Here is a 72089-nt window from a genome sequence, read left to right as displayed (position 1 = left end):
ACAGGAAAAAAACAGACCCCTTGAATTACCAGAGATATTACATGATCAGAGACTTTGAGAAGCTGTTCTGCCTCCCTGATCTCCTCTCCCCTCCTTCACTCTGCTCAGGCCGCACTGACCGTCCTCTGGGTCTCCAGCAAGTCAGTCATGTTCGTTTGGGGGAGTTTTTTGCCAGTTGCTTCCTCAGCCTGGATTCTTTTTATTCCCCAGAGTTTCCAGGTCTCAGCTTACACAGAGAAGTCCTCCCTGCTTACTAAGGAAACCCACCGGGCACGGTCCCATCCCCCCGCTTTTATTTTCTTCCCAGAATTCCTCATTGCTTGGTATATTTTGTTTTTGTGCCAATGACCAACTTCCTTTTCTGCCCCCTCGTTCTTGTGCTCACTGAGCCCTCACTGACTACTCATCACCATTTCCTCTGAGACCTCCTGCTCGACGCTGCCATCTGCTCTGATCTATTGCAGCAGCCTTCTAACTGGTTATCAATAAGATACAAATGAAGATAGGTGGGAGTCCTTGAAGATGATTCCAACAATTTGGTTCCTGCAGTCCATTTGGATTTAGTTTTATACACAAGGATTTCCTCCCAACCTACCCACCCGCCCTCACCTTTTTCTTTTGAACAATGTAGCTGTAAACACAAGAAGAAAAAATGAACACCCTTCTTCCTGTAAAGATCTTTGTTCAGTATTTCAGGTTTAACATCTTGGAACTCGTAGGATAACCACCTGAGTTGATCTCAGCTGGTATGGCTGAGAAAGGGGAGCCTGAGAACAGCAAGAATTTATGAGGCAATTTAGAAAAAGATGGATTTAAAAACATTGAGTGTTCCTGGTAGATTTGGGAGCACAGGTGTACTATCTTCTGTTTGGAAAGAATTGCAAAGAGATGCTGTCCAACCCTGACATTAGCTGATGCATGCCAACGGCTCCTCAATTACCTCAAAGAAAATGGGCTTTAATGTGTGGTTTGAGAGATAGGGGAGAGGGGCAGGGATGTTTACATCTCCTTTTCAGACGGGAATGGCCCCTATTTCTCAAAAAACTGTCACAGGGTGAGTGAGTTAATAGTTTTGTTTTATTTTTTGACTGTTTTTGTTTTATCTTTGTGTGTGTGTTTTGTTTTTGCAAGCAACAGACAGAAACTCAAACCAGTGGAAGCACAGACAGGGGACTTGATGACAGGGGCAGAGGGGTGTCTCGTGGAAATGATGGGCACGAGTAGAAGCTGATGCCAGGGAGCTCCTGGCAAGCTCTCAATGCTCCTGTCGCTGCTGCTCTCTGCCTGACTGGAGACCCCTCCACTTTCTCTGTGAATTGCTTTTCCTTCTCTGTGCCATAACATGGGCACCCTGGCCCTCCTTCCATTGTCTGAGAATATAAAAATTAAGTCTTGCAGCCAGAAGTGGTCATCAGGAACCTCTTGGTCTCAATTCAAGTTCCTGGCAAAAGTCATCTTACTGGCAGACTGAGTATCCATCTCTGGTCAAGTGTCAGTGGCCAAGGGGAAGGGGACAGAGACTCAAAGGACAAACACCCATTCCACCTCCATGCTTTGCACACTTTGGAGGAGAGATGAGGGGCAGGGAAGTGAGAAAATTCTCAGATAAGGGAACTTGTTGGGAGCTGAACTAATATACTCCCAGGGATCCAGTGAGTGCATATTATGGTCACTCCATCATTAAAGACTTAATTAGCTGCTACTACAAGAGAGCAGAAAGGCAGACACTGAGGATACTCTCGGCCCTCCAGAAGCTAGAAATCAAAATATGCATGTGTGGAAATTGTCAGGAAATATGTAAATAGCGCATTTTTGGATAAAATATTTATCTATCAAGTACCTGTTATTTGAAAGATACAGCAGGATGTTATGGAGTGAGGGTGCTAATAACTAGCACTCCTCCTTGCCCAAGTTCTACACTGATTGATAAATAATATAAAGCAAACAGAGACCGAAGTACTATCAATAAAGGCTAGGTTCATGGGTGTAGTTTTTATTTACAGGAAAATGCTTCCTTCTAATCTCCAGAATTAGGTGGAGGTGGCTGGGACCAGGCATGTAGAATGGTATCCAAACTCCATTTATTGAACACCAACTTCATGCCAAACACCACTCTAGATATGGAGACATAGAGGTGAGCAAGATAAAGTTTCTACCCCTATGAACTTGACTTTCTAGTAGGGGGAAAGAAACAAAAGTTAGGTACATATACACTGATGTTAGTTTGCTAGGGCTGCCATTATAATATGACAGGCTGGGTGTCTTTAATAACAGAAATGACTTTTCTCACAATTCAGGAGGCTGGAATCCTGAGATTAAGGTGTCAGGAGGGTTTTTTCCTTCTGGGAGCTCTGAGGGGAGACTCTGTTCCATTCCATTCTCCTTGGCTTGTAGGTGGCCGTCTTCGCTCTGCGCATCATTGGGTCTTCCCTCTCTGTGTGTCTGTGACCTGATCTCTTTACCTATGAGGTCACCAGTCACACTGGATTAGGACCCACCATCATGACCTCATTTTAACAGAATCACGTTTCTGAAGACCTAATCTTCAAATAGGAGAAAATTCAATTCATAACAGCATCATAAAGCACCAGAAAGAAAAACAAAGTAGGGTTACAGGGTTTCAAAGGAGAATGGAATACATGCTATTTTAGATAGAATGGTCAGGGAAGACACTTCTGAGGAAGTAAAATTTGAACTAAAGTTATTGTGTTTTTTAAATAAATAGTAAATCCCTTAAGAGCTAGAGCCTTTGAAGATATTCCAGATGGGGTAACAGAAACAAGGACTTGGTCCTGGAAATATGTGTGAGATATGTAAGCAGAAGGTAAGGATAGATCTCTGTGTGTGTGTTGGGGGGCAGATTAGAGGACCTTATTTTTGGTGGTAATGGAAATTAAAGTCATAAGCAGGGTGTAGGGAGGTGATAAAACACACTCACTTAGTGTGAAGTTAGGAAGCTGGGATTTATCTTGATACAACTGGGCTGAGTATCCTTTGAAGATTCCTGAAAATGATGATGAACATGGTCTCTTGGGAAGAAAAATGAATGAGACTGAATGTAGAATGTATGAAAACTGTGATAGGCTGGGGCCAGGAGGTCATGCAGGAAGCTAATATGAGGGTCCTGGTGTGTGGTCGTAAAGACCTGCTGTAGATAGCAATTTCAGGGAGAGAACTTTATTAGACATAATTTTAAGGGGAGAATCAACGAAGTCAAAATTGGCATTCAGATCTCTTAGTTACATGAAAAAAGTCAGGTTCCTTAAACTCCTTGGAAATGGTAACCGAGAGTAGAGCTATGCCCATGTTTGTAGTTCATCTGTTGCTTTATTTAAAATGCATAAAATGCAGCTCAACTTGAGTTGCGAATGCTGAGCAGGTCTCCAGTCTCAGGAGAGGGAAAGTTCCTGGCTGTGAGAACTTGGAATTTCTGTTGTTCTTCTGTTTCTTGGGCATGTCCACATCAAAGCCATTGGATATGGGCTGGATGTTGTCCCCTCCCCACATTCACATATTGAAGTCTTAGCCCCCAGTAACCCAGAATGTGACCGTATTTGGAGATAGGACCTTTAAATAGGTCATGAAGATAAAATGAAGCCATATGGGTGGGCCCTAATCCAAAGGGACCAGTGTTCTTACTGGAAAAGATTAGGGCACAGACAGATGCAGAGGGAAGACCATGTAAGATGCAAAGAGTGGACGGCCATGTATAAGCCAAGGAGAGAGGCCTCGGAAGAAGGAACACTGCCAGTACCTTGATCTTGGACTTCCAGCCTCTAGAATGGTGAGAAAATAAATGTCTGTTAAGTCGCCAGTCTGTGGTACTTTGTCATGGCAGCTGGGAAACTACCACACCGTTCTACTCTGATGGCCACTTCTGAGTGTGCCAGAGAGTCTCAAGAACCTTTCTTGATCATCCTTTTCTCAGGTTTTGCTCTGTCCTGTAATAGAGAAAAAGAATTCTGGTCATCCTCATCATACTACCCTGTCCAGTAGATAGCCCAGTCACTTGTAGTTTAAATTTAACGTAATTAAAATGAAATATCATTAAAAATTTAGCTTCTCTTTTGCACTTGCCACATTTTAAGTGCTCAGTACACATGAGACTAGTGACTGCCTTATTGGGCAACATGTGGACAGGACATTTCCATTGTCACAGAAGGTTCCCTCGGACAGGACATTTCCATTGTCACAGAAGGTTCCCTTGGATAGCGCTGCTTTGGAAGGCAGTTTATACCTTCCTTAATGCCCCAACCTGGCTGTATTTGTAAAGGTTCTCTCAATGGTAAGCAACAGTAACCCACTCTAGGTAGAATAAGTTTAAAAAATTGGGGAGGGGTGTATGGCAAGATGGAGGTGGGCCTTATTAGCGGCTATAAAATAACCCCAAAAGATCAGAACAACACTTGAAAGAACTATGGGAAGTGCCAAGGACCTTGGCTTTTCTGGGCTTTTCTTCTGTGGAGCTGTGAATTTCCACATCTTTCTATTCTACATATTCAAAATCATGAAAAAGAATCTGAATGGTCTGTTCTGAGACAAAGGTCTCAAATGTGGCTGGTAAAGAGATGGCAGTAAGGCCCCAGAGGACAAAATGGCCACAGGCTGTCTCCCTGTGTCTTCCCAATGATCCGAGAACAAGGAGTCACTGTGGGTGGTGTTGCCACCTCAGTAAGGTGCATTGCTCTGGATAACAGTATCTCTTTAGTGGTTGATCCAGAACCTTCCATTGCACACTAAGCATTGCATATGCTTTGATCTTTTGTAATAGTAGTGCAAACATGTTGATTCTCTTTAACTACTTTGACAAACATTAATTGAGAACTTATTCAGTGTCCAGGTGCTAGTATAGATGTTATAGGAGATATACAAAAGGAATAAAGTATGTTTTGTTAAAAATATATCTAGTTCCTTAACCTTAATAGAAACTTGTTCTATATGAAACTAAATTGAGAACTTACAGGAGGTTGGTTTCATTGGATTGTTTGCCCCTTACTTTTACAATGTTAATAAATATTTTGATTTTTCTGCTACTTGATCACTATGAAAAATTATAAAAAACAAACAAATAAACAGCCCTCAAGCCTAAGGTCCTTCCTTGCAAAGCAACAATCTCATTTGCTTTAACTAGTTCTTATTGCCAAGTTCAGCTATAATGGCATCTTGCTGAAGCCCACAGTTTTATGTCAGTGAGAAAAATCCTGTAATTTTCCACTTTCATGAATAGTTCCCCCCAAAGAGTTTTCCAAGTTCAGTTTTGTACATTTTATTTAAGTCAGTGTAGACACCCCAATCATCCCATAACACTGAGCTCTACGATTGCAGCTAAATTCCACACAAAGACTTCAATGACCTTTAAAATATGCTCTCTGCCATAAAGAGGCCACTTCATTGCAGAGATCTCAGCTCAGATGGAACTCTGTCCTACCTTAAATTAAAAAATGGTACACAAATGGACCATTAAAATAATTGCATTTGTAATTTAAAAAATTAAATCACTAATGATTCCAAAATTAATAATCAGGAAATAATACAAGGGGGAGTGTACTGAGTGCATGACAGCAAAAATGAATCTCCTGGCCAGCAAAACAGTGGCAATTTTAATTTGGAATTGCCCCACTCCCAGCTATCCATTCACACACACCCAGTCATCCAGTTTTAACGACTATGAAAGACTGTGGTTTATCATGCCACCAGAGAACTGACGAAGGGTTTCAGTAGATTTTGAGTTGGTCAAAGGAAATGGCAGGCACCTCTCCTCATTCCTCCCTATTGCTTATTTCCAATGGCACCGGTAAACATTGTAGCTGTCATTTCAAAGGGATACCAATTCCAATATGCTCACACTACTTCAAAGTGTTTCCATGACCATGATGAAATTTAAACACCAAGCTTCAATGTGCTGCCATACTCGACCCTTGAGACTTGAGTTATTCTAAGAAAGCTGGAAAAGCCCTCAAAGAAAGAAAATCAGCAAGTCATCATTACCATTCATTGAACCCATTTCAAGTTCATTCGTGTTGCACAATACTTATTGCTATATTGGTGTGTAGATCTAAAAGGAGCTGAAATTCATCAGCTTCATCCTATACTGCATGCTTAAAAATCTTTAGGAAGTTCATTGACTGTCTCAGTAGTACTGAATGCTTTCACCATGCATACACTTGTCTATATTTTAGAGAATGTAAGTAAATATCCAATGACTTACTATAGGCTAAATGAAGGAGTTACTGGAGTTGAAATAAATACTCTTAATTATAAGTAGTCAAATGTGAAGGGAGAATAGTGATTTTTATACTTACAGTAAGTAGATCAGTGCTTGAAATTCACAGGAGTACACATAGTTAATTTTTTATATGAGTAGTTCCTGATATTTATGAATATTATTATTAAATAGTATATGCAATTATTTTCTATTTTCATAATTGGAGATTTATGTGCAACTTAGTTAACTTCCTACTTGGTCAAGATTGTGTTTTTATTTACATGAGTAGTAATACAGTATTAGTAGTAATTCACTGGTCAAAATATTGTAGGCATGACTTGGGAACAAATATGCCTAATTATTTTATTTTCTGACTGTAGCTAGTCAGGTTTGACTGAAAATTACATACTCAAAAGCAACAGAAAGGTGGAATTTATTTGCATTTGTTTTTGCTGAGCTTCGTCCCTCCAGTGATACCCCTTACTGCACTTCTAATTTTTATTTGAAAGTAAGTTGTCATATTTTCTGGTTTAAACTCTACTCTCTGTTGTTGTTGTTTTGTTTTAATCTCATTAATTTTGTTCTTGCTAATTGTGTGGGAGTGGTATTTGCCTCTTATTCTTAATCTTTCTCTGAATAAGTTTCAGTGTGTACTAGGGTTGGTAAGCTAAATTAGATTTGGGCTATTTTAGTTCCTTGTTGGGAAAACTCTCTTCATTTCCTGTAAAGCTGCCTTTGACTATTAGCCATGATATTGTTCACTACCCCTCATGTGATAAGTTCTTCTTGGAATTCTGTGATCAGAGAAATTCTTTCTCCTAACAGAAGGACATGTTTGTTCTTTCTTTATCTCTCTTTCTCATCACGTAGGAAATGCCTAAGGGTTTTAGGAACTCTGTGCCAGAAACCTAGATGCGTCTTACGGAGCAACTATTGCATCACAGACCGTGATGTGTATTACCTGACTGTCAGCAGTGGCAACAGCTGTTAGAAGAGGAAGTGGTGGGCCAATGTAAAACCCCTGGGGACACTTAAATGTCCCACTTCACTGCTGAATCTCAAGGCGTCTGGTCAGTATGAAGATAGCAAAGAAAGTGACATCAGTGATTGTGAGCAACTGAGCTTCATAAATTCTGACACTAGCGATGATGAGTTCTTGGGGTTCCCAGGAAACTAGAAGAGTACTTGAACCTTAAAGTCTCTCCTCATTTGTTAATGACAGTGATGATGGCTTTTAATACCACTGTCGACTGCTTTTCACTTTACATGGTTGAAATATTATTCTGTTATATTTTATTAAATATTTTAGTACACCATTTGGTTCAGAATATATTTTTTCTTATTTTTCTCCTCTAAACCTAGGTGCATCTTATGGTCGGGTGTGTCTTATAGTGCAAAAAATACAGTAAGTCATGAGATAGAGGTAATTCATGGTGTTTCCCTTTTGCCTTGGCTGTTGGGGAACCCAAAAGCATTTTATTTTCTACATGGCAACTCCCATCCTTGAGGTAACATTTATGGGACAATTCTTTCTCCCTTGTCCCCAGCCTGTCTTTCAGTCACATATCTCCAGTACTCTTATTTTTATTTTAAAGGAACTATTTTGTATGTCCTTTTTTTTCTTGTCAGAAACTTCAACTACTTCTTTGGAAATAGGGAAAATTTATAAGAATTAATATGATCATTTTGTATTTTAGGAAAAATATATTGTCTCCATTTCTTGAGAGCAAATAGGGTATAGGTAGAATACTTTCCCTCAAACCTTAAAGAAATTGGGGAAGACCCACAGAGGAGACCCGCTGGAGTGTGGGGTTTAGGTGGTGCATATGGCCATCCTCTTGGGCACGAGTCTCTGAAGAACCCATGTTCCCTTGCAGTAATCACAGGCGAATTCCTGCTCCCCACCGTACACATGGGGTAAGGCATTTTAAAAATGCAATGGTTAAACAAAGCTGGTAACATTTTAAAACTACTGGGACAGGTCCTAAATATAGAGTCTCCAAACGTCCCTTCCCACAAAGTAAACATGTATGAGGTGCAACATCTAAGTCCCTAATACATTTCAAACTCCATCTCTTGTACAGGTTATTTCTCTGTCCTCATCTTTACTCCCTTTGTGAAGAATTGATACTACTAATCTGGTCTTAATCTAACATTTTAGGTAGTTTAAAGAGTTTTTAGTCCTTAGAAATATCTAACTTCTTCTCCAGGCTTGTTCACTACATCTAGGTGCCTTATATCTTTAAAAGGTTCTTTGAAAATGACACTGCTTATTTCAAATTCAACAATTCAAATCAAGAAACATGTATTTAGCTCCTAGTAAATATGTCTTTCATGCCTGTGGGCGGGAGTGAGGATGGGGTGGAAGGCAAAGATGAAAAGAACAGTTATCCCTGGTCTCAATAACAGGAGAAAGGACAGGGGGCACTAACAAAGCAGCGAAAAGTGAGTGCTGTAAGCTGAGCGGAACACACTGTGTTCTGAAGCACAGAGAAGACACACTGGGCGGGGGAGGGGACGCAGGTGCCAGGAGGAGTGATGAAGAAGGCGACTTTGGAGAAGGGCCTTGAAATGGGAATAAGTATGGAGAATAGGAGAGGAGGAGGTAGGGCGAAAGGGTAGAGGGAAGGCAAGAGCAAAATGGGACAAGACAACGTAGTTTCAGGCATGATTAATTGATAAAGGACAATGGAGTAAATAGGCGATCATTTATGAAAATTAAGGCTGGGAAGTTAAAAGAGGCCTTGCAGCAATTTATGCAGAGCCTGGCATTCCACTCTTAAGCAATTGTGCTTTCTGGTCATGTGCACAGGGAGGAAGTTATTGTTTCTGGACAGAGTGGTGACATGCAGGGAACAGGGGCTGAAGGAAGATGATTTAAATGCCAGTGAATGGGATCTTTTGGAGATGGGAGGGATTGGAGGAAGAGGAAATGGGCAGCAAATCCAGTTCTCTTCCTGTGTGTTTTAAATTAAATTAAATTGAATTAAATTGAATACATTAATGAGAAGATAATAGAAACGACTTATTCAAAGAATTCATTCTAACTAGTTCAATCAAACAGTAGATAAAACAATAGATTAGGGCCTTCTCAGCTTGTTCTGAATTTCTGAAAGAAAAGTTAATTATGTAGTTTAGACCTAATGCATAATTTTTCTCTGAGAACCACACTTCTAAAATTCATTTTAATTAGCTCCTTTTTTTCCTCTCTCTCTCTTTTCGGTTCAAGGCCTTTAAAAATAAAAAATAAAAAGAGAAAGAAAAGAAAAAGACCATATGGATGCCACCCTCAGTGCTGGGTGAAATGGTCAAAGAGGGCCAACTAGTGGTCTGTGTGATTCTAGAACAAATGTTCATATGCCCTGGGATGCCAAAATCATGTTCTGGGACTTTCAACAATGAGAAATAATCATGGGAAGTCCATATCTGGCTTTCATTATCTGGCTATTAAGACTTTCTGCCCACCTACAAAAATAAACACATCCTTTAGAGGAAATGTAAAAGAAATCTCAGAGAGAGAAAGAGAGGAAGAAACATAGATGATAGATGGATAGGCAACTCTATCTAGATTGTTAATTGGGAATATACACACACTTATATGAACACATGATGGCAGCTATTGGATAATAGAAAGGTAATCCTCTAACTTAGCCAATAGCTTTAGTTTTTTTTATGAAAACTTCCCCAAAATTCACAGACACAGCCACTAGTGATATAATAAACAGTTTGGCTTCTATTCCTGCCTTGTGAAGTTGCTGGCTTGTTGGAATGGTCCAAACAAGGTAGCAGCAGGCAATGAAAGGCTAGAACGCCAGAATGATTCTCATCTTTGGAGTGGCTTACACTCAGGGTCGGGATTAGACAGGCCTTAGTGAAAACATAGGAAGTTGGTGGATATTCACAAGTGAAAGGATGACCATTTGTATCTTGAGCTATACAAGAAAAAGAAAATTAAAAACCCTGACTTTTTTCACTCTCCAGAGCCAAAAGTAAATTAATTAAATTATAAATTGTTATGACTTTCAATGGGACACATTACCATATACACTTACTTATATTGAACATGCCAGTACCTACTCCTTGTTAATCGTGTCCCCCACCTTATTACAAATCTAAAATACCTCCATAATTTATTTTTAAGATGATGGTTTCAAATTATATCAAATTGTACATAGTTTAAGACTATTCCTGAGACATTGCCTGTATTAGGGAAAAGCTGACATGTCTTTTCACATACAAAAATCCATGGGACACAGTATTTATTCACAGGACATGCTGTTCAGGTTTGAAGGTGAGTTGCTCCATGGTTACACTCACACAGGAGTGGGGCAGAGTGCACTTTCACTTGGCATTCATTCATTCCTCTCAAACCTAATTATTCTTAAAGCCAGATTCTGAAATATCATCTGCTCTTGTCAGGGTCTGGCTCTGTTGCTAGCTGTCTGTAATATCTCCTCTCAGATGCATAATGATTTAGATTTATAAGACAAAATGGATCAGACCAAACAATAAGACTAATACAGTCCTTATCACTGCTGGCCCAGTAGAGCTGTCTGTTGCACAGCTTCTCAGCCATGTTTCCATGATATATTTTCTGCTTGAAAGTTGCCAGTACTCTAATGGCAGTTGCTTTTAGTTTTTTGGATTCACCCATCTACCTTGTATGACTGAGTTATTGTGACCATACAGTAGTCCCCCCAGTTATCTGCAGGGACATATCCCCAGAGTCCCTTGAAACTGCAGATAGTAGCCAGCCCTATAATTACCTTTTTTTTTCTTATAAACTTCATCATACATACCTATGATAAAGTTTATATATTAGGCACAATTAACCACAATAACTAATAACAAAACAATAATGATAACAATAATCCATAATAAAAGTTATGTGGATGTGGTCTCTCTCTCAAAATCGCTTATTGTACTGAACTCACCGTTCTTGTGATGATGTGAGATGATACAAGGCCTACGTGATGAGACACAGTGAGGTGAATGATGTAGGCATTAGGCTACTATCAGGGTGACTAGAACATTGCTCTGGTGACTGAGATGGCTAGTATGTGACTAATGATCAGGGAGAGTGTACAGCATGATATTCTGGACAAAGGGATGATTCATGTCCAGGGTAGGACAGACAGCAAGTTCATGGAAGAGTTCATTGTGCTATTCAGAATGGTGTGCAAATTAAAACTTAATGAGTTCTTTATTTCTGGAATTTTCCATTTAATATTTTCAAATTACAGTTGATCTCAGGTAAGTGAAACCTTGGATGAGGGAGGATTACTGTAGCTGGAGGACTTGCTGGTGTCTTAGTTCTCAATTTAGTTCTTAATTTTAGTTCTTAGTTCTTAATTTTCCCCTTGGGTCTACATTAAGTAGGGTGAAAGGGCTAAACATTCAACCTATGGCAAGCAAGTATCTAATATCATCGTCGTCGGCAGCCGTCCGTCTCGAGAGACGATGGTGTAGCTTCTTAAGAGTCTATCTGCACCGCCAAGAATGGCTGTGCAGTCCAACTCGGGAGTGACACGGTATCTGTCTCCTCCCGTGTTGAATCGACATCTTGCGATGACGCTGGAGTGTCCTCTCCAGTGAAGCTGAAGCTACAGAGCCTGGGCAGGGTGATATGGAGGGTCTGCTGTTGCCCGTGCAGCAGACCCCCCCTCTCTTCGCAGCTGAAGGGTCCAAGGGAAAGACGGAGTCAATACAGCTTGGCTTCAGGTGCGCCGCAGGAGTTGCCGGTGTTGACTACAACGTCGAACTGCCTTAGGGACTCCGGCTCCGGATTTTCTGTCGGGGTTTACTCCCTTAGCCTTTCCCCTGAAGAGGTATGCCGCAAGGCAGCGGAGGTTTTTTGGAGTCAGAGTTTTCCTTCTCTGATGATATGATATGATATCCATATTTCATCTATTGATTGGTATAGTAAGAATTTGAGATCAACTTGAAGCCATGTATTGTAACCATGTCTTATGTAATGTACTAGTTGCCATCTCCATCTGGCTATTCAATAAATTTTCTGACAAGACAACTGCCAAGTTAGCTTTCCAACTCACTATCTTCTATGGAGAATATTGTGTTGAAAATTCCCCAGTGAGTCTGGTTGTGACTTATGTCTCCTTCAGAATGATTGCTCTTCTGGCTGACTGACTACGCAAAGATCTCTGGTAATGCTTCTTTTGTTGAAAGTCATCATCCACTGAAACAGTTCCTGAATAACTACTTAGGTATTTTTTAAATATGCTTGCAACTTATCAACTTGGGGAGCTTTCCAAGAGACAAAAAGCAAGTCCTAATGCTTCCTATTAGGTTGTGAATCCAAAAACTGTGTCCGTCAAACTGCAGTGAATTGAAGCAACCTTGGTATAAAACTATTTTCTTACTTTAGAGGATGGTAAAGTGATCCTTGTTTTGACTTTTGTCTGGCTTTGTTTTGTATGATAGAAGAGTACACGTAGGCAACTGTCTTGGAGAACTTTTGTGTTCTTTGTAGTTTTGTCTAAGTCTCTAATATTTACTGTCCACTTGATGCCCTTTGTGTTAAGTCTGACCTTTTAGGTTTACTTTCCTTTAATATGCCTTGTGTTATACCATCCAAATCATAAACATATGCACTACTCAGCTGTCCTACAGCATGCTAAGATGAACATTGATATTTCCTGGGCTTTCCTTATAAGCTGTCATTGTGATGATATGCCTTAAGTCAATCACCATGACAACCCTGTGAGTTAAATATTAGTGTTATTCCCATTTTATAGAAAAGAAAATTAAGTACCTTTCATAGCTACTAAAGGAGGAAGGTAGGATTCAAATTCAGACCCATCTGATTCCAAAGCTTCATGTTATGACTCCATAACTCCAGACAGACCATTTCTGGCTGGAAATCTACAATTCTTTAGTCAAAGGGGGTGTTTGTTCTACAATATAATTTGGAGACCCAGAAATTAAAGAGAAATAACTACTCCAGTCCTATTTTTATATTATTTGTCTATTTCTCCAGATATCCCTCGAGTTTGTTAATTATTATTATTTTCCTGCCATAAGAAATGCTATTTCTGTGTAAGTGCTGCTGGATTTGGAAATAATTCTCATGATTAAATAATCATTTGCCTAGGAAAAGCCCAGAGTAGAGCTCTCCTGCCAGTGGATGCTCAGACAAGATTAAGGGATGGCTGTGCACATCTGTGTGGGAGTCATGTCCTTGGAATCTGCTCGGTTCTCGAAAGAGACAGACATGATGAAGGGAAGGTGCAAATCACAGCTTTGTCACCCAACCCAGATCCTGGGTTTTTGTGTTCAACTTTATCATTTAAGGGTCCCAAAGGCGCAGGTACAGAAGAAATGAGAATATGGGGCCTGGTCTTTTCTTGGGAAATGACTGGGAAGAGCTGTGAAGAAAATTAGATTCCAAAGCCTACTTCCAAAATTAATATTGAATATGAGAAAGAACTTGGTTCTCCAATGAGGACTGAAGAAAATCAAATATTTTTTTAATCGACACATTTTCTATTATTATATACATGTAAAGATGATGAGTAATATGCCATATCAGATGGTTTATTCAAACTGTCAGAATCAAGGCTGAAGCATGAGTAACTTTCCAGAGAACCTTCTGAGAAATTCAAGCAGTGAAAAGTGGCAGTACCTAGCCATAAATGTATCTACTATTCAGTCATCCCTGAAAACCTTGGGGGCAGGAGAGAAAGTTCCTCCCAAAGTACATGATGGGACATTTCTAGAGAAAACAAAGAAGACCAATAATTTAAACTTCATCAAAATAAACAAATGTCCATGCACTCCCCAGGTGCGTGCACTCAATTGAAAGTCTGGGACTAATTAGCCTTGTGACCTGGGAGGTGACGTCTTCACTATGAATGATGACTACTGAGCACCTTTCCAAATCTCAGCAAAACTTTCAGATGTTAGAGCCCTCACCTGCAAAATCAAGCTTTGTTCTGGCATTAGAAAAAATGAAAAGATGAAAGCTTCAATGATTGGGACCAGTACCACAGGTCTTAGGCTGGACTGGACTTTGTTGTTATTGCGATGTAGAGGAAAGTGCACAGGCATACCTTGGAAATATTGTGAGTTTGGTTTCAGACCACAATGGTTAAGTGAATAGCATAATAAAGTGAGTCACAAGAATCACTTGGTTCCCCAGTGCATATGTTTATACTATACTATAGTCTATTAAGTGTGCCATAGCATAATGTCTTAAAAAAGACAAGGTACATACCTTAATTAAAAATACTTTATTGCTAAAGCATACTAACCATTATCTAAGCCTTGAGCAAGTCATCATGTTTTCCCAGTGGTTGCTGAAAACCTTCAGTTTGTACAAAATGCAGTGTCTGGGAAGCGCGATGAGATGAGGTGTGCTGTACTCACATCGGGGTGGCCTGCTTCAGCTCTGGATTCTGTGTCCCAGTCTCACCTTCTGCAAAGTGAGCAGGTGGACACTGGCTTTCTAGGGTCTGTTCCAACTCTACTATTTTATGTTATCCTTGACGGGTTTCTCTATGAGATGAGCATTCTTCAAAGAGGAAGCTCCATGTATCTTGAGATTTTTTATGAGAATTTATTTATTTATACAAGTCTACATTTAGAAAACTCCAAATTTTATCCCCCATGAACTCTCTTTAGCAATAAAGAGGTCTTACAATGTTTGATAATTTTGTATTATCAGAGAAGAGTTTATTTCATTAACTCACTATTCTCCATTGCTGCCACCACACTTCTTACCATTTTGTCCTTCAAAAGAAAGGGGACTTTTGTGAAGTAATCCAGAAAATGTATTAGGAAAATAAATATTATGTCCAGGACAGAACTTAACCATGTGCCTGCTGCTTAAATATATGAAAATAAGGTAGCTCATATGAATAGAGATATTCTGAAATATACATATATTTATGCCCAAGGTATAGACATATATTTATAAACAATAAAAGTGAACGGTTTGAGACATGAGAAAGAGTATTTCCCAGTAGCAGGAGTATGTCAGCAGCGACACTGAGAGAGACCGTGGAGACCTGGGCCACGCTTAGCCCCACTGCCCAACACACAGTGTTGATTCTCCCAGGAAAGACCTGAAGGAGCCACTGACATTTCTCTTAAAAGAATCAATGAATTTTTGTTTCCTTTTGCCTGCTCATTTGACCTTATTTAGTTTTGAAAGAAGGAAAAAAAAGAATGAAACCAATTGGGTGGGGTCAGGGTAGGCAAAAGGAACAGAGAAGGAGGGGGTCTGTGGAGCCCGGAGCCCACAGACAGGATTGTCAATGGGATGTTATTGTTTTGTTTGCTTGCTGTAGTCTTATTTGTTCTTGCTTCTCATTTCACATTCTTGCCCTGATGTAATAAGTCTCCGTCTTTCCAGCCATCATCCCCGTATTGACAAGCAAATGTCACCCATGTTTGATTGACATCCATTGCTCCTGAATGCAAAAGTATGATTTACGAATCAATTCTACTTGTTTATTTCAAGCCATTCTTGTGTGTCTTATGTATGTGTTGGCGGGATAACTTGCCTAATATCTACTCTCCGGGCTTTCCATTAATATTATAAACCCAGGCTTTCCTTCTCCTGCTCTCCCAGAGTAAATGGGGCTCTTCTTTCTCATATTTTTCTATTTACCCTATCCCCCAATGTACAGGCAGGAAATGCACTAGGAGCTTATAAGACCTTTTCCATAGCTTAGGAAAAAATCTTGCCCAGTGCTTTGGAAAATGCTGCTTGGTTTATCTGAAGACATTTGAAGGCATTTTGACAAGTGATAATTTCTTATACATGTAGCACCCTTAAGTAAATTTAGGTTCATGTCCAATGGCTGTATCTCCTGACAGGTTGCTAGAATTGTAAGTCTATAAGCAGAGTATATATGTATACATTCACCATTTACAACGTTTGTAAAAAGAACCAACCCCTTCGCTTTTATGTGGTGGGGATGTTCATTTAAAATCATTGAGAAATGTCCTTTGGCATTTCAACACACCTCACTGTTCTCTGGGTAACATCTCATTTCATTTTAGAAGGGTGGTGAAGAAAACCATAAGGTTAAAGAAACACATCTACCATCTGGAAAATGCTAAAGGGCCCTCGTTATGTTAAAAGTGGCATTTTGAAAAAAACACCTGGAGCACTGATTGTGGGTGAGCCTGTAGAGAAATATTGTCAACCAAGCCACACTCCTTTCAACCTCCTCCTCCACCCTCCAACTGGGGCTGCTGGCAGTGGAGACATAGAGGGCTTAGGTGTGACCCTTGAGTTCTGAAGGCTATTGCACATCTGTCTCCCTCCCCCCACCGATGTCCAGCGAGAGCCCTGCTGTCATCTGGGTTCAGCAAGGGAATATTCAGGATCTCACTGTTCATCCATGTGCAGAAGGGGGGGGGCGAAAAAAAAATCCCACATTGTCAGAGTAATGCCAAACTCTCCCTGAGTGGGATGAGCAGAGCAGATGCTGCAATGAGATGCCAAGGCGGCTCCCCTTCCTCTGTGCCTTGGGTGCCTATAAATTGCTCCGGCGCGCGTTTTCAGCCTCCTCTTCTGCTGGCAGGTGGTACCCAGGCAGAATTCTACGTTCAGTCTCTCTGTCTCGCTCGGCTCCTGGCCGTAAGGCGCTCACTGCTGCTGCTTTAGCTCCTCCGCTCCAGCCCCGCGAGCCTCGCCGAGCGACCCTGCCCGCCCCTCAGCGCCCCGCCGGAGCGGCTGGTCCCAGTTCACGCGCCCAGCGCGGGTCTTTGGGAGCGCCCGTCTATTAGAGTTGTGGTGGTTGCAAAGGAGGAAGGAAAAAAGGCAGGGGAAGGGTGAACCAAGCGAGTGAAAGAAGAGAAGAAAGAGGCAGAAAAAGGCAACTTCAGAGCGAAAGTTGGTGCGAACTGGCGCAGTCTGCAAAAAACGAAAAGTCGATCGCAGGCAGTGGCATAAAAGTGTAAGCGGGCCCCGGCGAGCGCGAGAGACAGCGGCCGGTTCTGCCCTCCAAGTGGCAGGTGGCCTCCCGGAGCTTCGGCAGCCACAGGTGCGAAGGGGCTCAGAAGAGGCGAGAGGGCGCGCTGCGCACCCCTCCCCCACCCCCACCCCCCAGTCCGGGACTTTAGCTCAAGTCGCTAGGCGTCCGAGCTCCCTCCCTAGCCGCAGCCTCAGCGGGGGGAGCAGGAGCAGCCTAGGAGCGGACGGCGCCCGACCGCCCAGGGGAGTTGGGGTTCGCAGGGGCTTGTTTTCGGCTCTGAAGAGGTCCCCGCCCAACCTTCAAAATTTTGTCCAAAAGCAGACAGGAGGATCGCCCAGCGCTGAGCCGGCTGGTGGGCAGCAGGAGGCGCCTGATCGCCGCCGGGGCGCTGGGGGTGGTGATGGTGCTGCTGCTGGTCATCCTCATCCCGGTGCTGGTGAGCTCCGCCGGCACGTCGGCGCACTACGAGATGCTGGGCACCTGCCGCATGGTCTGCGACCCCTACGGGGGCACCAAAGCACCCAGCACGGCCGCCACGCCCGACCGCGGCCTCATGCAGTCCCTGCCCACCTTCATTCAGGGCCCCAAGGGTGAGGCTGGCAGGCCCGGGAAGGCGGGCCCGCGTGGGCCCCCCGGTGAGCCTGGGCCACCGGGTCCCGTGGGCCCACCGGGCGAGAAGGGCGAGCCTGGGCGCCAAGGCCTGCCGGGTCCGCCCGGGGCCCCCGGCCTGAACGCGGCGGGGGCTATCAGCGCCGCCACCTACAGCACGGTGCCCAAGATCGCCTTCTACGCTGGCCTCAAGCGGCAGCACGAAGGCTACGAGGTGCTCAAGTTCGACGACGTAGTCACCAACCTCGGTAACCACTACGATCCCACCACGGGCAAGTTCACCTGCTCCATCCCGGGCATCTACTTCTTCACCTACCACGTCCTGATGCGCGGTGGGGACGGCACCAGCATGTGGGCTGATCTCTGCAAAAACAACCAGGTGAGTGCGGGCAGACAGCGGGGAGGGCGGGGAAGGAGTGCTGGAAGGTGCAGGCGAGAGGGAGGAGAACTCGGAAATGGAGTGGGAGTCCGTGGAGAAAGGGCGCTTCAGCTCGGGCCTTTCCGGAGAAATGCGAGGGAGTACGCTATTCCACTGTGGGGACTCAGGGGTCGTGAGCCAAAATGGGCTCCCAGCGGCCTCGAGAGGGCGGTTCCGAGCCTAGGACCTGCGCTCCGTGCTTACGCATCTGAGTGTGACCCTCGAGGGCGGGAAGCGCAGAACTTGGTTCCCTAAACGGCTTTTCGTACTGGGCAAAATTGAAGCAGCAGGAAGCGACCGGGCTGTGGGATTCTCAGCACCATAGGGTCGTCGCTCTCAAGCTTTGGCGGAAACTGGGAGGGCTGGGAGAGTCCAGAAGGAGCGTGCCAGGGTGACAAACCTAAACCCGGAGGAGAAAGACAAGGGCCCAAGGGAGAAAGAATGGTCCCCAAGGAGCGAATTCAAGGGGGTCCTTGGGACCTTCCGTCGCAAAGTCCCTGAAGCGTCCCAGACCGGGAAACTCTCCTATAGTCAAATTCAAGACGCAAACTCCGATTTAGTTTTCAGGGGAGAGGCGGTAGAGGTAATGAGTGCTGATAAAAGAAGGAAAAATTGAGATTCCCGAGTTTACACTGTAAAAACAGACTCCCAAACACAGAACCCAAACTCCACTTCTTGGAGTTGGTGCTAGGACACAAAGCAGGTGGAAAGGAAGATTGAACCCGGTCCAGCCTCACAGCCAGAAAGCCCCAGAGCACCTGCGTGATGGTCCTTCCAGCCCCAGCTTTCTAGTTCCCAGGGGCAGTGGTCTTGGCCTTGACTATGAAATAGCCTCAGATTAGCCCTGGGCCAAGAAGACTTGCTCTCCTGAGCTGGCTGGTTCTGCCACAGGGGCCACATGGCTACAATTTTATACCGTGGCAACTTTTCAGTTTGCTTAAGAAATCCACAGTCATTTCAAAACCAAAGTGTGTCTTATCTCTTAGTCACAAGAGGAAAATATTTGTAACTGCCTGAAAGTGTAATCAGACCCTCTGCACATGCTGAAATCAGTGGCTGCTGGGGCAAGGCCTTGCAGCCTGCAGTCGGGACTGCAATTCTGCGGCTGCAACTTGTTTTACTGGCTGGCACAGTGAATGGCCTGCGACCCTGTCATGGCCAACTTTGATTTAACAAAGTCTGTGGAACTTGGTCACTGTCCCTTGAATTCAGACCTTTGTAGCAATAGCCCAGGTTTCTATCAAGCAACATTGAAACTGGATTTCTTCCAAAAACCTAATTCAGTTTTAGAATTATTTCAAAAATGAAAGAAAAATATCCTAAATGTATAAGAGATAGAAAGAACAAAAAAATCCCATCCCTCCCCTTTCCTACCACCCCTCACCTCAAGGAATTTAGAAGTAAGCTGCTTAAGGGACCATCAGGACCACGTAGAACAAAAGGAGAAATAATGGCCACCAGGAGGCACTGAAAGGGTTGTTTATTATAGTTATTATGCACAAAAATAATATTAAGATAAATAAAAATTGTTTGCAGAACTATAGGTAAGTGGCTAAAAAAGGGCATGACTCACGGTACCAATATAGAGCTATTGTGTCACCCTTACAAAAGGGTTCATGAATAGCTCCTTGCAGGCAGCAGCTGAGGCACCCATTTATTTACAAATTGGCTATCTTCTGACTCAAAGCTTAAGTCTGGAAAATATTATCATGCTGAAGAGATTGTTTTTAGAGGTATTCATTAAAAGTGAATAAAATTCAAGTTTAATCAGCCTGTGTATAAAAGTGCTCACATCTTTAAATATCTAGAAATTGCAATTGCATGAAAAAGCAGGGAACAATATACTTAAATTACTTTATATGTTGATATCTAGACTGCTGAGCCCAGGTATGTTACACTGATTCCAAGAAAACCATTCCACATACATATTCTATGTGCATTTTTGTTTTAAAATTATTTCGTTGTTCGGAGTGTGGACTGCTTCTTTGTGTCACCCTAGTGTGTACATTCTTAAGGATCAAGAAAAAAGAACAAAGCAAAACAGCTGACCTTTTCATTAGTATTATTAACCTGCTACTTAGCAAAGGTGTGCAACAAGTCATTCAGAAAAATAAATATAGTAACAAACAATACATTTTTGAGTTCAGCTTGGCTATTTTGGAACATGGTTCTTGCAATCTTACTGTTAAGGAAGTTTATCTCTAGATTAAAACTATTTTGCAAAGTCTGGTCAGCACACACAGATGTAGATAAAAAAATATTATTCATGTTTATTAATATTGAATAAATAGTTTACCTTGATTTTCAATTATGCTCTTGTCTGATCACTTCTTAGGATGGCAGTTTCCTACTCTGAGCTGACCTAATTTGTTTTTATAAAACAAACTCAGATCCATGGCAGTGTAATGTTCTGAGGGTTCAGTGGATTAGAGAAACACAAAAATTGCACTAAAAATGCAGTTCACTCTAGAATAGAGGAATGTCTCTGGACTGTTACCATAAGAGAAACATTTTATTTATGCTTTGTGTTAATGCAGGATCACAGATGGAAACATCAAAGGCCAGTAAATTAACCTGATGTACCACTTAACCTTTTGTTTATGATTCCAGAGAAGTACAATGAAAATGAAATCATGAGAACATCAGTAGCAGTTAATTAAATTAGCAAATGTTACCATAAATATTGTCTCTAATGATAAACCCTCGCTAATATGATAATGCTAAAGCTACCCAACCTATTATATTCTCACAAACGTGCCAAATTCCCAATGAAACCATCAACATAAATGTAACCTTACCTTTTGTTGAGAGCCCATGACAGTGCATAGTAAAGGTAAAAATTGGACTCAAATAGCTTTTTCTTAGAAACAGAAAATATTCTTAATATGTTTCTATACTTTTAGCAGAAAACCTGAATAAAAATATTGCTATTTGAATACAATCATTATAATATTACTATAACAAGCCACTATGATAAAAACTTAAACAGGTTTAAGATTAGCACTATAAAATAATTAAAGACCAATCTTTGCTCTAACAGTTTATTAAATATGGCACCAGTGAACAAGAGGTATATTGGAAACAGTGAATAGTTTGTGGTTTGATGTTCATTTATTAGTGAGATTAATAAAATGTCAAATTAATTATCTTTTTAGGGGCCATGAAACATGCACTAAAGATCAAGCAGAATCTAAATACCGAACTTATAGTATGAAAAGATTAGAGTACATTTAGATAGAAATGGATATAGTGAGCTAAGGAAAGGATACATCATATTCCCAGGGAAAAATACTAAAATCAGTGTACATTTAGGAACCTGAAAATAGCCTCCAGGGTGGATGCATTACCTCCCTCAATAATTTGATGGCTTAAAGGAGGAATTGTTGGAAGTCACTGAGCCAGAGACTAGAGCTTGAAGTTTTAAGTACCATTATACCTTTAGAGTATGATCAGGTGAGCAGGAATACTAAAATCACACAAAGTACACTTGAATATGGCAGTTATTTAATCAGGAAAGTCTTACGGTACAGTAAAGGTTAAAATCTTAGAGAATCACTTTCATTAAAAAGCAATCACACAGGCTTTTTTTTTTTCTCTCACAAAGGAAGCAAAACCATAAGGGTAGCTTCCAGTCTGTGAGGTCATACTTTTTTGTGGTTATCCCTACTGAATAAAAATGATAACAATTACATGGGTTTGTGGTTACACCCTATAGAATAAAAACTGCATTATTAAATTAAAATTGTATTATTAAGATTAGTGTCTCTGAATCAAGTGATTTTAATGAGTCCTGGTTACTAAATGTCTTCATATAGAAAAGTGTTAAAGCACAATACCCATAGAACATATAGTAAAGGCCGAAAGCAGTAAATTAATTGTGTCTAGTTACCAATAATAGTTGAGAAGTACATTATGAATTGATAATAATTAATATATTACTAATATGGCTAACTACTATTTTATATTTTACTTTTACTCACACATTAAAAATCCACACATAAAAAAGATCAGGTCGTAATAGCACTATCCTCTTTGTAGATATTTTTCCCTGGGAATTAATGACTAGATGAAATTAATAATCAAAGCACTCAGCTCCTACAAAGTTATGATTCATTCCTAGGAAATATTATGACATTAAGTTGTATTATCCCTTAGTGGTCAAAACAGATCACCTCACTAAAGTAGTGTGTACATTTCAGTCCATGCTTCTGAGCATAACTGCCTGGTCTGTTGCTGTTACTATATTAGTGTCAGTTAGCAAGGTGTTAAAGAATTCTAAATCCAGTAAGCCCTTTTCTCCTTTTGTTATATGCTATTAAGAAAGAAAATTTTAAAATACAACTTAAATTACTTCACAAGTTCAGCAGTGTCAAAGAGCCTTCTCATTTTTTAATGTTTCAGCATTAATATGAGAACATATCACATGAAAATTTAATTTGAAAACCTATCATTTACATTTTGAAAGACACGCATGGAAATTCTTGACTTATGTATCATTTGCCTCATTTTACCAAGTGATAAAATCTGTCAAATTGTACCCCAAGTCATGCATTATTACATAGTGCAGGTTTACAAAACCACTAAATCACTTGCTATGTTTTTCAGGGAAATATCATTATACTGGAATAGAAACAAGCCACAAAGTAGATGTTTTACTGAAATAAATCAAATGCAAGTCTGCCTATTGAAAAAATTTTTTCCAAGGCAGAATCAAAATCTAGCTAAATGGACATGACCCTAATTTGAGTTGAGGATGTGACAGAAATGTCCATGTTACTTGATATGATAGGCAATTTGACTGTTTGCAAATGTCTGTCAACTCACTAATGAGATCACAGAGTGGATTTATAAGCAAGCTCCATCTTCAAAGCAAACCACACATTTAATGAGCTCATTCAAAAATTCTAACAGTTTGAAAGACTTCAAATGATGGAAATTTAGTTTCTTCTATAATTTTAGATATATTGAAATTAAATTCCATATTTGCACACATCACAATTAAGGGATAAAAAGGTACAAATAAGGGGGAAAAAACCCTGAAAAGTTGGGTGGTAGAGCCACAGATATTTAAATGAGTTAAGCTTCTGGTAAAAGAGGATTTACTTGAATTAGAATTTGAAAGCCCCAAATCAAATGGCTTTATTCCTTTTTTCTTCCTCTATAGTAGAGTTAAAGTGGTGGTACTTCTCTGACTTGTTGCTTGCTGTGTACCTCAATGTTCTAATAATTTTGAGGACCAATTGAAATTTGGATTGAATTTATGTGCTCATCAATAGCTGGTTACAATATTGCTATCTGGATAAATTAAAATGCAAGACATTAGTATATTATTTCCATTTCAAGAAGTGATTGGGCACAGAGATTCCAAGAATTAGAAAAAGTAGTGATTCAGGAAAAGAATAAATTGGCATGTACTTTTTACAGCATCTAGTAAGGAAAAACTGCTGGAATGACCCTCACAAAAACAGTTCTCTCCTTTTCATCCCTCCCTTCCAGTAACATAGTTGAAATGATTGCAAAGATACCCTCATAAAGCTCCAAGGCCAAGGTGGACATTTCTGTGTCAATTCTGTGCTATGGCAGCAGGTCGGCTTGCAATGCTGTGTAAATGACCGAAATAGAAAACTTGAAGATACCCTCTTTGACAAATTCTAATTCTTGTCTGTTTCACATAGGTGCGTGCTAGTGCGATCGCCCAGGATGCTGATCAGAATTACGACTACGCCAGTAACAGTGTGGTCCTTCACTTGGAGCCAGGAGACGAAGTCTACATCAAATTAGATGGTGGCAAAGCCCATGGAGGAAACAACAACAAATACAGCACATTTTCTGGATTTATCATTTACGCTGACTGATAATGTAGAAACTGAGCTTATTATTCTGAGTTTTGGACACTGGATTTGTACGGCTAACATCAGTGAATCAAGGATCCCAGGGGAATGCCAGTTGTGGGGCACCTCAGATGTGTATATGTGAGGGATTCAAATGCTACCTGACTCACATCTGTATTCTCAGAAACATTATGTAAAAAAAAAATATTAAAAGCAAGATAAGCAGATGTGTGATCCACTATCGCCAAAGCAAATACTCCTTATTGTTAGTGTCTGTGTGAATGAAGTCCTATATAGGTAACAAATTTTTATAGAAAAATCTAAGACACTGAATTATTTCTTCAGTATATAGGATACTTTGGTGTACCGTGATCCTGCTGCTCTTATCCATGTCGGCTTTGGTTTTTGTGAGTGTACCTGCTTATTATGATATTTGGAGTCCATTCATAGTGTGGGGAGGAATGATTTTACCCTGCAGGAGAAGGTCTAATTGAAATAATGCTGCTTGTCCCCAAAGAAATTGTTTGCCTTGTACTCTTGTGAACTTTAGAGCTAGACCTGGGAATGATTCAACTTCAAGCCTTAACCTGGAATTTTCTGGATTTGAGCGAATTCCCAAGCCTATGGTCATTTTCCCATTTTATTTTTCTTGTGAATTTTCTTTTCTCTTTTCTGGTGATAGTCTTTAAAAATAGAGATTAAAATTGTATCATAGGTTAACCCTATAAGTGTGAAAATGTGTAATATGTATGGTATTAGAAAATCCGCTAGGTGTCCATTTTGTCAATAGAACGTGTTTAGCTTTACTTGGAAAGTCAGAGAAATTTATTCTTTGGTGTTAAATCAGACTTGAGGATTTTGCCTTTGGAACAAAAGATTATTCATAACCCAATACACAAAGCTTTAATTTGAGCTACTGCATGCATCATCAAGGGGATGCTAAGTAAGGACTTCAAATAGTTACTTACTCTAAGTCATGACCTGAGGTTATTTCAAAATGAACAATTTCACATATCACCAGTATGACAACAAAGTGTATATATTTTATAGAAATACCTGCCACATATGTGTGTGTGTGTATATACACACACACACATATATGTTACATGAAAAAATATATATATATGGCTTCAGACTATAGGCACAGTGGCTGGTGTAGCCTCACAATTTTAATTTAAAAAATATATATGTGTATGCACACACACAAAACACATAAATTATCTGATTTATTTTGGATGACAAAAAGATATGGAACAGCAAAATAATTTCAGTGACTTCTCTTTTAAGAGTTATCCAGAAAATTGAATTGTATTAGGTCCTGTGCGCCACATGTCTGTAAGTTAAGCCTATGGTTGCTCTATTATCCTCTGCCAATCAATATTTTTCACTGCATTCTGTGACAGACTGTTAACATTAGGATTGCTGAAACAAAGTGGCTCTCCTTTGAAATGTTTATGATTTATATGCATTTGAATTATCAATTTTTCTTTTTTTTCCTCAGGTGGATTCATGCCAACAGTAAAGTAGATTTTGAGAGTAGTGCAAATCCTTTCTCTCTATTTAAAATACACTGCCAAAAGCCATCTCTTTAAAACTAAGAAAAAGATTAACAATGCATGTTGATAGATCCTAACTATCATACAACTTCCACTATTACAATGAAAAATTTGTTCCCCTCTCAGCTGCCTTCGAAGACTCTTTGACAAGCAGATTTCAAGAACAGAGATTTTAAAATCTGCTTGTTTTACTGGTGAAGAACATTTGCATTTTTTCATTTAAAGGAATTAGTTTGTTCTCCTGGCTCTTTCCTCTTGGGTACTTTCTGTTCTAACACAGAGGAGATTTGATCATCTTTGATCCACAGAAATATCTTTTATTTAGCAAACCTCACCTTTCCCAAAGAGTTATGCATGGTGTTCCCATCTGAAGGTGCTGTTTGCTTGGTTTAGATGCCTTAGCCTTGGTAACTGTCATGGTTATATAATTAAAAACACTTAGCCCATTCACTAAGAATAATGACTAATTCTATCTGGCCTTCCTAATATACAAGATAACTCATAAAAGAGTTGCAATGGATTTTATTTGAATTTAACAATATATACTTATTAAAGAGGTATTGGTAACAGGGTTTGAAGAATTCTTTTTCTTCCGCTTGTTTTTTTTTTTTTTTAAGGTAACATAGCATACTGAGGATTTCACCAAAAGATTAAGTTAAAAACAGCACTGCAGATCAACTAGGAGTTTTTTTAAAAAGGCTTTATTTCCATAAATCGTCAAGGCTGGGAACCTTTTAGAGGGTAGGCTATAGAATGAGACTGTCATTTTTAGTAGACCTGACCTTTTTCTCAAGTAGATAAGTATTACTTTCTCTATTTAGGCCCAAGGGAAAACAAAGAAAAGGTAAAGGAAATAAAGGGAATAGATATATATATATATATATATGTATGGCAAACATTTTTTGCATTATACTTTATTAATTAAATTGTGGCCTTTGCTATTATAAATGTAATAATTCATTAAACTATATTATGTAATATAGTCTAACTTTTATGATTGAATTTTTATAACTCAGTATTATGTTATGTGTTCATGCCCCCTTATACAGATTTTTCAAAACACAACAAAATGTATAGCAAAAATGGATGCCAGGAAGCCACAGTAACACAACTGATTTATTTTAAGTATGTATAGATAGGTGGACAGCATATAATTAACCTTCCACACTATTTTTACCATTGTAAATTGGTAATTGTCTTACAGTATCCATTGGAGAAAAAAAAAATCTCAAAATTCAACTTTCCTTGCTGAAGAAGCTATTTTAAAGTGCCACATTATTCATTAAGCATTAATTAAAGAACAGCAGGATAATTAGTAGGATCATCAATATTACAAGAAACATTGGATTGCTCCAGAAGGGGGTAATTTAACTAAAAACATTTTAAAATTCTCAAGGAGGGCAGCTGATAAATTAAGAAAACAAAACAAAACTTCACTAAAGGGATTTAAACTGTAAATCATTGTTTGGAAGTAGGTACTTCTGTATTTATTTTGTTAAAGCAAAGCAATAGGGCTCCATAAAACACGCTGACTCCCTAAAGGTGCAGATGTAAGAGCCAGTTTCTGAGAAGACAAAGTGCTTCTAATTCTCATGAAAAGGAAATGATCCATCATCACTCCTTTGTAGCTCTGATTAATTAATATCTCACAGCAGGTTTGAAATTACTGAATGTTCTCTGTAAGCTTTATATTCAAGGTGTGAACTTATAAGCATCCTATCTGAAAGTTAGCCATTGCTGAGGGTTCTCTATTAGTATCTTATCAAGTGCATTCTCAGTTAGACCTCTAAGCAACATTTTAGGAGCAACGTTGGTGAGTATGTGAGAATAGCCGTGACCTCCGTATTTCATCAGCCGATGCTTTGTGTGTATGTCATGTGCCATCAGAATTCGATCTTCATAGCCCTCATCCACCAGAAGACGCACCCTGTGAAAAAATGTTAACTCATTATATAGCATTTGTCTCACATTTACAATTTTCAGGGTGCTCTATACTTTTTACTTAAAACCTATTGGGCTTGTTGCAGAGATCCTGCTTTCCACTGTAGCATAGATAACTGGGAGACCCTTTATAAATATTGTGTGGTGATGATAAAGATACTGCTCCATTTTGGTAGGAACATGATCCTTACTCTATGAACACAGATATTTCTAGCCTGTAGCATTTATGACAATGCCTGGCAATGCTGCATTAAAGATAGCTCCTAACAGGAGATGCCAGTTTGAATGAATAGCCACTTTAGCATTTTACTAAATAACTTTGTTCTGCTTTAGCAGTCAGTTCTCCACTCTAAAGATGCCTCTCATAGTGGGCCCACTTTTCAGATCTCAGTCTCTCTCCTTTTTTTCTAGCAAATGACATCAATGTCTATTTGTGATTAAAGTAGGGAAACAAAAGGAATCATTATACAAATAAAACATCCTGAGAGTAAAATCAGTTGGTTTGGAAGCGAAGGGCATATGATATAGCTAAACAGACATTTTGAGAAGATCAGCAATGTTAAATCTGTATTCTGAGCGTTTGTCCCTTTGAAGTCTATGGGAATTGTGACTTAGTCTTGGAACGCTGGGTTAAATTGACCAATTAAAAATTTACTCTACTTTCCTTCGATTTCAACAAGATTGCTATAAATAATAAGCTGTTCCTTTAAATTTATAGTCAGTTGACTAAAGAAGGGCTTCCTGGCTATTGTCTAAACATCTAATCCTCTTTGCTTTGTTAAATGCCGTAATCTGCAGTGTGGGTCACCTCCTGACAGCCACCATCTGCACGTTTCTGGACTCTGGGCAGTGTCTGCTGTGACTTTCATGGGTCTCCAATGATAGGAGATGCAACTTGGAGATAGTGGCTCTTCTCTGGCATTTGCTGTATAGTCTCATCAATCTCTAGATTCCCAAGTGGATCTATGTTTTCTTTTTGATTCAGTAACATTTTTTGGCATTCTAGTGCAGCAACTTTTAACTGGTGTGCCGCGGCACCCTGGTGCAAGAATTTTTAAAATGCGCAATGCCTGACTATTCAGTCAAGGTCACTGATTTCTTTTCACTTAGAGCAGCAGTCCCCAACCTTTTGGGCACCAGGGATGGTTTCTTGGAAGACAATTTTTCCACAGATGGGGCAGGGGAGGAGGGATGGAATGATGCTCAGGCAGTAATGGGAGTGATGGGGAGAAGGATGAAGTTCTACCCACTGCTCCCTGACCTATACCAGTCCCTGGCCGGAGCTTGGGGACCCCTGCCTTAGATTGTCAAAAAAAAAAAAAAAAAAAAAAAAAAGATAACAGCCAACACAATAATAGCCATCTGGTGTGAATGAATCAAAATTATACCTATTTTCTGTCAGATCAGCAAAAAACATATTTTTTGGTGTTTTGCAGAATTTTAGTAATTATTTTATGTTTGCCATGAGATGAAAAAGGTTGAAAATCACTGTTGTAGTGGATGAGTCATATTTAATAATTATTGTAGCAGGCAAAACATGGGGCACTACATGGAAAACTCAAGCATAAAGCCCTGCCCTCTGAGAACATACATTTTAAAATAAATTAGCCCCAAGATAACACCATTGATTAATAACAGAGTCAGCCTATAATCTTGGGTCTCCAGTTGTGCATTAGGTACACCTAGATCAAGTACTGATCACAAAAGAACTTCGAATTCTTAGAAAAGTTTAAACAAGCAAATATTGAGATCTTTATATCCCACAAGATTATTGTAATATGCAATGAAAATAAAAAACAGAAATGTTCTACTGTCTTACAAAAAGTAATAAATGAAATGAAATGAAGTGAAATAAATTAGCCCTGGCCAGGTAGCTCCGTTGGTTAGAGTGTCGTCCCAATATGCCAAGGTTGCTGATTCAATCCTCGGTTGGAGCACATGTAAGAATCAACCAATGAATGTGTAAATAGTGAAACAACAAACCTCTCTCTCTCTCACACACACATAAACACACACACACATACACATACACACTCTTTATTACTCTCTCTCTCTCAAATAAATAAAAATAAAAATAAAATCAACAAATAAATTACAATCAAAGATTAGATCTTGTGTTTGCAGGTCAAAAGTACCAACTTGGGCATTTTGTTTAGAAGTCTGCATTCATGTCATGCATACCCCATGTTTGTCCTATTAGTACATGGAATGCTAATTGTGCTACCACAGTTCTTTGCCTTTTAAAAATTTGTGTAATGTTCAAAAGTTCTAAAGTTACTTTTGGAAAAAAAAAACCTCTCTTTAAGGGAATTATCTAAGATACTTATTGATTATTTATGAAAAAGAGAAAGATTTGACAGAAATAACACACAACACTGAAACTTATTGTGATGAACCTTGATTCACAATTGAAAAGGAGTATTATAGGAAATTTTAGTGTATACTTTTGCCCTTATATTTTCTGAGAATTTCACCAAGTTTTTGTTCCTTTTCCTTAAGAAAAAACCTGGCATCTCATTATTACAGAGGCATATCATGCAGATAACAAATTCCTGTAGAGGCCTTGTGTCATATCTTGAAACACACACTTACTGAATTGTGAAGTAGTAGGGTAAGAACATAATGGATAAGATACACATTTGAAAATGGGAACCCTTAGAACTCATTAAGTCAAGATACTGGAGACTGTTTATCTCATGAGAAAGATAATGTTGTGGCACTAGAAACATAATTATATCCCATCAAGAAAACTGCCCAGTCACTGCTAAAATGAGATCATCTCTCACATTGGGCATTGTATGGAAGAACAGTAGTTCTAAAGATGCCGCCAGAAGGAATGAACCACTACAGATGAGAAGACAAAAAATCACTGTAATTATAGAAATACAAATGAGTTAGTGTTTTGCAAACAATATTAGAGAGAGACTACAAAGTGTGAAAAGGCAGAGATATAATAAGATTTGAGAAATGGAGCATCAGATTGAAAACAGGTGTTAGATGCAGAATTTCTGGTGCTGAAAGCCAGAGGTAGGCAGAAGCGTGCTTCTCTGTTCTTGCATTTCAGAGCTTTATGACTACTAGGGCTCAGGAAAGGACTGCAAATGAATGATGAAAATCAAGTGCCCCAGACATAGGGAGCAAGGGTACTGGGCACACACAATTCAAAAGTTCTTTCAGTAATTACTGTGGGCTGTGCTTGAGTCAGTGACCTAGTGCATAGTTTTAATTTAAGGAACATTAAGTACACATACATACACATATACATAGAGATACATAAACACAAACACACACACATATATAATTTTTAATGTATTTTCATATATCTAGAATGATTACATTTGACACATTGAAAGCTAACCATATTAAGTTCTTGTCCTTAATAGCTGAAATTCAGGAGCTAAGAAGGCAAACTGGAAGAGCTGGTGGTCATCTTTCCCCTGTCTCCTTACTAGATTCCCTCTGAAATCTCCTGTCTCTTATTCCAGAAGGTCTAGGAACCTTATGCAAGGCAAAGGAGTGTAAAAGATACACCTCATCGCCACAAAGGAAGCAGGTCCTAGGAGTTAACTTCCTATTTCCAAGATGAATTATAAAATATGTGTTAACAATACTCATCAAGAAATCATGGTTTTGAGATCATAAAAGATGATAAAGACCTACCGCGCTACCCCATTTTAAATTCCAGACAATATTCACCTCTGAGTATGGCACAAGCTAGTAAGGCCCTAGGGACACCTGTTTACCAGTACTGAAGGACACTCCTGGCCCAGTAAATTAAAAATTAAAACAAAATAAACAAAAATGAAACAATAAATCTGTTTATCAAAGAAATAGTTTGAGTAGTAAAATATAAATTTAAAAAAAGACCTAGTTTCATTGGTGAGGACAGTCAAAGCAGTTCGCTTCTGTAGAGCTGAGCCTCTCCATATTTACATAGCTAGTGTAATACTGATCAACTAGCTTTCTAATGACACTAAACTTGAAGCATGTTTACTGTGCACAAGGTCATCAAGGAGGACAGCAGAAAGGCACTGAGACAGAAAGGTTGACTGCCTGGGGGAAAGATGCTAAGGCCGTCCCATCTGTGGCCACTGGCTCAGGATCTTGCCCTCAACCCCAGTGTGCATATGTTTAACTATTGCTACTTGAACCTCACAGTGTCTGGACATCCTATCTCTACTCCAGTTTGGCTTACTTCCATTCCAAACACTTTTCTACATTTGTAACCATACTCTCTCTGGTCCTTGTCATCATGAAGAACTACTTCCTCTCTGAAAACTCAATCTTCTGTTTCCCACTCTGACCACCAGTTACAGCTTTCTAGTTTTTCAGTCAACCTCTTCTACTACATGTATTCGCCCACTTCAAAGCTTCCAGCTATTTGCTCCTGCTACCTATCTTCCCTTTCCTCTCTACGCTTTCTTCCCTCCGGCTTGGATGTCATGACATTCCTCTCAACCCATCCCTTGTTCCCCTAGCTATCAACCACATTGTTCAGACAGAATCCCAACCCTCAATCTCTAACTGTTCACATTTGTTTGTTGTTTTTGCTTCTACTCACAAAGCTTCTTTGGCCCTACTACCAAACTACAAAATATTTTTGGGAAAATTATCATCAAATCATGTATGCCTTGGTGCCGGTAGACAGTCATGCAGTCATGACCTCTAACCTCAGCTGGGTCTTGCACACATGTCCCTAGTCCTCTCTCTCATCCACTTGACATCCATCCCTAGCGTATGTCCTTATCTCCAAGGTCTGCCTTGAATCCACTCCTTTTTTCTCAGGAGATGACTGTCATGGGCACATTAGAGGACACTTGGGGCCATATGTGCTCAGTTTCCTGTTCCTCCCACCAAGACATTTATCCATGTGCACCCCATTATTTGCCCCACCTCTTCTCATTTCAATGGAAAAAGTGTACCTCCTTTCAACCAACCTTTTATTTACCTCTGTCTGTTTGCCTCCTTAGGAACCTTGCTCTCTGTATCTCTTATCTCTCTAGATTTTTAGAAGTTAACATTAATTGACCAGTTCTTTATTCTGCCCCAGACAGTCAGCTAAAAACTTTGCATACTTCATTTCATTTAAATTCTATAACCCTGTAAAATAGGCACTAGTTACTTACTTCCCTGGATTCCTGCTCTCTATCTTTCTACTCTTGCCCTCAGCTACATAAACTTTGCTCAGCTCCTCAAAAAACCTTGCCTTGATCCTGCCTTGTCTTCTAGCTTTAGTTCTACATCCCTGCTTCCATTTACTACCAAACTTCTTGAAAGAGTAACGTCCACATTCTTATGTTCACCTCCTTCTTACTCCTCAAGCCATTTCTACCAAGACTGTACTTATTAATTGTGAAATGACAACCTCTTGACTGAAATCCAATGGATACTTTTCAGTCTTTATTTCGCTTGATATCTGCTACCTAGTACAAGTGTTCAAACCCTTCTGTGTTCAGCATTCTTCTCCACCAACTTCCATAATAATGTGTTTTCCTGACATTCTTATCACTTTGAAAACTTGTCAACCTGTCCTTGAATGACTGTTCCTGAGTCCACCCTTAAACATGTGTGTTGCCCAGGGCTCTGTCCTCATTCCCTTCTTGGAGTGATCTTATTCATCCCCAACTGTCACATGCAAACCAATGATGTCTATATTTATGTCTCAGTTCAAATTTCTAACCTGAGCTTAACACTCTTATCCAAGGACCCTACTGGATAGCAACACTTAGATATTCTCAAACGAAGGTCATCCTTTTGAATCTCAAATCTCTTTATTCTCCCAGGTTCCCAAACTGGCTGCATCCAGTTTCATATCACCATGTAACCAAGATAAACCAGGTAGCCATTCATCCTTGACTCTCCAAATTTTCCACTTAGTGGCAGAGAATGACTTGCACAATTATTTGCTTTCACCTCATATTAGACAATTTTGAAAGATTTGAATTTATATGATGTTTTGTCTTTAGACATTATACTTACAGCCTTTAAGTTGCAGTCAACTCTTTAGTGAATACTTTTAATAAAACATTTCAAAAATATATTGTATGACATAATGACTTAAGCGTGTTCAACCTGGGAAACAAACCTTTACTTAATAAGTGATAACAAGAGGAAAAAACATGGTTTGTTCTCTTACTGTTGTGATGTTTCTTGTCAGCTGCCCATCTACACTGAATTTCTAAGGCTCTGTTAAGTTTCTGCCTCCTTATGATGACTCATTTTCTCCTTTCAATAATATATAGAGATTTTTCTCCTTGAAACTGCATTGATATATTTTTCTCTGCAAGTCTCTGGTTCTTCCTGCTTCCTGTTTTCTGAATCTTTGCTAATACCCACCCAGATATGAAAATCAAAAGGGCTGGTAAAAGGGAACACTGTAAGAGATCTAACCACATTTACCTTCTAATTCTTTTATTGTCATCAGGCATATCAATATCCGGGTTGAACTGGTAATGAAGGAGTTCAGTACCAAAGAGATCATATTCCAAGTAACAGCCAAGTTGAGCAAAATCCAGTAGTTCCTTCTTATCAAGTATAGTCCTAGAGACAATAAGATGGACATATTGTTATTATCAAGAGCCTATTTTCCACATATATAAATTAAAAGTTTTAAGCATATTATGAACTGGAACATAGTTTAAGTAAAGTAATAGAACTTTTGGATTGGCTCTTATGATATGACTATAAAGTAGTAAGTTCACTTTGTTACCAGAAATAAGAGAATTTACCCATCTAAAAGGGACTTTTCCCTTTTAAACTGCTTGGAAACTATGGACATTTTAATTCTGTTGCCAATACTCAAAAACAAGTTTGTATTTCTCCTACAGAACAGTCTTCAGAATAAGGTCCTTGTATGTTTGAAAATCTTTAGTGGGAGAGCTGTGAACTGTGGAAACCATCAAAAGAACTTTGTCAGCAGTTGCTGTGAATTGGGTGAGTAATACAAACCTTGGTAAAGCCTGAAGCTATGGTTTCAGTTTCTTATGAAGATCATGATATGGTCTTAAAATTAATTTCAAAGTTTATGTGGCCCTGGCTGGGTGTCTCAGTTGGAGCATCATCCTGTATACCAAGAAGTCATAGGTTTGATCCCTGGTTGGGACACATAAAGGAGACAACTGATCAGTGTTTCCTTCTCACATTGATGTTCTCTCTCTCTCTCTCTCTCTCTCTCTCTCTCTCTCTCTCTCTCTTCCTCTCTCTCTAAAATCAATAAAAACATGTCCTTGGCTGTGAATTTTTTAAAAGTTTATGTGAATATCACTGAAACTTTTAAAAAGGGGCAATACTATAGATATTTATGTTTTGGTGTGCTTATTTTTAAATCCAATTTATTTTTTATGCAGAGTTTTGTGACTATCTTTTCGTTCAATACATATCTTGGTAAGAATATCACTGCTTTATGTTGCAAGACTATGCAAATGAATGGGAAAGGAGAAAAATGTAAGAGAAGTACAGTACACAGACAGAGGAGTAGAGTCTGGAGCAAGAATAGATCATCTCAAGAAATTTAGACTAAAGCAAGTAAACAGGGATGCATTAAGTTAGACCCAAAAATACCATGGTAGAAATTCAAATACATACAAAGAAAGAGAAAGAGAGAGTGGGGGGGAGAGAGAGAGAGAGAAAGAGAGAGAGGGAGAGAGAGGGAGGGAGAGAGAGAAAAGAAAGGAAGAAAATACATTCTACTGAAAGACAATGAATATGGAAAAAATGTGAGGAAAAAATACACCCCATTAGACGTTGTGTAAAGGTAATTAAGGACCTAGAAAAAGGATGATTGCTTGGAATCCAAGACTAGCCTGGAGAAGAGTTGGAATGTCAGACAATCATTGTGTCACTAGGCTTTGATCCACTCTAATATATACTATTACTTTGGCCACTCCAGTATGCAAGGATTGAAGCACTATTCTATGTCTATTATCTCCAAGAGGTCAGAAGTATTTTCAAAGCCTTTCTTCCTTCCAAACCATAGGAGGACCAATTAAACTGCAGTGTGTCATGAGTGCAGGAGGTTTCTGCTGCACTGAGATGCTTTCTGGGAGTTCCCTATTGACTTTCACTCTAAGCAATCACATTGGAGCTGCCTTCTCTTTATCTTATTCACCAGTTTAGCATAACTTAAAGTTCACAGTGTTGTTTTAGGCAAGGAGGCTAAAATATCCTCCTTTCATACTATAAAATGTGCATTAGTTCTGTGCCATCTTCTATTAATACTACTCCTTTTCCATCTTCTTACCATGGAGACCATCTTTTGCTTCCAAAATTACTGGGCTAAAAGAATGTGTGTTTTGCTGTAGTAAGCATATTCTGTTTTCCCCCAAAGAACCGTGCTTAAAACCAAAGTATACACAATAGAAATAACATAAGAGGAAGAGATAAGTTTAATATTTTTTCTTTACAGTTAATTCATTCAGCTTGTTAATTACCAATATGGGCAAGGTACAGGGGTGGGGAGGGGCTGGGGAGGGGTGTTTGCAGTCAAGAAGGAGAATGGAAGTGCCAATAATGGCCTGGATCAGAGTCTGATTTCTATTCCTAATGTCTTTTTCTTTCTATTGGCATAATGCCTTGAGAATAAGTTTTCAAAATTTTAAGTGGTATATTGAGAAATATATTCAATGAAAAGTCCATAGTAAATGAAAAGTCATAGAAAAATCTTTAGTCTTAGGTCCAATTGAAAATGAAGTTGATTATCATCATCATAGCTAAGAATTACAAAAACTTACTGTGTCTAGCATTGTGCAAAGTGCTTTACATTTATTATCTCATTCAGTATTCTCCATGATCCTATCAGGTCTCAGTTTTACAGATGAGAAAACTGGGACTTGAGATATGCTAAAGGATAAATTCATTTCATGGCTAGAATCTACTCTCTTAACTATCACACTTACTATACGAATTCTCCTATGGCTAAATATTCTATACTCAAAGAACATTTTCCAAAATTGCATAACTGTGCACAGAATGTTTAATTTTTAAGTTGAAATTTAATTCCCTCCCCACAGTACCCTGAAACTACACTTGAAAATGGGGAATCTACCATCAAGGGGATGGTAAACCCCCAAAGTAAGAAAGGATTGCTTTATGGAGGTACCTAATTGCTAGTTCAGAGAGTAACTACATATACTAGACAGTACTTGACCACTGCAGTTCCTTTGGATGATTTGAATGGCATGGTCAAAGGAGGAGTAGGACCTTTATTAATCATGACCACTGCTTACTTTCATTCTAGGAGCCTGATATTGTTCTAAGCCTCTTACAAATATTAAAGGCCGCATATTAAGGGTACATCTTTCTCCTGAAGTCTAGACTTTTATGTCTGATTGCCTGCTTGTCATATCCATTTGGATGTCTAATACACATCTCAAGTTTAACATGTCTCGAACTAAACCCCTGGTCTACCACCCTAAACTAGCTGCTCTAACACCCTTCCCTACCTCAGTGGATGGCAACTCCATTCATCCAGTTGCTCAGGCCAAAAACCTTGTGATTATCCTTGACTGCTTTGTTCACATCTAGCCCATTAGGGTAGACTTTTGGCTCAACTTTCAAACTATGACCAGAATCCAGACAGGTTACCATGTCCTTGCTACCCTCCTGGTCCAAATCACCATTAGCTCTTGTAGGATCTCTGCAATAGATTCTTAGCTGCTTTCCTCAGATCTACCTTTGTTCTACTACAGTGTATTCTAAATATAGCAACCAAAATCTATCTCCACACCTAAGTCAGATGAGGTCTCTTCTCTGCTCAGAACCCACCAATTACTTGTCATTTCCCTCAGAGAAAAAGCCAGGGCCTTACAGTGACCATGAGGCCCTGCGTGGTCTTTTGGAATGTGGTCTTACACAGCCTCATCTAAGAGAGGAATAGGGAGTGCAGGCATCCGGATCTCCAGATGTCAATTATGTGTAAATGCTACTTGTTTTATCGATGTTGTCTGAAGAATATCACCATAGGCAGAGATAGCTTTCTAGGGGAAGGCTAACATGTTTAATAAGATTCATATAAGCATGTAAGCTGCAAGAGTAACCCCTGGCAATTCTTATCCTATAGAGCAGCATATAGGAAAGAGTGAGACTTGGAGGGAAATGGTCCCATGGTAAAACACTTAAAATTTTACAGCCACATGAAGGGAAAAAGATTTCCTCAGAAGAGAAGCAATTAAGCTGATGTTTTGGACATTAGGAAAATGCAGTTAAAAAATGAGGCAGACAAATTTACTGTCATTAAAAATCCAGGATCTATAAGTCCATATACATAAATATATAAATTTTTTTTACTGACATTTAATTATAAGACACCCTCTGCATAACTCAACATTAGTGTGTAGAAATTAAGAAATGAATTCATTTAAATTCTCCTTACTGAAGTACAAAACCCATGGGGTGAGGGTATATTGTCAGTGATCATGCATATTTTTCATAGGAAAAGTCCTGATAAAAACAGAATTTGGTGTTAGGTGTTAATGAGGGGAAGAATGAGAGAAGTAGGTAAAGCAATAATAAATGCTTAATCATCATCAGGCACTCAAAGCAGCCCTGTGTCATTTAAGCTTTACAAACACTGTATGAGGAAGGTCTGATGGTCTCATTTTATAGATGAGGAAACTAAGTCTCAGAAAAGTCAAGTAACTCAGGAGAAGTGTGAATAAATCCAGATTGTGTCTGTCTTCCAAAGCCGTGCTCTTGGACCACGCTGCCCCTTCTGTGATGAGCGCGCCCGCCCACCCACAGCTGCTGCCTGCCTTCCCACCAACACTCACCTGGGCAGAAATCCACCCCGTCACAAAGGCGTCTCAGAGCATCCCGCAAACCCTAATGGGGTGACTTATCCAGATGCAACTGACATTCGGTTGGATGATTTCCAGAGACTGTCAAGGTGCTACTGAAGTTGCATTTATGCAAGGGACTTTTTTTCTCTCACTTGGAGGATTGACCCCAGATGTCAGAATGGTATCGTGGGAAAATGCATCTGCTTTATGTCTTTCAAATAAGGATTAAACAGAGGTCCTGCCCCTCCCAGGCATCAATGCTCTCAAAGCTCTTCTTGTGTAAGTGTAGGTGTCAACCTCAGCCAGTTCTGCTCTTTCCATGTTCTCTATCTGTGAATAATTATATTGTTTCTTATTCCACTCTTCCCCAGCCTTTAGGGTAAGTACTTTTCACCTCTTGCCCTAAACAGTCAGTGAGGTCATTGAGAGATGCAGAAGAGCTGCTGCATTTCTCACCAGACAGAGTCCCTTCTTCAAGGTCCACCAAATGATTGCATTGCATTCAATATCATGGGATTTCCCAGGAGGAAGATGAGATTTTTGCATCAAGTGTTTGTTCTTGTCATTCATGTTATATTATTTCTTCTGTTGCATGTTTTGCACTTTTGTCCTTCAACTAATAAACAAAATCTGTCTGTATAAGAAACAGGCATAAATTTATGACAAACATGTTGCCATTAGTTAAGAAAATGGTAGCTAAAGTGATTTGGCTCTTTGTTTTCAGAATATGGTTATCATTTATTAATGTTATAAAGTTAGTTCTAAAATGCAGGACAGTTGATTCTCTTTTTTAAACTTCCTATATTCTAGAACTTATCCAAGTGCTGAGGGGTTTAGTTTAATGTCAAAATGCACTCTGAGTGGGAGCAAGGAAGGCTGCAAGAAGTGATATGTTAGACAAGGGTCTATGGGGTGATCTAGGTAGAAAGAACTAAGGAGCAGAGGAAAGAGTGTGATGCATGGATGTGATCAAGGTGACAATGATGTCTAGCATTTGTCTCGGGCTCTACAATTCCACAGAGCTATCATACATTCAAGCGCACCTTCAGGAATTAATTCACCAAACATCTGCTCTCTTGTACTATCACCTACCTTATTCTGGCCTCTGTACTGGGAAAATAGATATGTACAAGAAATTTAAGCTGCTGTCTTAAGGAACTGAAAGTCTAAGGAAAGAGATAGATATTTAAACTAATAATTACAATTAAGTGTGTTGGAAGTTTTTTATAGTACAAATAAATACAAAGTATTATGAAAGAATAATTAAAGGAATCACTCATTTGAGTTGCGTCTTGAAGAAGACTGTTCAGATAAAAGTTGGTGGGATTCAGGTGTTGGGTGAGGGATGGACGATACAGAAGAAGACTGTTGAGAGGGGGATAAAATCTTGTTGTTCCTGAAGATGAGGATGTAATTATCAGAGCCAAAGTGCATGAGAGAAGAAGCATCCATCCACTCATCAATCTGATAAGAAATTGTTGATCAGCTTCTTACCATGAGATATGAGCTAGGAAAACAGAGACAATGCACACTCCCATCCTTCAAGAAGTTCAGTGTGTATTAGGGAAAAGAGGCATGGAACCAAATAATTGCTTTACAGACCATACTGAGTGTAATAATAAAAGTCCTATCAGGAACTGGAAGGAGATCGAAAACACTGCTTGGTTTGTTCAGGGAAAGCTCTGTAGAGAAATAAACCTCTGATGAGCTGCATTTTGAAGAAGGACTGCCGAGTGGATGGGAGAATAGGATATTCACAGCCAAGGGACGAACTAGCTGTGTGAGAAGCAGGTAGGAACAGTCAGTACAGTGCACTCAAGGTCTGGCCAGGGTGGCTTGAGCCCAAATTCCCTGTCTGTACTAGAGATAATGGGAGATGAGGTAGAGGGATGGGTGGGGACCAGCTGACCAAGATGTTTGGATATTGTGCTGAAGGTGAAGGGGAGCCATTAAATAATCGTAAGTCAGGGTGGAGGACAGTGATCAGATTTGCATTTGGACTCATCAGAATGGTGGTTGTGTGGAGGCTAGGTGAGGGAGCAAGGCTAAAGGAGCGGTTCCTGTTTGGAGGCTATTATAATAATTCAAGTGACAAACAAGGGCCTGAATTAAGTTAGCAAAGAGGATGAGATCTTACTGAGGTAGACAGGTCTTATCACGTGGGGGTACGGGGGAGGAATCTAAGCTGAACAACTGGATGAATAATGCTGTCAATGACCAGAACAGAGCAAGCAAGAGGAAGAGTAACCAAAGAGGCACTGTGCCCATTGTGACAGCGCTGGAGAAGGAGAATCAATGGCTTGTCTTGGGCAGTAGATTAGATATTGGCATCCTTAAATGGTACCAAGAATATGGGAAGACCACATTCTGAAACTCATAATGAACTGGTGAAATGGTTATGCCACATATTAATGTTATTGTATAAATGAAGAAACTAAAGCTTGAATCTTTTAAGTGATCAAAAACCCAGGTATTCCTGACCCTAGATTAGTGCACTCTCCATTACTGTGCTGTGACTGTGTTGTCATTCTGTCATTCATCAGCCATGCCAATCTGTGAATTCCTGAGCCTGGAGGGGGAATACCAGGAGGGCAGCTCTCTTTGAGACCAGACTAGTCAGGACCTGATACAGGTAGGCCACAGAATACATTTAATGCTAAAAGTTAGGAACTTGACCAAATTTTTTTGTAATTGGCATACAAATCCATCAATGGATGCTTATGTACAACTGATTTATTAAACACAATGTTAAATTTTAATGACTTATTAATATGAAAAATTATTTACCACCTCTCCCCACTTAATTCCTCAATTTTTAAAAATATTCACCCAAAGATATGTTCACTGGTTTTTGAGAGAGAGAGAAATATTGATGTGAGAGAAGCAATCCCATCCATATGTGTCCCGACTGGTGGTCAAACACACAAACTAGGAAAATGCCCTGACCAGGGATCGAACCTGCACCCTTTAGGTGTACGGGGCAACACTCCAACCAACTGAGCCACCCAGAGAAGGCTGAAACACTCAATTTAAAACCAATGGATATTTGTACACATAGTGTTATATAGGATTCTTTGTTATTTTCAGTTTTTCAACAACTCAAAAACATTACTAAAATCACTTAATACTCTTCATGTAAAACTGGAAATGAATATTAAAATATTTATAATGCAATGTCTAAAAGAAATTAATATATAAACTGTTATAATATAATAAATTAGATGTTAATATAAAAACATTTCTCATGTATATTCTTATATTGCAAATGGCAGTTCCATCTTTATGATAAAATCTGAAAAATTCTTAATCATTAAATTTTAATTAACTTATTTTAATGTCAAAATAGAAATTACTATTTAAAAGGATATATGTCTTTAATGATGACCTAAACATTGTCTATGGTTAGAAAGTATAATATGTTACTTCAGAGAAATATTTACCAGAAACTTTGATTTCCCACACACTCAAAACCCTCAATTAAAGTGGCGCATTCACATTATATACTAATTTATCCCCATTAATGTAGGTACTTTAAAGATTCATTTATCTTTTTGTGTCAAGGCATTACTTTTATGTAACAGTCTTTTCAATATTAGAGAATAAATGGGAATGAAAAACAATAGAAAAATAATTCAGATTTCCATGTACTTATTCCCTTTATCTATATTTGAACAAGCATCCCCCACCCCTACCCCATTATTCAGTTCTGTGACTGCTTGGGTCCACACCACATAAAGATGTTTAATGACATCATAGGAAAGGATGATGTCACACTTTGACTATGATGACTTAGATGCAGGGTTATGCAAAAGGAACAGTGGGCTGCATGAACGAAAACCCTTGCCTGAATTACACTAAAACCAGAAGTTGGCTCTGGATTGTGAAATGTAATTAAAACTTTATATTAAACTACATTTCATGGTTTATACACTCTAGGAAGACCTTTATACCATATGAACTTTACAGCTGCCACACAGCACAAAAGAGGCTGCGTTTTTCATGTAAGGCGACACACAGTTCAAGGAATGATGGTATTGAGGAGAGTGAAGATAAATCTCATAGACATGGCAATCCTATTTGTTAAAATGTCACATTTCATGGGAATGGTGTCAGAGTCATGAAAAATTGCTTTAGAAGAAAAATATTACTAGGGAAGGGTATGGTGGTTATAATGTACTGGAGAGAATACATGACCAGTGCATGTGCTGGCCCTGACATTGGGCTGCTCTGCCTAAATGTCTCTGTTAAAGAGCGCAATTTGGGATATTCAACAAATATCCATGACAAGCATAACTCGTTGCATTGTATTTGGCACTTTTATATGCATTGCAGAGCTTTGCTGCATTTACATTTGTCAGACATTTGTCTGGATTTTCTTTTTAAATAGGTCCTGCCTTGAAGTCCAAGATTAATAATCATGAGGCAGGGGCATTGCATAACACCTAAAAGGTTAAAAGTAATTTTTGACAGATAAGCAAAAGACTGGGAGGATTAAGTGACCTGCTCAAGGTCACGTAGCAAGTAAGAACTAGAACTGGGCATCGTGAGCCCAACACCCCCTATTTCTCACTGCCCCGTGCAGACCTGGGCTGGGCAGTGCATTAATGAAAGCATTGCTGCTGCCAATGTCATCACATGATTTCAGCCTGAAATGTATTCAAGGTTTGTGTCTCTATGTCAGTGAGTACTCTACAAACCAGTGTAGATTTTTGTGTACAATTTAGCCACAGTCATACCCAAGTACATATAAAAGTAGCCATGATTACATGTTTAAAAGCATCCATTTTTAAATATTTTCCTATCATCTGCCATAGCGATAACAGAAGAAATGCCAGTGGACATTATTAAATAGGAAAAGGGAAGTGTTATCAGTAAATGTTTTATTTGAAAAAATATTTGCTTGCTTTTCAGGTCCCTCCTGCTTTGTTGTCCAAGTTAATTTCTTTAATTTCTCATTCTGTGGTTGTATCTGAGCCAATATAATAAGATAAGTTGTCTTTACTGTATTTAATGTGCACAATGTACATACTATACAATGCACATCATTTCTTTCACTGAATACTATACATTGTGCACATAATGCATGCATATACACAATCCTAACAATAAACTGCTAGGAAATACAGCACTATACACACAGAATTCTAAATGTATAAACCATGTCATGTGCATACCATTCCAATTGTTGTTTTTTTTTAAGTGCTACCATACAATTTAGACATATAAAGATGTTTTGCTCAATTTAAATTTGTCAAATATTTGCCTGGAATTACTTTTTAATTATTTCATATTATTTCACTAGTACTCATAAGAATGAAAAGTGGACAGTTCCAAAGATACCAGATAGTCATTTTTTGTGGCTTTTCAAAGAAAAATTTAAGGCTAACAGTCACCAAAATTAAAATTAAATAATCATTTTGAAGGCAGAGAATGGGTCTTGCTCCCTGCTACTTCCCATGATCTAGTTTATGGTTATTAGGCAATCAATAAATATTTGTGGAAGGAAGGAAGAGAAGGAAGGAAGGAAGGACTATCCCACTCACATCATCTAATTAAGAGCATAAAAAAAATATATCAAAATTGTATCCTTTAAGTAGTTGGGTGGATTGGGTATGGATAATCAAGTGTAAAGAGAATAAAATGTGTTGTTAAACCATCATCTGTGTTTCCACCTTTGTCAGAAACCCTTGGATCAAATTCTTTGACCTTGCAGAGGAGCAGTTTTCAAATACAGAAGATGTATATTCCTGAACTTCATTATCATGTGTTCTTCCTCAAACTCTAGGCCCTGGATTTCCATCAAAGCCCTTTAGTTTGTTAAATAGATAACTAAGCAGAAAAAAGATTGAGGCATACCACCTGCCTAGTGCCTTCTCTGTGGCTCAAAATGTAATCAGCAAATAGTGACCAAATACCTTCGAGTCCTATTGTTTTACCCAATTTTCCTTGGTAATGAAAGAATTATGTTGTGATATAATACCTGTAGCTCTCTATAGCATATTAAGGATATATATATTTATATATATATAAAACTTCCATGGAGATGAATCATAAAAAGACTATCTGTGGGTGTCTTCTTAGATCACACATAGCCCATATTAGACCAGAGCAGAGGCTGTACTATGATTATATGCTACCTGGAAATGTGGATAGAATTTTAACAGGTAGTAAAATTATAATAAATGATTAAAAAGCATAAAGCCTTTGTAGATTAAAAGCCCAAAGCGGAATAGAAACGCTGGTATTATTTTCCAGTAACTGTTGACTTTGGGTGGCTATATCTGTCAAGGGCAGCCCCCTCTGAGGTTCCCTAGGGTTTCATTCACAGCAGTGCACCGCACTTCCACAGGCCCGAATTTCTTGCAGAGAACAGATGGTGAGGGGAGGGCCCAGACATCTAAGCAGATTTATCTTGTCAGGCTGTTATCTCCAGGTAAATGACCTTAAGTGGGTCACAAATGGTCACATGACAACAGTGTGGTTCAGAGGGGTACTAAGGCGATGGCCATTCGGTTAACTCTTCCCTCACAAGGTCCCAAGTGCTCCTTTCGGGCAGGCATAGAGCTATTTGTTGTTGTTGCTCTTCTGTGTGGAGGGGGTGTCTGCATATGTATTTTAAGGTAAAATGCCTTATGCACGAATGCTAGTGAAGATTTATGTATTTTCAAAATCATTTAGTTGCTTCAATGTGATGTGGACATCCCAGAATATTTTATTTCATATTCTCAAATGAGAGAAACCCCACCTCTACGGGGATAAATGAATGATTTTACAGGTAGTCCAGGCTTAGCATCGGCCCTGCTGGGAAGCCCAGTGTTGTTGTAAAAGGGGCTGCAGGGCAGAGCCAGTGCCTTGACTTGTGACGTCACAGTAACAACAGCCTGTGGGTTCAGAACCTTCTCCTTTATGCCTGAAAAAACATGGTGGGAGAAACAAAGTGTTTTTTTTCCTGGAGACTTGTTTTCAGGATGCCTTTCTTTTTGTGTGTCATCTGTGCATTTTGCTGCATGAAATACATGCCCTTTTGTGATTTGTCCCCATTGTAAAGCGGAAGCCCTTGCCCTTTCAGTAGAGATCAGGTTGTGTGTGCAGCCCACAGACCTCAGAGAGTCTGTGAAAGGCTGACCTAGTCCAGCTTCAGCCCGACAACTGTCTTGCTGTGAATGGTCACGTCAAAAAGCTAAAGGTGCCTGCATCTGCCTCCCTGATTAATCTTTTTCTGTTACTTTATTTGTTTTTCCAAATGTGCTACTTTTTCTAAAGCCATTTTCCCCAGTTGCCTCCCCTATGACATGTTCATTCTTCTATATAGTTCTTTGCCAGGCACAAGAACCCTAAAAAATCCTTAATATAGACACAGAACGAGTGGCTATTCTAGAAATGGTCTCATGATTTTCGAGGATGCTCAGAGTTTGTCTGATGTCAGATCAATTTCTCCATCCTATTCTGAGCATTGTTTAAAATAAAATGCATATACATGTGTATATACATATATATGTTGTTTGATTTTATGAGCAAGGAATATACATATATTGATTTTATATTGATTTTATGAGTAAGGAATAAACATATATATTATTTGATTCTATGAGCAAGGAAGTTCTACTGTGCTAGGAGGTAAGGTTTGTTTCACAATTTCCAGTGTAACCGTATTTTCTATTAGTGCTAAGCATACTTTTCGAAGTGACCTACATGTCTAACTGTAAACAGATAGGCTAGAAAGATTCTTCCTTAAGAATCACTGTGAACCAGTTTCAGGCAGCATGGCAGACTAAACGTTCACAGAAAACCTTTCCATGATAGTATAAGTAAAATACTCAACAATGAAAGGGGGAAAAGATACTTTTAAATGCTTGGTTCAGCTGATGGGAAAGTAAAGGACTTGTTCAGGGACAGAAACAAGAGAGCAGACAAAATGAGGAGTGAGGGAAACTCAGAGCTCTCACTGTCCTGGGGGTTTAATGGGCCCAGTAATAGCGATCCAGGGCCGGAACAAGGCAGGAGGCAAACTGGAGACACAGCCTCGGCCGGCCAGCACATGTAGGAAGTATTTCTCTCATCTAAAACACCCACGTGGACAGACTAGTTAAAAACTGGCCCACAGAGAGCATCTTTCAAGATTATGTCTTTCTTAGTCTTATCTTCTGGTGAAAGGGAGGCGGGTTGAGAGGTTGAGAAAAAAGTCTTCTCTCAGAATCCATAACCACAAGCCTGCACTCGCTTAGTTTAGGGGCCAGATTTCATAGCACCTGCATGGTTCTAAACTCTTCAAGACAAAATTTTAGTTTTAAAAGTCACACAAAAGACAAATACCATATTATTCTATTATATAAGGTACCTAGAGTAGTCAAATTCATAAAGAGAGACAGTAGAACAGTGGTTGCCACGGGCTTCAGGTAGAGCGAATAGGGAGCTGTTGTTTAATGGGTATAGAGTTTCAGTTTTGCAAGATGAAAAGGCTTCTGGAGATTGGTTGCACAATAATATGAATGTACTTAACACTACTGAACTTCATACTTCAAAATGGTTAAGGTGGTAAATTTTATGTTATGTGTATTTTACCACAATTTATACAATTTTTAAAAAAAATTTAGTTTAAAGTAATACCAGGTTAGTAATGCCCCTAACTACCTATAAGAAACAAACAAAGCAAACAAAAAAAAAAAAAAAGAGGAAAAAAACCTCAACCCAGGACTCATAATAATTTCCAAGGAATCTAAAATCATAATAAATATTTTTAAATACAAGAAAAGGACCTCACATGAATAAGAACCAGAAGAATCAACAAACTATAAAATTAGAGTAAAAAAAGTAATAAAAATTAGATTTATTAATAATAAGGTAAACATTCTATGCAAATATTTTTAACATGAGTTGAAAACATATTAAAGGAAAAAGATCTCAAAATTAACAAAGCAGATTTAAAAGGTAACAAAGAGAACTTACAGAAATAAAGAAAAAAAACATAGTTCTTAGTATTATAAACAAAATTGTTAGTCTAAGCAATGGATTACTTTCATCGGAGAGTGAAGTATTAAATAGGAAAATAAAAATTGAAGAAATTACAATTCAGAGATGAAAATGGATGGAACTATGAAGAAGATGTTAAGAAACATGGAGGAGAGGTAATGAGATCCTACATATATCAAGTCAGTGTTTATGATACAGATATAATGAAAATATGGATGAAGCAGTATTTGAAGAGACAAGGACTGAGGTTTTCCAGAAACAATGAAAGACACATCCTCATATCCAGGAATCCCAATTTAGAAGTAACTATAATGTATTATTAGTCATATTGTGACTGTGCTAATTCGTTAATCAATTCAATCTAAATAAAGGCTAATGTGTAGCTTTTGCAACATTGTTAGGCTTATTCCTAAGATTAACTCCAGCCAACAACTGTTTGTATAGTCAGCTCTTCTGCTGTCCCCTACACACCTAAACATCCATAATCACCTGGTGGTTTGCTCTAATTTGTACATAATCTGCTTACCTATCAAGGTGCGACATAACTGTTTTGGAGATGTCTATGCCTGCTTCTTGCAATATTCGGATAATCTGAAAGGGTGAACTTGGATGCCTTCCAGGATGAATGATAACAGGGCAGCCAAGCTGAGCCTGGGCTTGAGCTGTTGCCTGAAGCACTTTTCTTTCGCTCTCAGTCAGGGGCCAGGAGCAACCAATTTCTCCAATAACTCCGCATTTGATATTGGTTCCATCAGCTCCGTGGAGAATTTCATGAATGAGGACATCAGTAAGCTGAGGAAGAGTGAAAATGAAAATATGGAATTTCTCAATGTAATGTCACACAGTACGTTAATGCGCTTAGCCATTAGTCATTCATTCTTCAAAAATGTATTCATCATTCATTCCATTAATATTGGTCAAGGAAAAAGGCATTTTGCTGGCCAAATCTCATATTCAACAAGTTTTCCTAAATCAAAGATTCAGTAATATCTTATTGTGACTATTTAACAGGAAATGTAGGGCTTTAGGAAGCTATAGAGAAAAGAAACATGACTTAATGGAAGTACCTTCAGATGAGAAAAAAAATCTATAATTTAATCTGAGGAGCATTTAGAACATAAAAAATTGCCCTTGAATCTATGTCAATAGTAGCAGTAATTCTTTAATTCCCCCTTATTTATGCGTTCTTTTATCCTATACAGCACAGAAAATTCACAGCACATAATACTAATATTACGTTTTTTGGTCAGATGTATAGTTACTGCTAAGAGTGGTTAGAAGACTGTAATAGTTGACATCATGATAGTCCTCAAATAATGTAAATATACAAAAAGGGAAAGGCCTGATTGGAAAATAAAGCAGATAAAGTTTTGAAATACAAAGTATTTTAAAGATTAACTCATTCTTTGCAAAAACTGTAGCTGACATGCTATGCCTATCAGGCAGTGGAAGATACAAATGAATATATACATATATGTGTAAACATGTATAAATATATACATGTATATCTAGAAAGAGAGCACATACACATACACACACCCAAAAGTTTTGCTGCTTATTTGTTCTTTTTGTCTCTGAAATATGGACTTCCTTCTGTCAATTCTTGCTTAAGATCTTATGACAAAAACAAAAGAATGGATTTTCTTCCGCCCTCCTGTTTGGTAAAAGGAGGAAACATATTTGCATATGTGCCCATCTCTGCCTGCCAAATTTCACCCTACAGTGAATTTTTGTGGCTCGTTATTTGGTTATTATAATATCCAGCAACAGGTTGCGTAACTGAAGCTTATCATGCATGAAAAACTGGGATTCACACTACTGAGATACAACTACTGAGCAGGGGTACAGTTTATGACTCTAAACATTAACACATTGAATTTTGCAGTGACCGGTAATGATTTTTCTTTATGAAGTGAAATGTTACCAGTTTGGGTCTCAGTTGGAAGGTGTCTTCGCTATCTAGCAAATTTCTGTAGAATTCCCAGCTACTTGTGAGCCAATAACATTTCCAAATGTAGATGACATGTGGGAATAATCCAACATCTGAATTCTGGCTATTCGAATGTATATACAAATACTGTCAGAGAAGTTAGGGCTTTTTACCTGCTCCACTGACATGGCTCTGGTCTCTGAAGAGTGAGTTGCATCCACATAAAACCCAGCTCCTGATATGATGTGGACGCCAGTCTCTTCTGCCAGCCACTTCAAAGTCTGCACATTGCGGCTGATCCCAGTGGTTGTGTTCTCCACCAAAGCCCCTCCACCTTTAGCTTTAAAATACAACAGTTCTTCTTTGATTGCTTCTGTCTCCTGATTCAACTGAAGGTTCTCTTTATGGGAATAAGGGTTTTTCTGAATCCAAAACAAATTTCTCATCAAAATAGGTTCCTTAGAGGTAGCTTCATGAGATGGAGGAGGTGGATAGTAACAGCAGTCAAAGGTCATTGTCAAATGTTCATGGGTCAGGGTGCGGCCCAGTTTGCTTGGCTCCACTAGGCCCAAAACAGTTTGGACTTTGCCACTTAAGGAAGACATTTCTGAGGGCACCAGGAGATGCTCCAAAAAGAGTGTTTTCTGGTAAAAGAATACTATAATCAGAAAATAAAACACACGCATAAATTCTTTCCATTGGGGATGGGAGGCTTTGGATATACACCTGTGTAAGAATCAGTGAAACCAGAAATACGATCTCACTTATCATCCTGCCAAAGTCAGGGTCTGTCCCTTATAAATTGCGTAAGTTCAGTGCAGCTCTGAGTGACATGCATGGTGTTAAATGTCCCCTGATCACTTCCACTGGGACTCTTCTGCCTGATTAAATCCTGACCTCATCTACTAGAAATATTTCTTGATATTCAATTCACATTTTTCTTTTGTTTAATTTTATCTCATTAGTCATAGCTCTGCTTACTTGGATAATTCAACAATAATCTCCATTTAAAAAAAACTTCATAATCAATAAGTTATATCAAAACCAGCCATCATGTATCAGAACTGTTTTATTTGTCATTTTTCAGCTAAATTAAATATACTGGGGCTACTGATCATTGCATTATTCATTCACTGTCCAATGGAACAAACTTCTTTTGAAGGTCCACCACATGCCAGAAATTGAACATAGAAAGAGGAATAAGACAAAATCTCTGACTTTGGTAATTTCATAGCTTATTCCCCAAAAGACAACTGGATGGGGGAGCACACCTAGGTTTAATAATGAAAGAAAGAAAAAAAAAGGAAAACCAAACAAAAAACTTCACTCTTGATGTTTTATTTTGTCTAAGGCACACAATCAGAAACACACTTCTAACATAAAACTAAAAATCCTTAGTCATAATGAAAATAACTATGATTTACTGACACTGAAATGTGCTCTCCCTAGAAAGAGTAACTACCTCTTCCTTTATCCTCTATTTACTTTAATTTGTAACATAAATTAAGTTTTCATCCAGTTTCTATCAGTGACAGCAGGAACCTCTATCCCAGCACTTCTGTTGGAAAGTACCTTTCCTAAATGAAGGAATTTCACTTGGAAAGAAAAAGGAGCTATTGAAGGTGGTGACCAAGAGCAAAGCCACCGCCAGACGTGGTGCTCCTTCCACACAGAGCACCACCCAGACACATTCAGAGGACAGTGAAAACACTCACTAGGAACTGGGGCAAGACAGTGGCTTTGGAGCTCTCCAACTGTTCACTTAAAAGACATTCTTAAACCACTTTTGCCACATCCTTCTGAAGGCCTTCTCTCACTTTCTGGGCATCAGTTTTATCATCCGTAAATTAGAATAACAATACACATTTCATAGGTTTTCACAAGAATTAAATTAGAGCCCTGCCCAGTGTGGCTCAGTTGGTTGGACATTGTTCCATAAAGCGAAAGGTAGCCAGTTCAATCCCTGGGCAGCGCACATGCCTGGCTTGCAGGTTTGGTCCCAGTCGGGGTGCATACGAAAGGCAACTGATTGATGTTTCTCACACTGATGTTTCTCTCCCTCTTCTTCTTCCTCCCTGCCCCTCTCTCTAAAAGTAAAGAAATAAAGTCTTTAAATAAAGAACTAAATTAGATACCACAGATGGACTTGTAAAAGTGTTTGGCACATAGCATACATTTGATGAACAGTAGCTTTGTTTTGCTAGTTCTAAGAGCAATTAGTATCTCCTAGGTTATTTCTTTTCAGAGAGTGATTGATTAGAGAGGAGATCATTTGGGGGAGCAATGGTGCAGGATAAATTTGTAATGGGCACAGTACATACATAAGGCAAGGTGAACAAAAGTCAGGGTTGGAGAAAAGGGAGAACTGAGTAAGTTAAAGGCCAATTTACATGCAGTGATCTGGAAACGAGGTGCTTGATACATGATTGGTTTAGATCATTTGACAGAGAACTTTAGAACCTGTGGCTAGCATGGCCATTTGCTTTTGACTGACAATGGTCTTCAGTAAGCTGGGCATTCATATCTAATTCTCATGGGACCGTGATGAAAGATCATGGCATTCTGTTTAGGGAATCACTATGTAGCCGCCAATCACTACACAGGACGCTGTCTTCCTCTGATGATGTCTAGGAACTCACTGTTCAGTAATGTCTTATTCCTTGTTACTCAGAGCAAGGACTATATGGCTACTTCCTTCAGTTGATGAAACCACGGTACCATTAATAATCAATTCAATCTCTCACAGGGGTTCATTTGCTCTCCTCTTCCTTCTGGCTGATGGTCTTACACATGTGTCCTAGAGAATCACAGGGGGCCAAAAGCTTGGACAAATTGATAAAAAAAACCATCACTTTTACCTGAAGAGTACCAAACTGCATATTTAATTGATACAAATTTGAAAGAGCAATGTTGGTAAGCTTCGAGCTCGTAAGCTGTGAGTCTTTGTGGAAAAAAAAAAAAAATCACTTAAGAAATGTCATCTCTTCTGGGAAGTTCCTCCAAACGTTCTCAGGCAGAACTAGTTGGTGCTCTATGAATGATAAGACACAGTGTAACCCATGCTTAACGGATACGAAAATACTACAAAACGAACTGTAAGCACCACAGCTCTGAGCTGGAATATGTCTTTCAATGGGATGTGTTCGTAGCACTCGTGGCTACTGCGCCGCTAGGAAGCACTCTTCAGACCACACCCAGCCCGGAAGTGGGTCCCTCCTCAGTGCTCGTGGCCAGGGGCTGTTAATGGCCTTCCATAGTAGAGACGCGGGATCACAGAACAAGAACAGTAATGGACAATGAGAGCTGCAGTGTACAACTGTGCAGGCAGGAGTGACCCCCGACAAAAAAAGGAGGCTTTGAGCATTCTATGGAAAATCCACAGGAAGCTTCATTCAGCATTAGCACACACAAAGGGCAGTGGGAAAAGGGATAACTGGAGCTATAAACACAGCTGTACTTCAAATATGAAATCTCAGCAGATGGAGAGACTGAGGATAGGCTGCAATTATTATTACACCCTTGTCAAAGGGAACAGCCCTTCTAATTCGAGTGGATATAAAATTAAAAAAGGAACACAGAACTTTAAAGGGGAAAAAAAAGAGAGAGAAGAAAATCAGAAAACTGTACAACAGAAATGAGCTGAAAACCAGAGACAATATGTAGGATTTATCATTTTTGAAAATACACACATGAATTCACTTTTATAAAATACATTAAAAACTTGCCCAATTTTGGAGATTTGCTGGTGGGTGGGTAGTTTGTGGCGATTTTAGTTTCACTGAGATTTCATCCTGGCCATTATGCTTAAGATTTTTATGTCTACTTGGGTTGAATATCCATTTCAATTATATTTTACATTTTTAGAGAGGAGTGTAGGAAGGATTTCCTGAATATTGTACATAGGAATGAGTGGAATTTCTCTTAAATGCAGTGTGCTGCCCCCCCTATGTCATGGACATATGCTCTTTTCCTGCCCCTGCCTCTGCTGCATCCAGTCCTAGACCTGGTTAAAGGATCCTGCTTTACAATTGTAGGTGCAAAGTTCAAATTGTCAAGTTGATGTTTGGTAAATTAGTTTTTTACTGGACTAAAGAGATTTGGTTGCCTGAGAGCATCAAACCAATAAGACAGGGACAGGAGTTTCAGCAAAGAAAGTAAGGGTTTATTTTTATGAAGAAGCCCACACCAGAGACACAGGTGAGCTACTGCTCAAAGACCTGGGTCCCTGATGACTTCCAGGGGATGGGTTATATAGGGGAAAAAAACATTAATCATGGTGACTAGCGAGTTAGTGTCGTGGTCTCTACTGATTGGTCAGCACTAGGGAAGGGGTAGTTGATCAGTGCACCTGGTCCTAAGGTCAGCCATGTCGTTGTGTGTCTGGTTTCGCAGCTTTTCTGAGCCTGGAGCTGAAACACAACTGAGGCCTAGATGTTAACTCTAGTTTGAAAAAAACTCTGTCTCTGGAGTCAACAGACCTGAGGCTTTGTCCTTAAGAGTATTTTATGCTGATCAGAACCTCATTGTCCTAAGGGCTTAATGGTTATAAAGGAGTGGACCTTGCAAGGAAGGAGGTAGGTGAGTCAGGGTGTTGAGGCCAGTTAGAATCAAAAAGAAAGAAAAGAGAAATGATCATATTAAAGAAATGAAGTTTCTATGCAGTGATAGTTTTCAGTTCACTTCCACAACAACTGTGCAAGCTCTAATCCCCATAATAAATCCCTCAGTCCATTTCATTTATTGTTGTTTTCCTTCCCTGATCAAACCCTAACTGATAAAAAAAGGGCGGGGGCATTCCCGAGTTTTATGCAGAAGGTATGAACTAAATAATCTGACAGCTGTGCAGAGAATGGGAGGAAGGGTTTTCAGTGGGCATTGCTAGAATGTGGGAAAAAATTGGGGTGGCTTGGTCTAAGATGACGCCAGTGCAGATGGTAAGGATGCAGAAGCAGTGAGAGGTGAGCAGATGGAAATTTCCAACTGGACTCACTGGTGTTATAACAGTTCCCGCAGATAAATGGACTCCTACAAAAATAAGTGCTGGCTGGTGCAAATGTGTGGGTGCTTTTATTTTTTTGTATGGGTTACATCACAAGGAGTGGCGGTACTCTGTGAACACTGCACTTAAAGTTGACATTTGATTTGTGACCAAAATCTTTTTAAAAGGACATAATATTTTTTCAAGCTTGTTTGAATATGTGATGTGTAGGTTCAAACCTGTGACATGTCTTCTCTCAAACTGTGTTGCTCTGGTGGCTGAACAATAGTGGCACGAGGACTTCCTCCTCACATACAACACCACTTGTCCACTTGCCTGGGTATTTATAGTAAATGCATGGAGATATATAACTTTTCATAATAAACATTGTCAAGAAAATCAATAACCATGGCTGAGTAAAGAGAAAAAAATCCAACCACTTCAGGACACAGAGCAATAATGGCACCCAGCAAGTTCTTCAAATTTAAACGTAAATAAAGCAAAACCACCAAGAGATACAAATGAGCAGCTTGTATCATGTATTCAGAGAAAAGTGGTGGGTTTTATTCCCAAGTTTTTTGTGTTTTCTGTTTGACTAAAGAAGTAGGAGAAAAAAACCTAGGCATATTTCCAAATTGCAGATAACAGATATGAAGATGGTAGCAGAGAGGTACCCAGGAAATGACACATCTGGAAAGACATTCACAGGACCCCTGTCCTGCACTCCTTGGTATAAACAGTCAGTCATGATTATTAAAGTCAGAAATCACATTAGGGCTCTCAATAGAAGGCATTGGGCTTGTGATTTAATTGACTCTTTAGTCAAAAGCATACCAACTGGCCAGCATTTTGCCTCACAGACAATTTGACTTTGGTAAATAATACTACAGTCATGCACCACATAATGACATTTCAGTCAGTGATGGACCATATATTCCACAGTGGTCCCATTAGATTATAACAATTCCTATCACCTAGTGACACCATAGCTATCCTAACATGGTAGTGCAACACGTTACACACATTTGTGGTCATGCTGGTAGAGCAAACCTACTGCACTGCCAGTCCTATAAAAGTACAGCACATACAATTATATACAGTTACTAATGATAACATATGACTGTATTACTAGTTTATATATTTGCTCTACTATAGTTAAGTATATATTATTCATTATGCTGTTACAGTTGTCCCAACTTTTTTCCCTTTGACTCTTCCGCCCAGTATCCCCCTCCCCTTTAATAGCCCCCCCTTTAATTAATGTCCATGGGTTGTGCATCTAATTTCTTTGGCTTTACCCTTCCCTATACTATTCTTAATATCCCCCTGTCTATTTTTTTCTTACCAATTATACTTCTTGATCCCTGCACCTTTTCTCCCTGTCTCCTTCTTACCCCTCCCAGCTGATAACACTCCAAATGATCCCCATACCTATGATTCTGTTCCTGTTCTGGTTGTTTGCTTAGTTTGTTTTTGTTTTCATTTTTTAGATTCAGTTGTTGACAGTTGTGAGTTCGTTGTCATTTTAATGCTCATAGTTTTGATCTTCTTTTTCTTAAATAAGTCCCTTCAACATTTCATATAATAATGGCTTGGTGATGATGAACTCCTTTAGCTTTACCTTGTCTGGGAAGCACTTTATCTGCCCTTCCATTCTACAAGATACCTTTGCTGGATAGAGTAATCTTGGTTGTAGGTACTTGCTTTTCATCACATTGAATACTTCTTGCCAGTCCCTTCTTGCCTGTAAAGTTTCTTTTGCAAAATAAGCTGATAGTCTTATAGGCACCCCTTTGCAAGTAACTTTCTGCTTTTCTCTTGATGCTTTTAAGAATTTCTCTTAATCTTTAATCTTTGGCATTTTAATTATGATGTTTCTTGGTGTGGTCCTCTTTGGGTCTAACTTCTTTGGGACCCTCTGTGCTTCCAGGACTTGTATGTCTATTTCCTTCTCTAAATTAGGGAAATTTTTCTTCATTATTTTTTTACATAAGCTTTTGATTTCTTGCTCTTCCTCTTCTCCTTCTGGAATCCCTATGATTTGGATGTTTGAATGTTTAAAGTTGTCCCAGAGGTTCCTAAGATTCTCCTCATTTTTTTCAATTCTTGCTTTCTCATTTCATGTTGGTTGACTCTTTTTTTCCTTCCTTATATTCCAGATCATTGAGTTGAACTCTGGAGTCCTTCCCTTCAACATTCTTGTGTGGATTTTCCTATGTTTCATTTCCTTCACTTCTTCCATTATGCATTTACCATACTTAAGCATATTTGTCAAGTCTATGGGCATCTCTATCACCAGTGTTTTGAACTCTGCATCTGTTAGGTTGGCTATCTCCTCATCTGTTAGGTTGGCTATCTGCTCATCACTTAGTGCTCCTTCCTACTGGTACCTTGATTCGTTCCCTTTTGGGCCATACTTTTCTGTCTCCTCATCTTGACAGGCTCCTGTATTTATTTGCCTCTGTGTCTTAGATAAAGCTGTCACACTTGTTATAAGGGGCAGAGCCTTAGGTATTCATCAGCACAGAATGACTCGTTTCACCATGTTGTGCCTCTGTATGTGGGGGAGGAGTCTGAGAGGGAACAGTGCCACTTGCTCAGCACTTGCCCCCTTTCCAGGCACTTCTCTCACATCCTGTATGGGACTGTTGCTCCTCTAGCTGTTGCCCTGGCTGTTGTTCACAGAGTGGGTGGGTCTTCCGATGTTCTAGGACTGTGGGGACCCTTTAAACAAGGGGATTTGGCTGAGAAACTGGCAGTTTCTTCCTTCACCCCAACCCCCAGTGGTTTGCACAGTCAGAAGCAATGAGGCTTTATTTTTCCCAGCACTGGGACCATGAGCTCTATAGTCTGGTCCGGTACTGGGAGTGCTTTCCAGGTGTCCCTCCCTACTTTTTAAAATGTGTGGCTGCACTTTTTGCCAGCTTGCCACTGCTGCCAGCACCACGCTGCCTCCTCTCTGCCCTGGCTCTGTCCCTCCTGTCTGTCTGGGTATTTCTTCTTTATGTCTTTGTTTGTTGGAATTCCATGCAGCTCAGTTTTCTGGACTTTCTGGTTCTCTCTAGTTTTGAGGTAGTTATATTCCTTCTTAGTTGTTGAGGGAGACCCAGCGTATCTATCTAGTCCTCCATCTTGGCTGGAAGTCCAGAAGATTTTCTTTCACTATTTTTTCAAATAAGTTTTCAGTTTATTTCTCTTCCTCTGCTCCTTCTGGAATCCCTATGATTTGGATGTTGGTACGTTTAAAGTTGTCCCAGAGGTTCCTAATCCTCTCCTCATTTTTTTCAATTCTTATTCCTTTTCTCTGTTCCAGGTGAATGTTTATTTCTTCCTTTTGTTTCAAATCAATGATTTGAGTATCATCTTACTTCCTATCACTGTTGGTTCCCTGTATATTTGTCTTTACTTCACGTTGTATAACATTCACTTCCTCCTTTATTTTGTGGCCATACTCAATCATTTCTCTGAGCATCCTGATCACCAGTGTTTTGAACTCTTCATCTGATAGGTTGGCTATCTCCATTTCATTTAGTTCTTTTTCTGGGTTTCGTTCTGTCTTTCATTTGAGCCATATTTCTTTGCCTCCTCAATTTGAGAGCTTCCCTGTTTGTTTCTGTGTATTGGGTAGAACTGCCATGAATCCGTGTCTTGGTAGTATGGCCTAATGTAGTAGGTGTCTTGTAGTGTCCAGTGGCACAGCCTCCCTATCACCCAAGCCAGGTACTCAAGGTGTGCTTTTCATGTGGGCTGAGTACACCTTCCTCTTGTAGTTGAGCCTTGGTAACTGTTGGCAGGTCAATGGGAGGGATTTATGCAGGCCAGTCAGCTGCAAGGACTGGCTGTGACCACTGACCCCTCACCTACACCCTCCATGCAGGATCAGTGGTGTAGGCGCAGGGTGGTGGTGTTCTGACATGGTCTGTAGCTGTCCATTGGGTGTGCTGGCCCTGGGGTTTACTGGGTGATGCAGATCAAGGTCATTCCCCACCTGTGTTTTGCTTGGGGCATCCTGCCTGAGCTATAAAGCAATCTGAGATGGCTGTTACTTGTGCTAGGCTTAGAGATTCCCAGGTGAAGCCAAGCTGTGAGTCTAAGCTGGCTGCTGGTGGTATGAGGAGCTCAATGAGGCCAGCTATTGCTTATTTGATAGGATTTAGGAACCTGTGATGCATGAGCCAAGACCAACCATTCATATGGGAAAGCAGCCTGGGTGGGCCCATAAGTTGGGTGGAGCAGAGTCTCTGGGGATATCCAAGGTGGGTCAAATAGTGTTAGCCAGGTTAATGTAGTCTCATATGGCACCAGCTAATTGGCTCTGTGGAGGGAGGATTTAGAAAAGAGACAATGGCCTTGGCTCACCTTGATGCCAGACACTTCAGTTTTTCCCTGCATGCCATTGATGACTCTCATGATGCCACCCCAGTGTTGGAGCTCAGAAAGAGTGAGTCTGTGTGTGCATTCTTTAAGATGAACTGCTTGGGGCTCCAGTGGTTTGTTCCACTGACTCAATCCCCACTGGTTTTTGCAGCCAGAAGTTTTTGAGGACTTATCTTCCTAGTCCTGGAACCCTGGGTTCAGTGGCCTGGTGTGGGGCTGGGACTCCTCACTCATGAGATATCCCTCTCAAATTTTTATCCATCACATATTGGTGAGAGACCACCTCATTCTGCATCTGAGCTACTCCTACCCATCTCAATGGATGTGGTTTCTTTAATTCCATAGTTGTCAGATTCCCATTCAACTTGATTTCTGATAGTTCTGGCTGATGGTTGTTCTACATTTTAGCTGTGTTTGATGTGGTTGTGCGAGGACATGAGCTGTGTCTGCCTATGTTGCCATCTTGACCAGATCCCTGCTCTACAGTAGTTTTAATCATTAGAGTCTACTATTTCTACTTATATAAAATAAAGTTTGCTGTAATACAATATGCCATTATGCAGGTAGCAGTCTCATGCATTTTGCATTTACCATGATTTTTGATTGCATTATTTTCTCTGGTGCTTGATTTAATCTCCTGAATATTTGTACAGTAACACGCTGCACAGGCTTATAGCCTAGGAACAATAGGCTCAACTATATAACATGGGTGTGTGTAGGCTGTACAATCCAGTGTTCTGTAAGTGCACTCAATATTGTTCCCATGACACATCACCTAACAACGTATTTCTCAGAAAGTACCCTTGTCCTTTAGTGGTACATGACTGTGCTGGCTTCTTGAATTTGTAGTCTGTTTAGTAAACAAACTGAAAATATTTTCTCCTTAATAAAAGAAATGGTCAGAGGGAGGAGGAGGAGGAGGGAAAGAAGGAGGGAAAGTAGAGGGGATGAAGGGGAGGGAGGAAAAGCCCACTACTTCTACTCAGGTCAAACGGCAGCATCCCTCACTACCTACCATAGTAACACCCGAGAATTGAAAGAAGTGCAATATTACTAAAACACTGTCTAGAGAACTGACCTTTGTTTTTCTTCATTTGGAAAACTGAAGTCCAGATATCTAAGCCTTTCTCATTCTCAAAAGGTTCCACACTCCTGAGCATGAGAAGTGCTGTGAGAACATTAGATGTAAATGCCTTAATTTTTCTATTCACATATAATAGCCCTGGGAGTGAAACATTATACCAAGTTAGTTGATACAACAGTTACAATTTCTTTTCCTCTATAAAGAATTCTTCACATTAAATTCTTGACTGTTTATAAACTGAATGTTCTCTTCCACTGATTCCTAGCAATGAGTTGGTTGTCTCTTATTCTGAGCAAACTGTACAACTGGTCCTTAACTGTATTTAGTCATTAAAGAGCTATTATTTTTTATTCCTGGTAAATCACAAATTAATATTTTTAAACATAAAATATCTGTATTACTTGCACAATTTCATTTGAAAGGCTTTCTTAAGGTGGCTTTGTTTAGTTGGAAGAATGGTAGAGTTAGAGTCAAAAGCTCTTGGCTCTTCCACTAAATAGCTGTGTGGCTTTGGGCAAGTTACTTAGCCACTCTGAGTCTATTTTCCCATTTTCTGAAATGAAGGGATCAAACCAGATGACATCTGTGCATCCATGCTTCTGTGATATCCTTTAACTTGAAAGGGATAGTATTGACTTTCTATAGCTCATTTGCTATCAACAAAGGCTGTACTTTAAGTACAATTTTTAAAATGTACATTTTACATACATGTGCATACACATATATCCATGTAATGAGAGAGAAAAAGAGTGAATTTCATTCATCAGCTATGAGTCTCAATGAAGGCTGCACTTTAAGAATGGTTTTTTAAATGTATACTTTATATGCACGTGGATGCACATATACATGTATGTAGAGAGAGAGATTAAATGAATGAACTTAAGTTGTAGATCCTCCTAAGTTTAAGAGAAAACTCTAGGAGGGATAGGAAATCCTGAACTTGGAGTTCTGACTCAAAGTTTTCTAGCTGTGTAACTCTAGAAAATTTAAAAGCTAACAATAAATTAGTTTCCTTACCTGAATGGGAATAATATCTACTGCATAAAATTTGGAATGAAAAACAAGTAAGATTATATGTAAAAGCACTACCTAAATCATAAATGTTCAGAATTACTAAACTCCAAACTTTGAATTATTTTCCAAATATTCACTGAATATCCTTAGGCAAATAAACCTAAGCTTGTTCTTTAAAAACACTACTAGTAAATGGTTGAAGTTTATGACTCAAACTGATGCTCTAACTTTGCTTATAAATGAATTCCTTCACTTGAGACCTGTGATTGTTAAAAGCACATTGACTGTTGCGATTGACCTTGGAACTCATTAGGCTTTGGACATGACCCACCCAAGTGATTAAAGCTATAGGAGGTCCTTGTTACCAATGGATAATGCCTTTTTAAATGAATGTGCTTAACACAGTGTGTTAGCTGGTCTCCATTGATGATTTTCGGTGAATGCTACCTTCCAATACTCAAATCCTTGTGCAGTCCCCTTCCACAATGGACCTGAGCTGGCCTGTGCCTCACTTTAATCAATAGAATGGAGCAGAAGTGTTGCAATATGTCAGCTTGGAACCCAAGGCCTTTGGTTTTGTGCTTTGGGGAACCGTGAGCTGCAATGTAGGAAGTCTAGCTACCCTTCCATGTGGAAAAGGAGAGATCCTGAGACCACATGGAGAGGGATAGCCCCCAGTCACTTCAGGGTCCCCACTGAGCTCAGCCTATAGCTAGCCCTGTGACGATATCAGAAGAGTGAATGAGTTATCTTGAACATTCTAACCCAGCCAAGATTTCACATGACTGTAGGCTTAGCTGCAGCCAACCTAGCAGAGTCTGGCCAGCCCACAGAATTATGGGAGATAATAAAATATCAATCATTGTTGTTTGAAACTAGTGTTTTGAGGATGGTTTGTTACACATCAAGAGATAACCAAAATATATGGAGAACAACGTTGAATAATCAGTCACATCTAAAGGACTCGATTAAGATTTCAAATAAAAAAAATAAGATAAACATGATAAAAACAAGTCATAATTATAAATCCATATTGATTGTTAGAACAAAGTATTAACTGAATGTTGGATTTGGGTGGGGGGGGACAAAATTATATAATATGACACCCTTTACTTGACTTTTAAACCTCAGTGATGAAAAAGGTTATTTCACCAAGGTCCTCTATTAACCAGTTGTTACACAACTTATTCTCTTTGGAAGCACATATCCTGATACTTTCCATGCCAATGTCTCTTCTTGGGTTATAAGGGTCTAACTCTGTCACCTTCTCATGGGACTTTCTCCAATATCACTTTCACCAACTTCATGACAAACTGCATCTTTCTTAAAGAAATTTTCAATATTATTTAACATCCTATTACTTGATATTTATGAATATCTACAGCAGTCAACCAGAGCTAGACAAAGAGATGCTGAGATGCTAGGCAGGAATGGGAATTAGTATCAAGGAAATAGAAATGCTTGAATGGAAATTCACTTTTGAGTGGTCAGTTTATTAGTATATAGATCTGGTTTATCTAAGGAACCTGTAAACTGAGGCTAGGGGCACTCATATTGTAGATATCATATAATGAGATTAAACAGCATATCACGGAACATGTCCCTTTGTACCTAGATAGTCTATTAAGTGATTTGTCTCTGTTTGACTATGTGTGTGTGTAGGAGGGGGATGAAGGGTCTCTCTTTTGTCCTCTATACTTATATAGTATCTAGTATTTGGTTTGCATCTGTGAAGCTGAAGTAAACTGAGTAGAGAGAAAGTATAGTTGACACTTGAACAATATGAGGGTTAGGAGTACAGACTCCCACACAGTTGAAAATCCACTTTTAACTTTTGACTGCCCTAAAACTTAACAAATTTGTCCCTGGGTATCACAGGTAGGTTGCTTCCATGACCCCTACAGACACCAAAATTCCCAAGGCTCAAATTCCTCATATAAAATGATGTAGAACAATGTGTACAGTCGACCCTCTGCACCCTTGGATTCAACCAACCAGGAATGAAAACAATATTTTGGATCCACAGTTGGGAACCCAAGGATGCAAAACTGTGAATACAGGAGGCCAACTGTATATTTATTGAAAACAAATCCTCATATAAGTGGATCCACACATTTCAAAACTCATGTTGTTCAAGGGTCAACTGTAATTAATTTATGCCTTAATTAAAGAATGAGTGGAAGAACCAAAAGTTTTGTTCTAAAATGAATAAAGTAAAATTTACTATAAATCTGAAATTACGATAAGATTTAAAATTCTATTTGTTGTTGAAGTGTGCAAGTAAAACAGGAACGTAATATATAAAAGACTTCAAATCCCATTTGATTAAAATATCCACAAATAATTACGTTTTCTTTTATATGCAAACAAATGTCTCAGTCTAGTTGAAATTACATGTTCTTAGTGATAAGTTAAGAGAGCAGTGGCTACATACATAAAATTCTCAAGCTTAAAAATAAAACCTAAATCATGATGTCTTTTTAAAAAAATAATTTCCAGAGGATACAACATAATGGAATACTGTCCAAATGCCCAAATACCAAATAACTAAGATATTTATTTGGAATTACTACTGCCACTTAAGCCCCAAACATGGCAGAGATGGACACTTGATTTCAGTTTTGTGTAACAGTGCTAACCAGTAAAACATTGAAAATGTATAATATATTTAAGGTTACACTTGAAACATAGGCAACATCAACTAACCATTTGGAATTAATCACGAACACAAATCTAGTTTCACACTTCAGAAAGAAAGCTGTTCATTTAAATGGCAACTTAGTCCTCAAAGTTAACAGACATGGTCACGCTGTGGGCATCCAACAGAAAGCATCACGTAGGAGACACTTAATACTAATATAATATTGTCAATTATACCTAAAAAAAATCCCAACCAGTTCACTGATTGGTTTGTGAAAGATAAGCAAGACCATAGAGTGTGGTGATATGATGTCCCTCCTTATAAACAATACTGGCAAAAAATGCAAATTTGCCTAATTTTTCTGAAAAATCAGTTTAATAGTACACATCTGAAATCCTGAAATGCTATTTTGCCACTGGGAATCTGTTTTAAGGAAATACTTAGACACATAAAAATTATTTATGCACAAAGATTTCATTATGGCATTATTTAAAATAGAGACCAAAATATTTTATAACATGGAACTGTTTATATATATGATGGAATATTATGCAAGCATTCAAGTTATTCTTTCATAAACTATTTAATGATGGAGGGAAATGTCCTTATTATAACATGTGAGAAATCAAAATACGAAACTATTTAAAGCATTATAAATTCATGTAGAGTTTAAGTAGAAATACTAAAATGTTACTTGTATCTTTTGGTGGTAGAAGGAAGAGAGATAGATATATTTTTTCTTCATCACAAGTTAATGTATTTCCCAGTTTTTTATGTTTATCTATTTCATCTATAATTAATAAAAGGGAATAAAATGGGAAAAGATCAATGTTACCAGTGTAAACCTATCTGATGCTTATACGAATGTCGTCGTCGTCGTCGTCGTCGGCAGCCGTCCGTCTCGAGAGACGATGGTGTAGCTTCTTAAGAGTCTATCTGCACCGCCGAGAATGGCTGTGCAGTCCGACTCGGGAGTGACACGGTATCTGTCTCCTCCCATGTTGAATCGACATCTTGCGATGACGCTGGAGTGTCCTCTCCAGTGAAGCTGAAGCTACAGAGCCTGGGCAGGGTGATATGGAGGGTCTGCTGTTGCCCATGCAGCAGACCCCCCCTCTCTTCGCAGCTGAAGGATCCAAGGGAAAGACGGAGTCAATACAGCTTGGCTTCAGGTGCGCCGCAGGACTTGCCGGTGTTGACTACAACGTCAAACCGCCTTAGGGACTCCGGCTCCGGATTTTCTGTCGGGGTTTACTCCCTTAGCCTTTCCCCTGAAGAGGTATGCCGCAAGGCAGCGGAGGTTTTTTGGAGTCAGGGTTTTCCTTCTCTGATGTGCCCTGACTGGAAGATCGAACCAGCGACACTTAGCTTGCAGGCCGACGCTCAATCCACTGAGCCAAACCAGCCAGGGTGTATATGAATGTCACATGTAAAATAATAGAATATAGATTTTGAAACCTCCAACTAAAACACACAGGCAGGCAAAGATGTATGAACTCCAAGAGCTATTTCAAATTCTTTTTTATTATTACATAATTGCTAATTTGCCAGTCATGCCCAAGATTTTATATTGTTTGTGTGCAAATATTTCTGTTCAAATTTCATGCCTTCGAGGTGGCTATGGTTCACTTTGATAAAATTCAAGCTGTTTGACTGAGTCCGTCATGGACTGATCCAGACTCGAATGGAGATCCTGGAGCCCAGTAAGAACTCTGGCAAAGGTTCAGCAGCCTGAGTAATTTTTATCACAGTCAAACCACACAAGGATCAAGATTCCCGTATTGGATACAGTCCTGTGTGGGGTAGGCACACAGATGGGGATTGTCAAGGAGATGTTTCATAGGAAAGTGTTAGAAATTATGAAGTATGGGTCATTATTTATAAGGGAAAAAAGAAGGATCAAACAAAATAAAACTTAAATAAAGATAAACCATATAAGAACAAAACATAAAGAGAATCCTTTCTTTAAGGAGGGTTAACGGTCTTTGTCAGGTTAGCCGAAAAACAATAGAAAGATTAAATAAAAACAGTTATCATAGATTCAATACATATTTGGGGGGTATCCCTTAAGTATAAAGGCCTGGCAGAAGGCAGGTAGAGCCTATGGGAGATGCAAAGATAAATAAGAGAGAACCCCCCACCCCCATTTCGGGGGTGGGAACAAACAATAATGCCATTTATTCATTTACTAAACTACCATGTACTGAACTCCTACTCAGTATCAGGTGCTACAAAAGCACTTTATATTTCTTATCTCAAATTCTCACTGAAATGCTACTAGGTTGATATTATATAAAGAAACTGAAGCCAAGAAAAGTGAAGAAACATGTCTAGCATCATAGAGCTGGAGGGTTGCAATTTGAACCTGGGTCTGCTCAGAGAATGCCAAATATGATTATGATCAGCAATTCACAGAAGGTTCTATTAGGGTTAATCAGATCGGCTTAGCCTATGATTACAATGACAACAGAAACCTTATTGGATAAGTACTTCATGCCAAGTACAGCATGTGGCAATTTACATGAGTCACCGTATTTAGTCCTCAGACAGAATTTAGATGTCTGCATTTTCTGCCTTTTCTCTGACACTATCTCTACATTTATTTTTTACATTGCCTATGTAAAAAAAAAATAACCCAAATTTCATCAAAGACTCCTGCCTTACCCACAAGTACTTGATTTCTAAATGGCCTAAATCCTACCACTTTCATAGCTCTTGAGTTCATCTTCTCCTCTTCATCCTCATAGCCACTACCTTAGTTGGAATCATCATCATCTTGTACATGGATCACAGTAAGAGCTTCTAAACTTGTCCTCTGCCTTTCTGATCTGCCTTCACCATGCCTATGGAGGGCTCTTTCTAAAACACAGACCTGGATGCATCTCTTTTGTTGTCCTCCTGCAAATATTAAGAAATAAATCTGAACCTGGAGCTTGGTGGCTCCAGCTGTGTGGAAGTGCCTATCCTTCTCTGGACTCAACATGTCTGCACTGGTCTCATGTCTTCGATTGTGTTTCTACCTCTTTTTCTTTTCCTCAGCTTTACAAACCCAGCTTGCTCCCACTCTGCCTCTGCAACCCTTTTCCTCTCCCAGCTGACTTCTGCTGGACCTTCAGGGTGGGGCTTTGGCACCATTTCTAATTAGAATCTTTTCTTGATGTTATTCCTTATTGTTCCAGCAATCTGGATAAGATGCTGATTCTAGGTTCCCTCCTAGCACTTCAAGTTTAACCTTGAAACTCACCTCTTATGTTAATGTCTCTTTCCACAAGACATTGAGGTCCTTGAGGGCAAAGTCCATGTCTCTTCCCTCAGACCTCAGCCCCAGCAGTGCCTGGCACGAAATCAGTACTTAATTAACATTTCTTTGTTTGCTTGTTTTAATCCAGCCTATTCCACAAAGGATTTGAGGTAACTCACAGGAAAGACACATAACAGTGAAGAAAACAAACAGTAAAGCAGGAGCTAGGAGATTATTGATGGAAATGTAAGTAGAATCGGGACCAGAAAGGAAAAAAAGTTTAGTAGTTGCTAGCAAAGGGCTAAAAAAAATTGTCCTGGAATATTTATTCAATATATTTCTGATAATACTGAAATCATGGCACACTCCTTTTATGGCATATCACAGTATTCCCCAGAGTCAAAACAGCTGAAAATCATTAGAAATCATGGACATTGTTTTCCCAGAAGTTTTTGGGCTCTGAATTTTGAGGCCATGTCTGTTTTTACAACTTGATTGTATTTTCACACTCCAGGCTCTCCAATGACAGTGAACATTCCATTTTAGACTATTATTCTGCATCCAACACAATATCATATAGGAATACCTATGATTTTTTACTTTCTAAACTTTCCCTTAAATAAGAGCAAAGATCCTGAGCATATGAAACAATAGTATGTGACTATCTTTAAGGATATTTCCTATCGGAATTGGTAAAAGCCAACTATAAATCAGAAAACTAAAAATACGTAGGAAAATTATTGCAGGTGATTTGTGTCTGTAGTCATTCCTTTATAGGACTAACACTGGATAATGAATCTTAGGTTAATTTTTTAAATGTAGAGACCATCCACACTAATTTGTTTTTAAGGCAGTTTCATTTTTAAACTATTTTCCTTGAAATCACAGAGAGCATTTCAGTTGCATGGATGACTCTGTATCTAAAAGGTACTTCCCACAAAATCATCTCAGGTTCCTTATTTTGAAGACCATTATGGCAGACTCTCTTGGAAAAGTCTTGACTTTTACTACCTTGCTTAACTAATTCAGTTAAAAAGAATCAGTGCTGCATGCATGCTTTTGAATTGTCAGGCCTACTGTGTTTGGTATGAAAAATGGTAATCACACAGAAAAAAGGCAGAGAGTCACTGCAAGGAGAGCTCCTCCAGCCTGATTCTAGCCCTCCTTGTCATGTTCTAGTGGCTTCCAAGTATGACTGCTGCTACCCAGACACCTGAAGGAGAAATGCCACCCATGCTTGATCAAAAGGAGAGCTGCAGTGTAGAACTAGCTTTTGTTCTGATAACCACTTTAATCCCATTCCACACACAGAGAAATAGGTACCAACTCTGAGCTATGTGAGCAAGGAATAGGTACCAACTCTGAGCTATGTGAGCAAGGAAGAACATTGTCAATAGGTACCTGTTCAACCAAAGAACAATTTTTGTTCTATCCACCCTTCAGCTCCACACTGATGAAATGCACTTCCAGTTAAAAGCAATCTTGTGTTTTCATGAGCATCATGGCCTCTTTATAGGCTTATGACCAGCTATTGTTATTCTTCTTGAAAAGCTGCTTTGATTTATAAGTCTGAGGGGATAGCATGAGTCTTATATTCTCAGAGTATAGTAGGACAATATAAAGAAATCTGCTTTCCAGGCACCCACAGGTTTCACCTGAATATGTTTTAATTCAGTGTGACAAACGTTTGCTAAGGATCTACTATGTCCAAAGCATGATACTACAAGAAACAAAGATGAAAAAGAAAGTCTTGCCACAGGAAGCAGAAAAGCCCCCAACACAGTGCTTGGCACATGGTGAGCATTCGATGCACGATTGATATTTTTTATATGTCAGTGGGACACCTATCACATAAAGCAGAGTGCAGGAAGTGTTAGATAAGAGTCAGAAAGCAAGTGCTTTGAAGAGTTGCACCTGGACGAGGTTCACCAATACCAGAGGGACTGGGAAGGCTTCCTGGAAAAGATGGTGTTTAGAGAGGCCACAAAATATTTGGAGGATTTTTACAAGGAGGCATTCTGGTGGCGTGAACAATGAAGAGCGTGTTTCAGAATTTGTAAGCCATCTGTAGAGGCTCATAGAAATTGTACTGTACGTCTACAGGGGAAAATACTGACGCATGGGCTGGCCCCAGAGGATGAGCTCTGTATTAGGATGATAGTAGTTAAATGGGTAGTTTGAGTACAGGCTGCACGCTGGAGACAGAAGACTGGGGGATGAGTCAGGAAATTAAAGCACTTTTCATTGTTCTTTAGGGATTTTAAGAGTAGGACCACATTTCAGGGCAACGGAAGACTAAAACAAAACTCTCCTTTTTTCCTCCTCGAACTTACAAAAGTGTTAACAATGATAGCTCTGGAAAGTACTTTTCATAATCATGGTTTGAAAATAAAATTAAAATGTCTGAAGAGCTGATTAAAGTCAGCTTGACTTGAATACTTATTTATCACTTCAATGTATTATTTATTGATGGGAAAAATTAAATCAAAATATTTACTATTAAGAAAGTTCACAGTAATTGAACTCTGGACTCTCAAACCCATGATGACTGCTATTCATATAACATTGTATGACTGTGTCTTCATAAAATGCTAACTCTGCTGAAGCCCCAGCTTCCTATATTGCTGGTTTCATTACCTTCAGGAGATTATGGAATTTGAAAGCATTATCTACAATAAAAATGCTGTGTGTTTCTCTGACGAGCTTAAGGCATTCTACACACTTTAATTAAATCTCCTAATGTCCCTGTGAAGTAAGCAAGGGATCAGCAGAAGGTGAGTCACTGAAAAGTATCCAAGTAGAAGATGGACCTCAGAACATAGGAAGAAATCCACTCTTTTTCTTATTGTTCTCATTTCACCAATGAGGAGATGATGTCATTATTCAGACAGGGATGATGCGCTATCTTCCATTTTAACTGAAGGCAGAATACACTGCTGTAAGTCATGTAAGCATCCCTTGGGAGACGGTAAAAAGAAAAAAAAAGGTATAAAATCCATAGGTTTTTCCATTGAGAGTCAACCAACATTTTTTTTTTCTTTGCTCCTCACCTGAGGATAGGTTTTTATTGATTTTTAGTGAGAGACGAAGAGGGAGAGAGAGAAACATGGATGTGAAAGAGAGCAATCCCATAGGGGCCCCAATCAAGGACTGAACTCACAACCTAGGTATGTGCCCTGATCAAGGATCAAATCCACAACATTTTGATGTACATGGGACTATGCTCCAACCTACTGAGCCACCTGGCCAGGGCTCTACCAACACTTGTTAAATAGCACCTAAAATGTACAACAAAGAAAATGTACATCACCCTTTTCTTACAAAGGAACACAGAACGAGAATCCCAGGTTGTATGATCCATAATCTCTTACCTTAATGTGATTGGTTCCTCAGGGCATGGCTGACCTCTCTCCACAGCTTCATTCCCTATATTCCCATGCTTCCCTCAGCTCAAGAGCATGAGTGGGCACCAGTCTGAAGGAGGTTGTATTGGGTATGTTGGAGACACAGTACAAATTGCAGGGCTAGACAAAATGAGAAAGAGTAGAAAACTGATCCAGTCCTGACCTTTAGTTCTACCCTTAGGATAGTAGTACAGACTCTAAAGTCAGCCTCTGAACAACCAACATACATGCAATTATCATATGTGATCTAGTTGATAAACCAACTCCGCTTCTTATAAAGGAAATGAAAGGGCCCAAACCACTTTACAGGACTATGACACCACACTTTCAATCCAACCACCTCCTGACATCTTGGAAAATATACTCATGACTCCCAGGGAAACAGATCCTAATGTGAAAAAATCATAAACAGATAAATGCTGTTATTTTAAGCAATAATTTCATATCACTGAAGTCTGGAAAACAAATTAAGATACAAATAATGAAATCCTATGGCCATATTTGATTGTCAGATGTTCATAGTGACACAAAATATACTTAAAATTATTTAGATAATCACAAAAATGAAAACACAAAATCAAAAATTTTGTTGTGACTTGGTGGATCCTCAGGTTTGAGAAAATTTGCTTTAAGATCACTTTTCTTACTGAGTCTAGAAAAGAAGGCAAGATAACAAGTTTGGCCTAGTCCTTAGAGAGTGTCGCATGTGACACAGAAACCTCTTTTTAAGAAAGCTAATAAGTGATGCACTACAAATAAAGTAGCAAACAGCTTATTTTCACTCCTGAAAATGGGTTCACTACAATGGGATCTAGGACAGATTTGTAAAAACTACATGTGGCATAGAGCAATCATCATTCTTTCCCTATCTGAGATGGCCAAAAAGATAAATACATGAAAATGCTCTGATGGAATTCTAAATTCTCTGTATTAAAAAAGCCTTACAAAACTGGGAAAATTCCCTAGAGCCAAATACATTTTTAACTAATACCTTGTCATATATATGCATTTAAATGTAAAGTGGATTTAATTGCTTATATATTTCCCCGTGAAAAATAAGGTGCCCTAAAAGATTTAGAAAGATTTGTCTGGCACTATACTTTAATTTGCTGTCTTAATCACTGCTATCTCCTGCTTCTTAAGAACTCACAGAAAACACATATTTTAAATATTATTCAACATAACTATTGATCTGTATACTTGTACAATTACGCAAAAGTTTTCTTTCAGTGTGGTTCTACATATTTTAACAATATTGCAGGTCCACCAAACGACTATAATACATATTTTTTAATCCTCACTCAAGGATATTAGAGAAGCAGGAAGGAGTGTGGGGAGAGAGACAGAGAAACATCAGTTGAGAGAGAAACATCATTTGGGTGCATATTGTATATGCCCTGACTGAGGGATTGAACCCACAACCTTTTGTTGTACAGGATAATGCTCCAACCAATTGAGCCATCTGGCCAGGGAAGGACTATAATTTAAATCTCTTCTTTGGATTAGATTTACATCTGCAACTTCAATAAATTTTCTAAATAAAAAAGAGCATTTTTAAGTCATATTATATAGATCTGCTATAACACATCAAATTATTAGATACATCTAAATAAGATATGACTTTGAATTCAGATGAATGATTTTAAAATAGGTGAAATAAATGTATTTATTAAATATTAAAATGAATAATAATGTATCATTAAAATATGTAAGTTTTGATTAATGTTAAATGCTATGGAAATAGATCATATAATTCAATAACTTCATTTTCAGATACAAACACTGAGTCCTTGATCCTTTGAAGGCCAGACAGCCCAGACTACAAGCCAGTCTCCCAGCTTGTCAGGCAGTGTTTCTTTTATTTAACCATGGAGATATTTACTGTAAACATCACATAAGCTATCCTGCTGTTCATTAATGTGGAGCTACTATTCAGAGGTGGCATCACTCATAGACCTGAGGAAGAAGCTATGAATCTCTAGGACCAAAAAAGCTACTGCCAACTCCACTGTTGACTGGGCAACATGAAGCAAGCCATTTAACTGCACTGTGCTTTCCTTTTCCTAATTACAGAAATACGGGCTCGGGTCATTGAGACTTTCCTACTTAAATTGGTTGTTGCAAGAAGAGGATAAAAATAACTAAAGCATACAGCATATCCAAGTAAGA

The 72089-nt window shown here is 39.0% G+C and overlaps 2 protein-coding genes across 4 annotated transcripts; one reads left to right on the top strand and one right to left on the bottom strand.

Annotated features, from left to right (window-relative positions):
• Positions 1-16717: 16717 nt before the first annotated feature.
• C1QL3 (complement C1q like 3) lies at positions 16718-26443 on the top strand. Its single transcript, XM_090266567.1, has 2 exons — positions 16718-18139; positions 23854-26443. Exons 1-2 carry the CDS (start codon positions 17552-17554, stop codon positions 24031-24033), a joined length of 768 nt encoding a protein of 255 aa, XP_090122693.1. The 5' UTR covers positions 16718-17551; the 3' UTR covers positions 24034-26443.
• Positions 26440-70036, bottom strand: PTER (phosphotriesterase related). Of its 3 annotated transcripts, none has more exons than XM_090266566.1 (5): positions 69888-70036; positions 49355-49839; positions 47778-48043; positions 33906-34046; positions 26440-27492 (listed from the first exon to the last, which is right to left on the bottom strand). In XM_090266566.1, exons 2-5 carry the CDS (start codon positions 49784-49786, stop codon positions 27282-27284), a joined length of 1050 nt encoding a protein of 349 aa, XP_090122692.1. In that variant the 5' UTR covers positions 49787-49839; positions 69888-70036; the 3' UTR covers positions 26440-27281. The 3 variants fall into 3 exon arrangements, with proteins under 3 accessions (XP_090122692.1, XP_090122690.1, XP_090122691.1); XM_090266564.1 differs by having other exon boundaries at positions 49355-49825; XM_090266565.1 differs by lacking the exon at positions 69888-70036 and adding an exon at positions 50897-51016 and having other exon boundaries at positions 49355-49825.
• Between the last annotated feature and the right edge of the window lie 2053 nt (positions 70037-72089).

This window comes from Furipterus horrens, unplaced genomic scaffold (genome assembly GCF_987537825.1).
Source record: "Furipterus horrens unplaced genomic scaffold, mFurHor1.1.pri manual_scaffold_2, whole genome shotgun sequence".
In the NCBI taxonomy this organism is placed as follows: domain Eukaryota; kingdom Metazoa; phylum Chordata; class Mammalia; order Chiroptera; family Furipteridae; genus Furipterus; species Furipterus horrens.
This window is presented reverse-complemented; position numbering and strand designations above follow the sequence as displayed.

What these genes read in the sequence shown, in the direction of transcription:
- C1QL3 (XM_090266567.1), top strand. Translation starts at nt 17,552, where the DNA reads ATGGTGCTGCTGCTGGTCATCCTCATCCCGGTGCTGGTGAGCTCCGCC. An exon ending in ATCTCTGCAAAAACAACCAG is followed by an intron (nt 18,140 to 23,853) that starts GTGAGTGCGGGC and finishes TGTTTCACATAG; the next exon opens with GTGCGTGCTAGTGCGATCGC.
- PTER (XM_090266566.1), bottom strand. Translation starts at nt 49,786, where the DNA reads ATGTCTTCCTTAAGTGGCAAAGTCCAAACTGTTTTGGGCCTAGTGGAG. An exon ending in GAGCCATGTCAGTGGAGCAG is followed by an intron (nt 48,044 to 49,354) that starts GTAAAAAGCCCT and finishes ACTCTTCCTCAG; the next exon opens with CTTACTGATGTCCTCATTCA. An exon ending in GACAATAAAAGAATTAGAAG is followed by an intron (nt 27,493 to 33,905) that starts GTAAATGTGGTT and finishes ATTTTTTCACAG; the next exon opens with GGTGCGTCTTCTGGTGGATG.